The sequence below is a fragment of the Syngnathus acus genome, chromosome 10, assembly GCF_901709675.1.
Source record: "Syngnathus acus chromosome 10, fSynAcu1.2, whole genome shotgun sequence".
Classification (NCBI taxonomy): Eukaryota; Metazoa; Chordata; class Actinopteri; order Syngnathiformes; family Syngnathidae; genus Syngnathus; species Syngnathus acus.
In genome coordinates this window covers 24507278-24579366 of record NC_051095.1, presented here as the reverse complement: position 1 = coordinate 24579366, position 72089 = coordinate 24507278, and the positions used below count along the sequence as shown (strand labels likewise).

General features: G+C 42.9%; 1 long non-coding RNA gene across 1 annotated transcript; it reads left to right on the top strand.

Moving 5' to 3' along the window:
• Positions 1-38901: 38901 nt before the first annotated feature.
• On the top strand, positions 38902-59418 carry LOC119128526. Its single transcript, XR_005099037.1, has 3 exons — positions 38902-39015; positions 42085-42087; positions 59406-59418. It is a non-coding gene; the product is annotated as an uncharacterized LOC119128526 (long non-coding RNA).
• The last annotated feature ends 12671 nt before the right edge of the window (positions 59419-72089 follow it).

Sequence of the window (72089 nt, the reverse complement as noted above, 5' to 3'; positions counted from 1 at the left end):
TTCTTTCTTTCTTTCTTTCTTTCTTTCTTTGAGAAGGTGTCCTCTTTTTCAGCAACCCAAATCTGGTCACACTATATATTACCAAATAATTGTCTTGACAATATGAGCTTTATATACCCTCCTGGTCAATGGTGATGTCATCTAAGTTCTTTCCTTTGAATTGTGTCAGACATACTTTTTCTAGAGTCATCAGAACTTTGCTTATTTTAGCAAGCTGGAGGGTACCCTCAGGAAATCTGTAAAACTGCCAATAAACTGGCCCATAAAATCAGCTAACTGGTTTAATGCCGTGATGCTGAGGTTTAGAATTTGTGAAAGACTTCCTGTTTGTTTACGAAGCTTTGTAGATGTTAGACTTTCGGGACTCTTTGCGCCACAGATCAGGGCAATATATCCAAGGACGAACCTTGGAAGCATGTCAGAATGGTCTTGCAAACAGGCTCCCATTCTTCTGAGGAAGCCCACATTCCTGCCGTTTGCTGGTAAGTAAATCCAATGCATCCTGCATTGGAGGGGCGGGTCAGAAGCACAGGAACCTTTCTTCCTCTTTTTCCCCTGGCCTCAATCCATCTGAAATGTTGAGATTCTTTTCAACAGATGACAAGGCTTCAAAGACATCAACCTGAGGGTCTGCTCTACTGTTGTACAAATATGCTGTCATGGGCTTCTTCGACACCTCCCCTTATCCTTGACTCTTTGCCGGTTAAAAAGATTGACTTGAGTCAACGTAACCATGGCCATGACTGAGGGGATGTCTCGGTGAGTCTGAGCTGAAATGCTGCTGTTTCTCATCCAAATAGGAATGTGGACACACGCATTACATGCAACCAGAAGAAACAACAATACTAGTAAAAATGCAGTGGCAAATAAACAATGTCAAACATGACACTTTTTGCAGCTAAATCTAAATGCAATTTACAGCAGTTGCTGAACTGCTATACTCTCAAAAACACACGCACTCACACACGCACACACACTACATGCACACACACGCGCACGCACGCACACACACACACATGCACGCACTAGTTTCCATAATTCATGGGACCATCTTTATCACCACTCGTGGGAACCACCCTTTCTAGATGTTCAGAGTGTGAAAAAAAAACGGGCCAAGTAGCCATTGGAGCCTAAACACACCTTTGAACCTTTTAAAAGTCAATGTGTTGCTTTACGAGGACTTACGGAAAAACGAGTTTTTCTATTTAGTGAGGATATCTTTTGCAGTACATTTGCATGAATTAGAATACTTTACACTAATTTATATTTTACTAGTGGAGACATTTAAATTTTAAGAACTATATTTTAATGCAATTCTATATTTAAATGTGAAAACCAATTAGTAAAATAATTAATTATCGTTACAGTTAAACCACAAGACATAATGCCAAGTTTCACAATCATTATAACAAAGCCTGGAATTAATTAATTTATACCATTAACTGTGGTTTAATAGATATGCAAATTAAGAACAATGGGCTCTCCACAAGGTGGAAAGGAAAGACAGCTGGGAATATTTGGACACAACTCCCAGAAATTTCCATCAATTTCATAAACAGAATTGACCAGGGATTCCACGCACAGTTTTTTTGAACTAGTTCTGCAAACATCCCCTGATGCACTGACTTGGACACATCAGTGTTGTTTCCTGTAGTCACTGGGTGCACGCCAACGCTAAGAAGTGGGCGCTCGCCACACCAGATTGATAAAACCTCCATAGCATCTCATCACAGACGTTGAAGGATGCCAACCGCCTGTGGAAGTATAGCTGGCATTGTCCTTTTTAGCACAAAACCTTCATGTATGCCTGAACTTTTAGTTAGAAATGATTCAGGTAGCCCTCAACCTTTTTGGTTTGTCCTTGGTGTCTCTCACAGATGTTTCCACAGATCTCTCAAGAGCTATTACCGTCTTGAGCCTGCATCACCTCACCACCATCAGCTGTTAAATCAGGTAGCACTTCCTTCTCAACTCATGAAACAGTGACAGTCTGCTTGTCGGTACTTCCATGAAGCTGCTCTACTTGCTTTTTCTGCCCCCCGAAGGACTGCATGTATTCCATATTCTCTAAGCCTTATAGTCTAAGGTCTCCCACATATGAAATTGATTCTTGCAAGGAAAATAAAAATGTAATTTATACTGCAATGCAATACTTTTTCATCATTGCAATTCAATTCATTCCATTACTAGCAGTAAAAGATGGTAGAAGTAATTTTTCATGTGTCTGCTGTCTCCAAATCAATTGCTATTACTGCAATACAAATAAGGGAGTGGGGGGATTATAGCATTTTACAAAACTGAGATTTTGTTAAAACTCGCTTCATCGTAAAGTGTAAGACATTTAGAATAAGACTATGAGGATGTTCTTGAATCTTAATAAATCCAACAACCTGGCTGCTTCGCAACTGCTTAAATGTTGCATATACTGGTAGCTAGGGGCGTAACAAAAAAAACTGTTTGAATTGAAAAATCAGTTCTGATTAAGGTACGAGTTCATCGGATCGCGGCGAATCGTTCCAATTTAAAATATGAGCTATGTGTCACATATTTGAATCAAGCGATCTTGTGCCATGTTTACATTATCAAGTTCCCTCATTTGTATGTAAAACGACAAGAATCCATTGTATCATACTATCTCGAACTGAGCCGTACCATATCAAACCGAACCATTCCACTTTAAAATCTAACCGTCCTTGAATCGTAAAGCATCCTGTTTATTGTGTAGGAATTAACATTTAAAGAGTTGCTTGACATTTGGAAGACACAAGTTAACGTAGTACTGCTTGCAATAATTGCCTTTCATTTCTCATTTACTGAGAAGGTCTGGAGAGGCAAGCGTGACCTCAGGTGGAGCTGTAGTGAGAAACCCCCACGGCAGAGGAGGAGTCAATCTCACGGGCAAGACAAGACAACTTTGTTGGCAGTCGAGCTAAAAGACATCAAACTATGCACCAATTAAGACAACTGTTTCTTGGCAGTTCAGCTGAAGGACATCAAACCCTAGCCCTAAACCATGCAGTTATCCTCATCTGTGAAACTTCAGCCTCAGGAAGGGAGGACACAACTAGTCCTGAATTATTGCAGCAGCAGGATCGGGCTGACCAACCTCAAACACAATTGTCAACGTGGCGGCCAAACACAAAGAACACACATACACACTGCAAAGCCCACCCTGTTGCTGAAATTTCTGGTATAATGTCTGGGTCAGGGAAATGCGTTCTTCTCTCTGCATTGCTACTGTCGCGGTTAGGGACGGATGTGACCCGGAGCTCCGCTTAGACAATTGGCTTGCTTGCTGCTATTAGACAAATACTTTCTGTAGACGAGTGCGTGTGTTGATTCCTGCATCCACCCAACGAGCACCTTGGAACTCCACAAAGGGATAAGACATTAATAGTCAATTGGTCATTTAAAAAAAGTGGATTCTTCCGCCTTCAATCGCAATACGTAACATTTCGTCTTTATTGGAGAGATGCACACTCATTCTACTCTTGAAATTACACTTAAACATCAAAACATACCATCAGCAGCAAATGATTGATCTCTGGCCTTTCTGCATTTATCTTTATCATCTCAACCAATAAGTTTTTTTGCAGGAGACATGATAAACTCATACGTACAGTCAGACAAAATAAGAGGGCACCAAATTAAATAACATTAAAATCAAATACAGTGGAAACCATTTGAATCTATTGCAATTTCATCAAGTTCTTTCCACGGAACTCAAAGCGGTTCTTCTTTGGACAAGCCTTTTACGCGCCCCTGGCTGTATTCTCCGGAGCCTAAGTTCCACTAAGTGGAGGCTGCCTCCTCCCACTGGCTGTCCGGAGATGCTGCCTCATTCTTGGACAAGCCTTTTACGCGCAGCCAATCTTCTACTCTCAAGAGCCAGCAGGACTTAACTGAACTTTCAGCTGTAGTTTTCTTGTCTGGTAGTCTATAGAACTCATGGTGGATCCTGATGTCATGACCAAGAGGTGATCCATGTCTGTGCCAGTCATGTTGGGTACTGCTGACAGAGTTGCTGCATGTTTTTGCACCTTGGTTGATGACAATGCTTTTTGACATTGCACTACATGCCTTGGCATAGCCATCGATGCAGTCTGAGCCATGGAGATGAGACATAGCTGCAGGTCTTGCAACCATATAAAAATCATCTTCAAGAACCCCACAGACCTCTCTTTGCTGAACGAAGGGTTCCAAAGCATGGAGCATTTTGGGGTTGGTCAGAGAATTGTAACAGGTCTGCCGTGCATTCCTCTGGTGACAATTCTGGAGAAATGTCAGCAGAACCTTTTCTCTACTTCTGTCAGTTGCTCAGTCCAAATCCTCGTGAAGATCTGATGTGCAGGCAAGCCACCTAGCATCAGCACCCAGAGCACTATTCTTAAAGTCTTCCGACGTGTGAAGCAGCTTCACCTGACTTTGCCAGTGTGAGACAAAAAGAATCGGTAAAAGTTATTTCTCCGCCAACTGCCTCATTTAGTAAGTACACATAAATATCACCGGCGTGCAGAGATGCATTCTGGCCATTGTAGTGTGTTAGACATTTCGCCATCTGCGTGTGCTTTATGAATTAAATAGTATCTGTTTGCTCCATTTTGACAGGTTACCGCCACACAAACGTGACTGTACCTTAATTGGTGAAACAAGATAATAAGTTGCTCTTGCTTACTTGTAAAGGCCACATCCGTTTTCTGCTTATCTGTGGTAGCATTATAGCTAGATGCAGTTTGGTAAAAGAACTACATTACATTGGTTTGACTTACTTTAAGTGGATTCATGTGAACCTGGATTTTTCACGATTTTACTGTCTTGATAGATAACTTTATGAAGACAAATAAAATCACTAATTAATTTCAGTTCATCACTTAAACGGTGCAATAATCTCTGGTGTGCCGCTCCTTCATTCCTCCCATCTCAATTGTCAGCTCAACTGTAGCAAATTCCATCAAGGTGAAGCTTTTTTATTGTCAATTATTCGCAAGGACTTGGTTGGGTCCCATTCTATAATGTCCTAGACCTTTTTAGCATAAAAATGAATTCGAGATAACTGCTATGAAATGATGTGACATGAGGAAAAGCCAATGTAATTTTGCAGGCTTCATTCTCTGTGGTATCTTGAGGTAGATGTTCCCGCAGCCATGCCTTAGGCTGCATATGTCTTTTTAAATAATGCCACAATATATGGTCTCCTAACCTTAAAATTGGAAATTAACAGTGGTGAATTATTCGTTATATTTTGATAGTTTGCTGCGTAGGGAAATACAAAGAGGGAACCTATTTGCCACCAAAGTGAAATATTAAACTTGAAGTTGTTGAAGTTTATTTTTGAACATGAGATCGACCAAACACAAAATCATTTTTTTCACATTTTCACATAATTTCATGTTATGCCAATAAGACAAATAAATCAGCATGTTCAAAAAAGGAGAAGGAAGAAGCTATTGCTTGTTTTTTCCTACCCCTTTTATACATCATACTTCTTAACATGGTTGCTGATTAGTTTTTTCGAGGTACAGAAACTTGATTTATCGAGGAAGATAATTTTGGAAATGAAAAACAGTTTACACAATAATATTCTGGAAAGAAAAATAAATAAATAAGGTATGGACTATATACAGCTGAAAACAGACACGCAAAATATTTCAATTACTATAATTTTCTAGTGTAAAATGTTTAAAGTGTTTTTGAATTGGGCAATGTGTTTACTTTCTTTGATCGTTACAGGTAAATTATTCCATAGCTTTACCCCATTGACAGATATGCACATGCTTTTGAGGGTGGTGCGGTTGTGAAAGATTCCCTCTCCTTCTTAGATTGTAATCACTTTCTCTTTCTATGAACCATTTTTGTATATTATTAGGGAGTCATTTTTTTAGCTTTATAAATAATTTGTGCGGTCTTGAAATCTACCAAATCCATAAATTTTAATGTTTGTAATTTAATAAATAAAGTATTTGTGTGTTCACAATAGCCAACATTGTTGATAATTCTAATTGCCTTTTTCTGCATTGTGCATACCGTCTTTAGGGTGGTTTTGTAGGTATTACCCCATACCTCAACACCGTAGGACATGTAAGGAAGAAACAGCGAGCAGTATAAAGTGTACATTGTTTTCTGGTTCAGTAAGCGTCTGACTAGACCCACGGTCTTTGCCAATTTTGAACAGATGCGTTTGACTTGCGGTTTCCAGCTGAGACTGTGGTCAATTATTACTCCCAGAAAGGAGTTTTCATAAACTCTATCTAATCTGGTGTTATCACACAATACTTCAATAGTTATGTCTTCTGGGATTTTTCGTTTCTCAAAAATCATAAAATTGGTTTCTTTATGTTAAGAGATAATTTATTTGAGTCAAACCTCAGTTTTAGCTTGGCAAGCTCATCAGAGACAGTACAGTCTTCATTAGTTGTTGTAGGTTCTCTCCTTCACAAAAGATATTTAACTTAAAATGTTAAAGGCAATGACGATCTGCATATTTTCTGTGGAATTTAATCCAATTGATTTAACTACTGCATGTTCATATTTGGACATCGACAGAGTTCTGAACACACAGAACCACAATAGTGACTGATTCATTTAAATGTTGAGGCTTAATTTCAAGGACTTTAAAGCAATTTTTAAAATGCATGGCATGTAGGGTTATTTCATAAATGTTATATATTTCTTGACTATTATTTTTTTAGTGAAGAGCCCTTTAAAGCGTTATTTCACCTTGTAATTGCTTGTTTTTGAACCCTCAGAGGTTTATTTGATTTTTATTCATTTCATAAATGTGTAATTTTATTTCAGAAATTGTGTAATGGTGTGATCTAGACAGTTAACATGAAATTGTGACTCATTTCATCTTAAGGGGGAAAAAAAGCTCATTTTCTATGACTGACTTTGTATTGACGTGACTTGCCAGGTAAAGACAGCGTACACGAGGTCCTGATGGGCCCTCATTGGTATTTTGCCATCCGTACCTTTTGCGTGTGTGTGTGTGTGTGTGTGTGTGCGCGTGTGCGTGTGTGAGATTGTAGATACTAGATTGTACTCCGAGAATTTATGTGGCGAATATCATCATTCTTCATTCATAAATAACGATAACAGCATGCATCTGAATCAGTAATTATAATGCATCTTATCTCTATTATATATTTTTTAAATCATCCCAGACTCCGGTTTCCTCCCACATGCCAATAACATGCATGGTAGGCCGATTGAGTACTCCAAATCGCCTGTAGGTCTAAAGTGTGAGTGTGGATGGTTGTTGTCTCTGTGTGCCCTGCGATTGGCTGGCAACCAGTTCAGGGTGTCCCCCAACTTCTGCCCTAAGTCAGCTTGGACAGGGTTCTGCACGCTTGTGACCGTCGTGAGGATAAGCGGTTCAGAAAGTGGATGTATGCTTGGTCCAGCTTGCCTCCATACAGAGTTAGACCACACCAGGCGTGCACTGGGCACAAAAATACTGCCCACAGTCTTTGTCAGCTGTGAAAGTAGCTAAGCTTGTAATTATAATGCAGGGAGCAGACAGAGCTGCAGACGCTATCTGGAAGATTTGAACGGGCAACAAATGAAGTCTATCTGTATGACCGGGAGAGGGCAAAGTAAATCTTGAATAAATTGGTATGTGTTAGCATCTCTCCATTTCCCAGTGTCTCATCATGAGGACATGCTGAAAATAAGACACAGGCTCCTTCCCTCCCCTCGATTATAATGGTAATTAACAGCAGATAAGTAGGCTGATGGAACCCACTCAGTCTGATTACAAGTGGTATTGGCCTCCCATGTCGCTGAACCTCTTTTTATCAATGTCCTCTAAAAACGTTTTCATAAGTATATGTTTGTACAGTGGTTCAAATACAAGGTTTTTTTCTCACCTGTATAACATTCTCTTCTGTTATGCTGACTGATTTTCACCACATCGAAATTTTCAATCATTTTTTAACCTACGTATATTTCTCTAACTCAAACACTAAGCATGCAGTTAAATGTTTTGTGTTTTGACCTACAACCTCAGAATATGAGAAAAATATCAGTTTTTTTTTTTTGTTGATTTAAAATTTTGGATTGACTAAGTTAATCTTCTCCTGGACTGCATACCTTGTCGTGATGGAGAGGCTTGAGTACTCCGATGACCCTGAGAGCTATGCCGGAGGGGGTCTATACCCCTGGCAGGTTCAACCAAACCGGACAGGTCAAGGGGTAGGAGGCAGACGAAGTGCAGTCCCTGGTCCTCCAGGTTGGGGGTTGGGCATGGGGCTAACATCCCCATCCCGTAAAAAAAAAAAAGGTTTGTTACGGAAACACCGACGACAAAAACTCGAGAACAACACGGCCTGGGAGAGGAAGGGCCTCCACATAGGGAGCTAATGACGCGTGGCAGTGAAAGCCGTAAGGAAGCTGCCAGGCCGACTCCCCTTCTAACCCCCAGGTTAACCATCAAAATCGCCACCTGGAACATTAGGACAATGTTCGATCTGGGGAAGACAGTCCAGGTAGCACAAGAGATGAGAAACTACAACATCTCTCTCTTGGGGCTGTGTGAGTCGAGGTGGCTAATGACAGGGCAGCTGAGGCTAACATCTGGAGAGAGAGTGCTGTACTCTGGTCACACAGAAGAGGGCACCCCACACACAGAAGGCGTGGCTCTGATGCTGGCCCCGGTAGCACAACGCACTCTCATTGGCTGGGAACCGGTCAACTCACGGATCATCACCGCCAAATTCGCCACGAAGATGGAAAACTTCAAATTGAACATCATCCAATGCTACGCTTCAACAAATGATGCAGAAGAGGACAAGAAGGACGATTTCTACCACCAACTGCACAGGCTGTACTGGACAGACAGAAAAAGAAAGACATCACCATTCTCTTGGGTGATTTCAATGCCAAGATTGGAGCCGACAACACGGGATACGAAGAGATCATGGGTGGCCATGGGCTGGGGCAAATGAATGAAAATGGAGAGATGTTTGCAGACCTGTGCTCCTTCAACCAGTTGGTCATGGGAGGCATCATCTTTCCCCACAAACGAATCCACAAGGCAACGTGGAGATCCCCAGACCACATCACGGAGAACCAAATAGACCACATATGCATCAGCCGAAAGTTCTCCTCCGTTCTTCACCTGAGCCTGGCTCACCTGGAGGAGAGGAACACCCACGTGCGGTTGCTGTTCCTGGACTTCAGCTCAGCGTTTAACACCATCATTCCACAACATCTGGTGGAAAAACTGGAACACCTGGGCTTCAGCACCCCCCTTCGGAACTGGCTGCTAGACTTCCTCACCAACAGACCTCAGTCAGTCCGGGTCGGACAGAACACCTCAGATGTCATCACCCTCAGCACAGGCTCCCCTCAGGGCTGCGTCCTGAGCCCCCTGCTGTTCACCCTGATGACACACGACTGCGCCCCCAGGTTCACCACCAATCACATCGTGAAGTTTGCAGACGACACAACGGTGGTGGGCCTCATCAGGGACAACAACGACCTGGACTACAGAGAGGAGGTGGAGCAGTTGGTGGGCTGGTGCAGAGAAAATAGCCTGATCCTGAATGTGGAGAAGACGAAGGAGATCATCGTCGACTTCAGGAAGAACCAGCCTCACCACGCTCCACTGATCATCAACAGCTCAGCTGTGGAAGTGGTCAGCAGCACTAAATTCCTGGGAGTCCACATCACAGACGACCTCACCTGGACTGTGAACACCACAACACTGGTCAAGAGGGCACAGAAGCGCTTGTACTTCCTGCGGAGGATGAGGAGAGCCCACCTGCCCCCACCCATCATGAGGACGTTCTACCGAAGCACCATAGAGAGCATTCTGACAAGCTGTCTCTCGGTGTGGTGTGGAGGTTGCAGCGCCTCCGATTGGAAGAACCTGAGGAGAGTGGTGAGGACAGCAGAGAGGATCATCGGGGCTCCTCTTCCCTCCATTCAGGACTTGTCATCCCAGCGCTGCGTGTCCCGAGCCCGTAATATTATCAGTGACCCATCACACCCCCACCATGGACTGTTCTCCCTGCTGCCCTCTGGGAAGAGGTTTCGCAGCATCCGCTGCAGGTCCACCAGGTTCTGCAATAGTTTTTTCCCTGCTGTCGTCAGACTGTTGAACATTCAAACGTAGCATTCCTCTGCACACTTGTAAATACTGTTTTTGTCTCCTGCACTGTTTACATACTTTATCACTGCTGCACTTTGTACTTTATAATTATCTTATTTCATATTTTTATATAGAATGTCACTTTTTAACCAGCCGAAATACCACTACATTGTTGAAAGCCGTATGCAACGAAATTTCGTTTTGTACACACCTAGTGTTGACAAAATGACAATAAAGTTCTGTCTAAAGTCTAATAATAATGTACATGGTTCATTGAATAAATTCCAATAGAGTGGAAGGAAGGCCTAGCTTGGACAGCAAACAAAGAAGGGTGACTTCAGTAAATACGGGAATCACAGGGGCATCACACTGCTCTCCGTGCCGAGTTGAATTTTTAATTGCATCTTCCTCACTGAAAGAAAAGCATCTTTTCGTCATTATTACGTGATGAGCAGGCTGGATTTAGGATGCAAAGTACTGACCAGATAACCTGACGCAACGTTATGTCAAGAACAAAGCAGGCCGACCAACTGCAGCACGGATCTTTATTGAAAAACAGGGGAAAGGGGAAGTGGATCGCTGGACTGTCGACTTGGCTGATGTAACTGGGCAGCGGAACAGGAACCGGTGGATGACCGGGACAGAGTCGTATTGGAGTGCTGGCCTCGGAGCAACAAGCTGGCTGATGGCAGGAAGGAACCAACCTGGCGGAGAGAGCAACAGAGCAAGCACGCCGGGCGGAAGAATGCAGCACGTAGTCATGGTCAGAGCGTAGTCAAAGACGGGCAAGTGGCCAGGACGGGCAGCAAACAACGCGAGTCGGGTCGATACACGGGCAACGTCAGGAACGGGAATCGTTCGGGCAGAGCACAGTGGTGGCGTCACGGGCAGGGTAAGATGACGAACCGACAGTGACTGGCCGGATTCACGGGGGTTAAGTAGGGCTGACCTAACGAGTAGTGGCAGGTGCCGGTGATTGGCTTGATTGGATTCTGCCATCTTGTGATGAAGACTGTTATTACAACTGAAAACTACAGTAAATTTTTATTTTCATTTTATTATTTTATTATTGTATTATCCACATTCATGCCTAATTTCTGTACTGTTTGTACATTTTTTTGTCCACACACTAAACATGCTGGTGGGATATAGTAATTCATATGTAGGCTATTATATATCACTGTCCATATCATACCATTTATTTTACACAAGTGTTAAATCCTGATGTAGCAATTGGACTATATTTATTAATTACTATAAGTCCGTGGGTAGGCAAGTCTGGTGCTAGAGAGTCGCTGTTCTGCCTGTTTTAGAAGTTTCCCTCCGTCACACGCATGATTCAAATGATCAGGCTTGATATCAAGCTATTTCAATAAGATTCATCATGTCTCCATAAATTATATAAGGCAGTTCAGAATCAGAATCAAACAAACTAAAGTGATGGTTTAAAGAGGCCAGAAAGATCAGGAAGCGAGCAAGTGGGACCATCAACCGGGATGAGGGGGCGTACACCCTATCGCACACCTGGGATTCCTTTCTCCGAGGACCACCAGAGGCGGGAGGGGGGGGTGTAGGGGCTCGGTGGACTTTGATAGGTCTGCCAAGCTGGCCAGCTGATAAATGACACATCAGCAGCACATCGGATGACGCATCTGAGGAAGATTGGAGACACAGTCGAAACTGTCAGCGAGGAAACATCTAAAATATTTTCACTTGTCTGAACAAAAATACTACCTTATATTGTTATCAAGCTTCTACAAACCCTGGTGTTGAGCTGATTATTTGAATCAGGTGCGGTGTGCGAGGGAGAACTGGACAACAGGCAGGTCAGTGGCACCCTAGGACTTACGTATCTTGCCTACCCCAATGTGCAATGGCATCATGTTCTGTAACCGTTTCCGTTAAATTGCCTTTCAAGATAACATGTCTGTTCTTGGTGTTGAATGTTACCAAATACATTTCCCCCAAAGATGCAAATTGTACTCCAGTGCGACTTATAAATGTCTTTTCCTCCTTTATTATGCATTTTATGGCTGGTGCGATTTGTACTCTGGAGCGACTTGTAGTCCGGAAAATACGGTAGTATGTGACCCTTTTGATTTGCTGGCTGTGCTATTCATCAAAATTGATGAAAGGTATAAATATTTATAATGATCTGTTTGTCAATGTTGAAAAATGAGTTGAGCATCTCAGTTTGGATTAGGGAAAGAGGGCCTGTATTTGGTAGGTAAAGGCGGTCCTGTATATCTAGGCTATGGACTTCTTGTGTGGACTTTACATGCATTAGGCTCACTGAGGACTCTAAAACATCCTTGAGCATAAAGAATTGTAGAGGTACCCTGCAATTGACTAGTTACCTGTCCAGAGTCTCCCTTGCTTCTTGCCCAACAGTCTGGGAGAGGCTTCAGCACACAAGCGACACTGTTGAGGATCATCAGTATTGAATATTGATCAAAATTGCACCTGACAGCTGGTTGGATTAAACTGCTCTGTATGACAGATTTGAAAAAAGTCATGAAGTGAATTTGACATAATTATGATTGCATGTTGGTAGTCATGCATCTTTGAATTTAATGTATGCACAGTGCAGTATTGAGGCATTTGGGAATTTAATATCTATTTTTGGCTCCGCTCGTAGATTCCTATCTGCAAGGGAACTAATTGGCTCTTGGCCATGTCCATGTGTAAACACATCTATGAGACGTTCTTTCAACTATCTAACAGATGGGTCCAACAACATGATCTCCCAACAAGACCTAAAAATATACTTCATCAGGGATGGTGTTTTGTTACAAGCTCAGCAGGCTACTGTCCAACATACAATTTAACAAGGGCTCCATGACCCGGAAAAAGTTTCAAAAATCAAAACTAGCTTTCTTATCTTGAGCTCTCACCGCAGAATATGTCTGCCCAGAAAATTTAACATCCACTGTCGACATTCCACCACGCACTTGTCATAACTGCAAACTGATCCTGCAGAAAAAGTACTATTTATTAGCAAAAGTTGCTGGTTGCTCTGCACAGGTTGACATTGGGTTTGTGTGTGTGCGCGTGTGTGTGTGTGTGTGCGCGTGTGTGTGTGTGTGTGTGTGCGTGCGTGTGTGTGCGTGCATGTGTGTGTGTGCGTGTGTGTGTGTGTGAAATAGAGCGTGCTCGTTAGTATGAATGCATGAATAAAATTTCTTGCAAATTAAAATTGACCCAACAGGAGACTGAAGGCAGGAAGAAAATGGACTTCTGCTGCAAAGTGCAAACTCTAGACTAAATATTGCAGCATCCAGAACACAGCAACAGGACAAGCATTTTTATTTACTTTTGTCGTGTGTACCCTTCAAGGGACACAAAAGCGAAGATGGTTCATTTTTTCCGATTTATGTATTTTTTTTATCAGGAAAATGAAAATTAGTTAGCATTTTCTCTTTTATCCATTCATTTGGAAGAAACAATGAAACAACGAATGCCTTTAAAAACGCCCACTTTTAATGAGGAATAGGGCCATGCACCCCTCCCCTCCATATCTTGGGTGATGACGTCATGGAAGCAAGGGATAACAATTTTCCCATTGGAAATCATTGTACAGACTATCGCTTGAAATGTCCAAAAGAAGTTATCAATTGGCACCAAATTTTATATGGACGTCTCTATTTGTGACTACTTCAACATATCACAAACATTAGCCTCTCCGTGGCTGATTTAAGAGGAACAAATGAGCAGCATCTCTGCAGCTAAAGTGCCCTATCACGGCTGTGTGTTCCGAGAGGTTTTATGTAAGCTGAATTGTTCATATGCCATTATATATTCAATTGAAATTGGTAAAGGTTCATTTGACTTACATTCAAAAGGAGGTTGTTTAAACAGCCACACTCAGCGGAAGGGTTGCTCTCCTTGCTGGAAGTCTGGTGCTGCCAATCTTTCCAGCAATCGATCTCCGGGGATTGTCTTGCATTTATTTATCCGAAACTGAATTGGAACGCGGACGATGCAGTCCACAGCAACCCCACCTTGCTGAGCTGCGGGTTTCCAATGCTGTCTGCAGCAAGGCTCTGCGCTGAGCCGCGGGCTTCCAGCACTGTTCGCGGCAAGCATCCTCACTGAGTGGCGGCAGTCCAAGGCCTTCCAAGTCTTCGCTGAACCACGAGACGGTTGATGGAGTCCAGAGAGGCTCGCTCCGAACCTGATCACAATCCCCGGGCTGGGCGTCAGTAAGTCCACCGCCACTCTGTTCCTGTTAAATCACTTCTGAGTTTGTTTTTTTAATGGGGAATTTTAGTCCTGACATAATTTTTCAGTACAGTCAAATGCTACTAGTGCTAATGTTGGCCTTACTTTACTGTCCCTTTAAGTGTTACAATGATGACTAATAAATTAGTATAATAACAAGTGACCAGAACTGGTTTACTATGTCACACAGAGTAACAGATGGGCAAATTTGGAAACTTGGACGAGCAGGTAATAGCACCTGGTATATGGGAGAGGAACAGTAAGTCAGACTGCGGCAAGCAGAGCAGTAACATGACTGAAGAGGAGGAAGGAGAATATTCTAAATTTAAGATTTCATCATCTTTGTAGATATTAGAAAGCATGTTTTCTGCATTTATGTTAAAGCCCGTTTTTCATTTCAAATGTCTATTCATAATATACTTAAGTAATTGTGTTGTAAACTCTAATCATATATTGCTCACAGTCCGTGACAAGTGGCGTTGTCAATCAACTGTATACAGTATGTATATATGACTTATTTGTCCTAACTTGCCATCACATTTATTTGAATTAGAATTAGTTTCTTAAAATAACAGCAGGCATTAATTCTACCCTGAAGCTAGGCCTGGAGACGAAATGAAAAGAGGTCAAAAAATGATTTGAAAAAGACAGTAAGGCTACAGTGAATGGGATGATGAAAAAGTGCTGGACAGATGCGGAGTAGTGATGATGAAGATGAAGAGGAATCTAACTAATGAGAGAATTGGAAAATAAGAAAGGAGGTAAAGAAGTAAGATTGATAGGAAATCTTGAGACTCACATTGATGTTGCCCCTATGTGACACAAATATAGCTAATTTTCTGAAACCAAATTTTCTACCTTGGGTTTTCACAAACACGACGCATACAAATAAAAGGAATTGAAAATTGCCAAATCATAAAGTAAAGTTATAGTTATTTTTTGCTCACTACAATACATAACTCTCTCTAAATCGCGAGTCCCTCTTCAGAGGTAATTTTCACTTTTGGTTAGCCCCACACACCTGCGTGAAGCTGGCCCCCCACCCCACGCAAAATTTAAGCAAAATAGTCTGTTTCGTTTGTGCTTCGTTTGTGCTGGTTTGTGCAGCAAAAATTTTCGTTTGTGCTGCTATGGTTTTTTAGTTATGAACGATTCTTTTATAGGTCATCCAGAGTTCACCCAGCCCCCCATCTGCTCAAAATGGACCCAAAACGGTACCGTTCGTTTGTGCTTCGTTAGTGCTGGTTTGTGCAGCAAAAATTTTCGTTTGTGCTGCTTCCGTTTCGGAGATATTACACATTTATTTTATAGCGATGACGTCACCTAGCCCCCCACTTCCCTCCAAATGGACCCAAAATGGTACCGTTCGTTTGTGCTTCGTTTGTGCAGGTTTGTGCAGCAAAAATTTTCGTTTGTGCTGCTTCCGTTTCGGAGATATTACACATTTATTTTATAGCGATGACGTCACCCAGCCCCCCACCTCGCTCCAAATGGACCCAAAATGGTACCGTTCGTTTGTGCTTCGTTTGTGCAGGTTTGTGCAGCAAAAATTTTCGTTTGTGCTGCTATGGTTTTTTAGTTATGAACGATTCTTTTATAGGTCATCCAGAGTTCACCCAGCCCCCCATCTGCTCAAAATGGACCCAAAACGGTACCGTTCGTTTGTGCTTCGTTAGTGCTGGTTTGTGCAGCAAAAATTTTCGTTTGTGCTGCTTCCGTTTCGGAGATATTACACATTTATTTTATAGCGATGACGTCACCTAGCCCCCCACTTCGCTCCAAATGGACCCAAAATGGTACCGTTCGTTTGTGCTTCGTTTGTGCAGGTTTGTGCAGCAAAAATTTTCGTTTGTGCTGCTTCCGTTTCGGAGATATTACACATTTATTTTATAGCGATGACGTCAGGTAGCCCCGCCCCCCTGTTTACTTCCAAATTGACCCAAAATAGTGCCGTTCGTTTGTGTTTCGTTTGTGCTGGTTTGTGCTGCAAAAATGGTACCGATTGTGCCACAAAAAAATTTGTTGACGTTCAGTGAATCATTCAATTTGTCATTTATTTAATACTAATTTATTTTCTAGAGATGTCAAATCCTTGCTCCATGGATCGTTAATTAACCATTTGTTTGTGCCATTGCAATTTTTCATTATTAAAATCATGCATCTTCATTAACCCCCTGTCATGTATTTTATTCTTTTTCACTTGACATCATGATAACTCCTTAATTCTTACACATGTATTATCCAACTAATTACCATGCCAAGTGACCTCTGCAGGCCGGTAAGACATATCGCAACAGGGTGGCGAAAAACAAAGACGTGCAACTTTTTCAAGCGACAAATACACAACTATCTCCGAAGATTTAATAACAGTGAGTGACAGAAAGTGTCTTTTTCTGGGAAGTGACCATCGACCAATGTAAGTAAAAACTTTGTGAGGGCAGGATGGAACCACATGTATGGCGAGCATCACAGGCAAATAAATCGATGGACTTCGGAGACCCTGAGCCACGCCACCTGCCAAATTTGGCCACCCTGCACAAGGCAAAGCAAGAGAAAAATGATTTGGCATTAGGTGACAAAAATCCAATTTTATCATTGCAGATGTTGAAATACAGTGCACCTCACAGTGACAGCATCAAAGACATTGGACTTGACAAGTTTTTCTGTCACTATTGGAGTCAAACACAAATGCATGTGTACAAGAGCTTAAAGAAATCCCACCCAATATTATGTGTTGATGCAACTGGCTCAATAGTTAAAAAACTGATGAGGCCGAATGGCATGTCTGGCCATATCTTCCTGTATCAGGGTGTTATGACAGGGCATACCAGCTCCAGTGTCCCAGTCGTGCAGATGCTGTCAGAGAAGCATGATGTTAATGCTATCACACAGTGGCTGAAGGAATGGATCCATGCAGGTGCATCTGTTCCTAAAGAAGCAGTGAGTGACTTTTCTCTGGCGATTCTTGGAGCTCTAGTCAAAGCTTTTACCCCTCATCCTGATCTGAAGAGCTACATCAATGAGTGCTTTAACATTTCACGTGGGAATCAACCTGGACATCTACCCCCATGTTTTGTCAGGGTAGATGTAGCACACTGCATTAAGATGATCTGCCGATGGGACTGCCTGAAAAACAAAAGACCTCGTGTTAAGGATTTCTTTGTTAGGTCAATAGCACAGCTTCTTAAGTCACAATGTTTGCAACATGCAAAAGAACTTCTTCGTGCTATCACCATTGTGGCACTGAGTGAGACAGAGGGTAATGACAATTCTGGAGCCCCTATCCCATCAGAAAAGTGCAAGAAATACTTGAGAGCGCAAATCGCAGAGGAATTTGTCCCCATTTCAGATGAGGAAGTTGAGGGACAAGAACCAGGTGATTCATTAAATCAGCACATCCAGACTAATGTCCGAGAGTGGGTGACAGAAATATGTGAGGAGAGCAGGTCACTTGCCATGGCTGATGGGGATAGAGACAACATCCACTTCCTCCCTGAGATTATTCCCCAAATAACAAGACTTGGAAGTTACTTGCCACTCTGGACAGCAATAATGGTCCCTCTCTTCAAAAGCGCCAGCATCACTGCAAGTTCCGCAGCTGTTGAAGCAGAGTTCAAAAACATAAAAAAAGGCCTTTTCAAGCATGAAAGCCTACCCATTCGTGTGGACCGGTTTGTTGCTCGTCATCTTTCCTTCATTGAGGGAAACATGCGGATTTGCTCTGCAAAACAAAAAAGTGATGTGTGTGATGCCACGACCGTCAGAGAGCCTGACAATGTCTGCAGTACTTCTCAAACTGAAGTAGTAAACAAAAGGGGAGAAAAATCTCATCCTGGAGTGGAGCCAGATGCATCTACTGACAGTGCAGTTGAAAACTGGAGAGGTTTAGCGGTCCCACCGAAAAAAAGAAAGATAACTTCATATCTCTCTCCTTGTCCTGAATGGCTGCATATTGACACACAAGTGGGCTGGAAAAAAGTCAAGGTACCATTGTTGAAAAATGGGAACCATCAACAGCCTGTTAAACTTCGCACATCAAAAGTGTTTGTGCTCAATACTTGTGCATTTGATTCTGTCTTGCAATGCTTATGCTGTTCTTTCTGTGAAAGTTTTTCATTTGAAAAGACTGTTCTGAACTATGAACGTGGGAACCAATTCCTCCACCTGGTGAAAACCATCACAACACAGAGTGTGAACCCACAGGTATACTCACAGAGGGCAGAACTGCTGGGGGAAATATTCAAACCTGTCCTCCTGACCTCTGGTGCTCTCCAAATTGATGCACAATGCCACATCTCCACTGTAATTGAGAGCGCAATGAGGAATATCCCAAGTGTTTATTTGATAAAACAATGCTCCTCACAGTACTGCAGTTTAAGCCAACAAGTAACAAGGCAAGTTTCACTTGTTTGTCCAAACGTTGCTGTCCTGCAGACCTGTGGCATGGCTTCTCTTCAGACTGCTGCTGAAGAGGGACTCAGCCTTCCTGACTCTCTCTGCCTCAGGCCAATTGAAAATCCTTCCCATTGTCCGTCTTCATTCAAAACACAGGACAACAATACAGGCAAGGCTCTGTGTTCAGGTAATGTTACTCACAGCTACAATCTGGGAGAGTTTGTGTGGATTGACACTGACCTTGGTAGCAGTTGCAAGGAAGTTGCCTTGCTTGAATTTCCCTCCAGTCTGGAGCTAAAAGAGAAGACCTTTACTTTGAGAGCAGTCATTGGCTTTGAACCAGGACTGACCCAGGATTCTCTCGGGCATTATGTGGCATACTGCAGGAGGACTGCATATGCCTGGGAGATCTATAATGACCTGGGAAGTGGAGTGAAAGCAGCATCAGTAAATACTAAGATCTTCCCACATGCTGTTCTACACAGTGCAGTGATGCATTGTTTGAATTGTTGGAAAAAAATGTTGATAATGTTCCCTTTGACAAAGAAAGTTTTTTTTTCACGTTTTCAAGTTTCTTTTTCTGGCTGTCATCAACTTCACATACATGTATTAATTGTTGCATTAATTAATGTTTTGGAGCAGACATAGACTCATCAGGTATTTAGATTGCGGTGAACCTTTTGCATGTCAGATGTAATTGAAAAAAATGATCACATAGGCTTATTGAAAACAAGGAAATTAATCAATGAGCACGATACAAACATAATTACAGAAATATCCTCGTACTAAAAGCCATTCCCCGCAGTGAAAGTTTTCTGTAAGATAAAAAGAAAAGAAAAAAAAGGCTAAGAACATGTTTACCTTGTATTCGTCCTGCATCAGGAGCATTCCAGTCCAGGAGCTTGAAATTCGCGACAAAATACAGTGACGTGGGCTGGGTGACGTCTTTGCTATGAATTAAATGTGTAATATCTGCAAAACCGTAGCATCACAAACGAAACTTTTTGCAGCACAAACCAGCACAAACGAAACACAAACGACCGGCACTATTTTGGGTCAATTTGGAAGTAAACAGGGGGGCGGGGCTACCTGACGTCATCGCTATAAAATAAATGTGTAATATCTACGAAACGGAAGCAGCACAAACGAAATTTTTTGCTGCACAAACCTGCACAAACGAAGCACAAACGAACGGTACCATTTTGGGTCCATTTGGAGCGAAGTGGGGGGCTAGGTGACGTCATCGCTATAAAATAAATGTGTAATATCTCCGAAACGGAAGCAGCACAAACGAAAATTTTTGCTGCACAAACCAGCACTAACGAAGCACAAACGAACGGTACCGTTTTGGGTCCATTTCGAGCAGATGGGGGGCTGGGTGAACTCTGGATGACCTATAAAAGAATCGTTCATAACTAAAAAACCATAGCAGCACAAACGAAAATTTTTGCTGCACAAACCTGCACAAACGAAGCACAAACGAACGGTACCATTTTGGGTCCATTTGGAGCGAGGTGGGGGGCTGGGTGACGTCATCGCTATAAAATAAATGTGTAATATCTCCGAAACGGAAGCAGCACAAACGAAATTTTTTGCTGCACAAACCTGCACTAACGAAGCACAAACGAACGGTACCATTTTGGGTCCATTTGGAGCGAAGTGGGGGGCTAGGTGACGTCATCGCTATAAAATAAATGTGTAATATCTCCGAAACGGAAGCAGCACAAACGAAAATTTTTGCTGCACAAACCAGCACTAACGAAGCACAAACGAACGGTACCATTTTGGGTTCATTTTGAGCAGATGGGGGGCTGGGTGAACTCTGGATGACCTATAAAAGAATCGTTCATAACTAAAAAACCATAGCAGCACAAACGAAAATTTTTGCTGCACAAACCAGCACAAACGAAGCACAAACGAAACAGACTATTTTACTTAAATTTTGCGTGGGGTGGGGGGCCAGCTTCACGCAGGTGCCCCACACTACCTTGAAAGCCTCGAGACCTACACTGAATCGTTCTAGCATATAATGTAGGTGATCTCACGATGCGCACTTCCACCTTGCGGACTTTCTTTTCGCTATTGGGTACGATCTTCACTACCAGTTCCAGGGGCCATTCATTCCTATAGGCTTGAGCGTCCTTCAGGAAAACATCTCCTTCCTTGATGTTTGGCTGTGTTTCCATCCATTTTGTACGCTTCTGCAGGGTAGACAGATATTCTCCTTTCCGCCTCTTCCAAAATGTGTCTGCTAGTTGTACCTGTTTCCATTGTTTCCCATACAACTGTCCCGAGGAAAGGTTACCAGATGGAGCTGAAAAGGTGCTTGATTTCTATGTTTGCAAAATTGCTGGACTGAGTATCGTCGTGGAATCCGGGTCTGTGGATATCGGGATGAGAGGTCTGGCGTTCATAATAGCCATCACTTTGGGCATGAACGTGCTCAATACCTCATAGTTGAGACGAATTTGAGCATTCTTCAACAATATAGCATTTAGGATACCTGCCTGGCCACCCCTATGAGACATTCCCATAACCCTGCCATATGGGATCCAGGCGGGGATTAAATGCTCATACATACCTTTCTTTTTGAAGGTCTTTTCCTGCCGGTGAGTTGTCTGAGTCCAAACCCAATCGCCACCTCTTGTTGGGCGTTTAACTATAGTCCAGGGCCCAAAAACATCCACACCTACTGTGTTGAACGGAGGCTCAGGTGTTACACGATCTGCAGGCAAGTCTGCCATCTTCTGACACTGCATCTTGCCTCGCAATTTGTGGCAGGTGACACAGTTGTGTATCACCGAGGACACGAGCCGTTTACCTCCAACTATCCAGAAATTTGCACCACGGATAGCTCACCCCTTGAGGTGTCGTCCCTGATGAGCTGACTGTTTGTGGAAATGTCTCACCAGGTGTGTGGCAACATGGCAGTTGGACGGGATAATCAGCGCGTGTTTTTCTTGGTCTGTGAGATCGGGAAAGGAGAGACATCCACCGACACGCAAAAGTCTATCCTTGTCCACGAATGGATCGAGCCCTTTGAGAGTGTTCATTTTTTGTGATGAATTTGTTTCCTTCCTACAGTACAAATCCAAGTACTATTACTTAGTAAGTATTACAACTACTAGTATTACTATTACTGCTAGTACTCCAAGTACTAAAACTACTGGTTCTATTACTACTACTACTACTACTACATTACTCCTACTACTAGGAGTTTTCCAAGTACTACTACAACTACTATTACAAGCACTACAAGTAGTACCCATACGACTACAACAAGTACTACTACTACCTATACTACAACACTCAGTGTTAGATTTCTTTGTGTGTCTTGGCATGTGAAGGAATTGACAATAAAGCAGACTTTGACTTACTACTACAGTACTCCAAGTACTACTACAAGCTACTACTACTACAAGTACAACAACTACTGGTTCTATTACTACCACTACACTACTACTAGTACTAGTAGTTTTCCAAGTTCTACAACTACTCCTATTACAAGTACTACTACAAGTACTACTACTACAAGTACCCATATGACTACAAGTACTACTAATATTACAAGTAACCATACGACTACAAGTACTACTACTACCTATACTACAACACTTAGTGTTACTACTACAGTACTCCAAGCTGCACCCACTTCGCTCACCGGCGATAGGTGTCCTCAGCCTGAGGATTTCCTTTATGTTCTTGGTTTGTTTGCAAATCAACTAAACGCCAGTGTGCAGGCGCATGGCAGCGTGAAGGTGGGTGGCAACGTGAAGGCGCGTGACAATATGTTGTGAAACCGTATACTCAGTTTCCTGTCTCAGAATAGATCAACTAAGAGTTCAGGATTAGACTCAAAAGTTAGTTGAACCTGCTTTGTGAAACAAACCCCAAGTCTAATGTTTAGTCACACACAAACACACACTTGGGGATGGATTGCGGTCTTCAAGTGCCAACTTTATAGCAGTCTACTAAACCTTATTGCAAGTAGAGCTTGGCTTGCCTTGCAGCTCCTTAGTTAAATATACTTTTGTGCATAGACTCCAGTGAGTCAGCTTCCGCCTTATAGACCGTGTGCTTCACCTACAGTGAATTTGAAGGAAATGAGAGGAGTCGATTCCATTGGCTGGAAAGCAAGTCGGCGGTGTTCACTCCCACAGTGCAAACACTCTTTTCAATTTCTGCTCATCTACAAAAATACCAAGAGAAATTCACCTTCAAAATGAATATTTTCAGCCACAGCTTTATTAATACCGATATTTCTTGGAATTGTTTCAATAGGTTAAGATTTTTTATTCACAGTGTGCCACATCATACATCAAAGAGATGGATATGTGTGTGGTAATTTAAATCCAGAGTATCCGTCATAGATCAATAATACTGCTTCACATGGCCACACGGATTGAATGCATGATTATGCATGGTTGCCCACTTTCTCGCTTGCGTTTGTTTCGTCTCGAACACATATGCAAACACGGGAGCTCAGGCCATCACTCTACACAAATGCTTTCGCCTGGGTTAATGCAGATGAATGGAGCAGAATTGTTTGTCTGAAAACAAATGACTCATGGCAATATATGAATATATTGCCCGCATGATACAAATGGAGGCATTATTAAAAGGTTATCCGAATAGACAGTTATCCTAACAGGCAATTAAATGGTCTGGATGAATTTTAGAAGAATGCACATGACTAATAGAGTGACCAAAATTATCACTGTTATTTGGATACAGTTATCCATGAGGTAGTGTTCTGCAGGTGTTCATTCCAAAAAGTACAGCAAAAAGTGAAAATCTTATGCAAAATGTGTTTCCTCTATACTTTTAGGCTGAAACACCCCCCCACACACACCTTTTAAACGCATTCCAGACACAAACACACATAAATAACACATAAGCCATTTTGAATTTAGCGAATTTACCTGTTATGACAAATATTGACGTTAAATCAAGTGTGGGGTACTATAAGAAAAACTCTAGCAGGATTGGTCAAAGTCTGCTTTATTGTCAATTTCTTCACGTCAAGACACACGAAGAGATCGAAATTGCGTTTCCTACTATCCCACGGTGACAAGACATATTACATATTATATATATATATACGTATATATATATACATATTATATTATATAGGTCCACGGACAACAAGACATGCACCAATAATCCGGTAATGCGCATTGAAGATGGTGCCACCTCACCGTAAAACAAAACGAAGAAGAAAAATGACGTAACGTCCCGTTCACAAACGAGTCAGTGAATTGCATTTCCTGTTCATCCACTGAACGGATCTGTGAGTGAACGAGTCAGTGAGTGAGCGATTTGCATTTCCCGTACATCGCAAGAACGGATCAGTGAGGGAACGAGTGCTGACTTTCCCGTTCGCGAACGAGTCAGTGAGTGAACTGTCTTCCCTCGTGCATCAACGGATCACTCAGTGAACGTGTTGCGTCTCCTGGCGCGAACAATGGAGGATATGCGCTGACGTCACAGATCGGGGCGGCCATTATTGTTTGGGTGGCAAAAAGCCTCGTCCGCTGCCACAAGACTCATGAGGATGGCGGCCTGGGTGGGTGATTTTTTCGTCCAGTTGGACCAAGAAGAGATACATTGAAAAGTTGAAAAAATATAACATTCGTGTTGATCCGCTGTGGAAACCAAGAACGCCACCAGCTCAAGCGTAGCAGGAGCTGGGACAGCAAGCGTTTGGTCCTCTGATAAGGTGACTCTTCCGCCAGTAACATATCCAGACATTTACAACTATTTGATAGATTGTTCAAGTCCATATTCCAAGGAAGACCTCAGAGCCTACAAGAGTTTGCAACAATATCGCTACCTGACTGCTGGTTATGTCCATTCCGTTGAGTCACAGCCAGTGGAGCAAAACGGAGAAGATGCCAGCCATGGCAGCACATAATATAATAATAATAATATAATTGTAGATATGTGAACAATCTAATTATTAGAAACTAGCAATTGGACAAACATACTGTAATGAAGATGTGTAATTATGCATTCCTTAGGTCATGGCCGAGTAGCAGCAAGAAAAAGGTAATATCCGAGCAATAATAATAAACTTTATTAAAGGCTCTTGGCCCACAGGATAAAAAACAAACATCACATACATTAAAATAAATAAAAAGGGTACATTTCAAATGTTATGAGAAGCACTCATGCCAGCGTCCTCTGATGGTGGATGTGTACCTTATAGCACTACATCCAGTATACGTACCTCACACATGAATGTTGACGTCAATAAAACAAAATTACGTACTTCCCAAGAAGTGATCTGAGCAGATGTTACATTATATGTTATATGTGTTGGTGTTCCCAAAATAACAAATGCGATCATGCATTTACACACAAATATCGGTCAATAACGATCGGCCACTGATTGATCAGAGCTCCCCTAATTAATCCATCCATCTTCTTCCGCTTATCCGGGGTCGGGTCGCGGGGGCAGCAGCTTCAGGAGGGACTCCCAGACTTCCCTCTCCCCAGCCACTTCATCCAGCTCATCCCGGGGGATCCCAAGGCATTCCCAGGCCAGCTGAGAGACATCGTTTCTCCAGCGCGTCCTGGGTCGTCCCCGGGGTCTCCTACCGGTGGGACATGCCCGGAACACCTCCCCAGGGAGGCGTCCAGGAGGCATCCTGATGAGATGCCCGAGCCACCTCATCTGGCTCCTCTCAACGTGGAGGAGTAGCGACTCTACTCCGAGTCTCTCCCGGATGACCGAACTTCTCACCCTATCTCTAAGGGAGAGCCCGGACATCCTGCGGAGAAAACTCATTTCGGCCGCTTGTATCCGGGATCTCGTTCTTTCGGTCACGACCCATAGCTCGTGACCATAGGTGAGGGTAGGAGCGTAAATCGACCGGTAAATTGAGAGCTTTGCCTTTTGGCTCAGCTCTCTCTTTACCACGACAGACCGGTACAGAGTCCGCATTACTGCCGACGCTGCACCGATCCACCTGTCGATCTCGCGCTCCACCCTCCCCTCACTCGTGAACAAGACCCCAAGATACTTAAACTCCTCCACTTGGGGCAGGATCTCATCCCCGATCCGGAGAGGGCATTCCACCCTTTTCCGATCGAGGACCATGGACTCGGATTTGGAGGTGCTGACCCTCATCCCGACCGCTTCACACTCGGCTGCGAACCGCTCCAGTGAGAGCTGGAGATCACGGCCTGAAGAAGCCAACAGCACCACGTCGTCTGCAAAAAGCAGAGACGCGATGCTGAGGTCCCCAAACCGGACCCCCTCAACGCCTCGGCTGCGCCTAGAAATTCTGTCCATATAAATTATGAACAGAATCGGTGACAAAGGGCAGCCTTGGCGGAGTCCAACCCTCACTGGGAACAAATCCGACTTACTGCCGGAAATGCGGACCAAACTCTGGCATCGGTGATACAGGGACCGAACCGCCCTTATCAGTTGGCTCGGTACCCCGTACTCCCGAAGCACCCCCCACAGAACCCCCCGAGGGACACGGTCGAACGCTTTTTCCAAGTCCACAAAACACGTGGACTGGTTCGGCGAACTCCCATGCACCCTCGAGGATCCTGCTGAGGGTGAAGAGCTGGTCCACTGTTCCACGGCCAGGACGGAAGCCACACTGTTCCTCCTGGATCCGAGGTTCGACCTCCCGGCGGACCCTCCTCTCCAGCACCCCTGAATAGACCTTACCAGGGAGGCTGAGGAGTGTGATTCCCCTGTAATTGGAACACACCCTCCGGTCCCCCTTCTTAAAGAGGGGAACCACCACCCCAGCCTGCCAATCCAGAGGCACTGTCCCCGATGTCCACGCAATGTTGTAGAGACGTGTCAGCCATGACAGACCCACAACATCCAGAGCCCTTAAGAAATCCGGGCGGATCTCATCCACCCCCGGGGCCCTGCCACCGAGGAGTTTTTTAACTACCTCAGTGACTTCGACCCCAGAGATTGAAGAGTCCGCCTCAGAGTCCCCAGGCCCTGCTTCCACAATGGAAGTTGTGTAGGTGGAATTGAGGAGGTCTTCGAAGTATTCTCCCCACCGACACACGACGTCCCGAGTCGAGGTCAGCAGCACGCCATCTCCACTGTAAACAGTGTTGACGTTGCACTGCTTCCCCCTCCTGAGACGCCGGATGGTGGACCAGAATTTCCTCGAAGCCGTCCGGAAGTCATTCTCCATGGCCTCGCCAAACTCCTCCAACGCCCGGGTTTTTGCCTCAGCAACCGCCGAAGCCGCGTTCCGCTTGGCCATCCGGTACCTGTCAGCTGCCTCCGGAGTCCCGCAGGCCAAAACGGCCCGATAGGACTCCTTCTTCAGCTTGACGGCATCCCTTACCGCCGGTGTCCACCTCAACAATGGAGGCGCGGAACAAGGTCCACTCGGACTCAATGTCCCCCGCCTCCCCCGGGACGTGGGAAAAGCTCTCCCGGAGGTGGGAGTTGAAGCTCTTCCTGACAGGGGATTCTGCCAGACGTTCCCAGCAGACCCTCACAGAGCGTTTGGGTCTGCCAGGTCGGACCGGCATCTTCCCCCACCATCGGAGCCAACCCACCACCAGGTGGTGATCAGTTGACAGCTCCGCCCCTCTCTTCGCCCGAGTGTCCAAAACATGCGGCCGCAAATCCGATGACACGACTACAAAGTCGATCATCAAACTGCGGCCTAGGGTGTCCTGGTGCCAAGTGCACACATGGACACCCTTATGTTTGAACATGGTGTTCATTATTGAAAATCCGTGTCGAGCACAGAAGTCCAATAATAGAACACCGCTCGGGTTCAGATCGGGGGGGCCGTTCCTCCCAATCACGCCCTTCCAGGTCTCACTGTCATTGCCCACGTGAGCATTGAAGTCACCCAGTAGAACGATGGAGTCCCCAGAAGGAGCGCTCTCCAGCACTTCCTCCAGGGACTCCAAGAAGGGTGGGTACTCTGAGCTGCCGTTTGGTGCATAGACACAAACAACAGTCAGGACCCGTCCCCCCACCCGAAGGCGGAGGGAGGCTACCCTCTCGTTCACCGGGGTGAACCCCAATGTGCAGGCGCCCAGCCGGGGGGCAATAAGTATACCCACACCTGCTTGACGCCTCTCACCGTGGGCAACTCCAGAGTGGAAGAGAGTCCAGCCCCTCTCGAGAGGGCTTGTACCGGAACCCAAACTGTGCGTGGAGGCAAGTCCGACTATATCTAGTCGGAACTTTTCTGCCTCGCACACCAGCTCGGGCTCCTTTCCAGCCAGAGAGGTGACATTCCATGTCCCAAGAGCCAGCTTCTGCAGCCGGGGATCAGACCGCCAAGGTCCCTGCCTTTGGCCGCCGCCCAGCTTACACTGCACCCGACCCCTTTGGCCCCTCCCACAGGTGGTGAGCCCATGGGAAGGGGGACCCACGTTTCCTTTTCGGGCTGTGCCCGGCCGGGCCCCATGGGCGAAGGCCACCAGACGCTCACCTTCAAGCCCCGCCTCCAGGCCTGGCTCCAGAGGGGGGCCCCGGTGACCCGCGTCCGGGCGAGGGAAAACGAGATCCATTTAGTTTTTTCATCATAAGGGGCTAATGTGAGCCGTGCTTTGTCTGGCCCCTCACCTAGGACCCGTTTGCCATGGGTGACCCTACCAGGGGCATGAAGCCCCAGACAACATGGCTCCTAGGATCATAGGGGCACGCAAACCCCTCCACCACGATAAGGTGACGACTCACGGAGGGGTCCTAATTAAATAAAATTAAATTATTTAAAATTAATTAAATACAGCAAGAGGTGGAGCACACCCTGAATCATGGTACAGAGCAAGATTGACCATTTTTATCCCATAAATCCATCCATGCGTTTTCTGTACCGCTTGTCCCCACGGGGGTCGCGGTCATGCTGGAGCTTATCCCAGCAGTCATCGAGTAGTAAGCGGGGAAACCCCGAACCGGTTGCCAGCCAATCGCAGGGCACACAGACATGAACAACCATCCGCACTCACACCTACGGGCAATTTGGAGTGCTCAATCAGCCTACCATGCATGTTTTTGGGAAGTGAGAGGAAACCGGAGTGCCCAGAGAAGACCCACGCAGGCACGAGGAGAACATGCAAACTCCACAAAGGGAGGTGAAATCGAACCAGCACCCTCTGAACTGTAAGGCGGACGTGGTAATCAGTGCCACCTTTATCCCATTCAAATGTGTGATTTTGTCTTTCTGCAGACTGTGCCTTGAATACATGAATTAAAATGTTTCAAAAGCAGTGCATCCCTGCACTGCTGTATTGCCTCCATCAACGGTGATAAAAAGCAAGTATGTATGGATTGTAATTATTTACAATACAAACAAAACAAAACAATGATTCATACATTTTCTTTTAAACAATTCTCATGCACAAATCAGAAAGGCAATCACTTATATTGTAAAGCAATTCCTCTTCAAATACTCAATTACAATAAATTTGTTTTCCAGCACCCAGTGAAGGGGTCAGGTCTTCTCTCAGATTATCTTGAGTTGTAGAATAATAATTAAACCAATGGGACGCTATCATTCTAATACAGTCATATCACTACATGTAAAATTAATTATTTCCGCAACCTTGCCCGAATGTTAAATTGCTCGTATGTTGTGACACTTCTTCCCAGAAGAATACTTTTACAACAAATTAATTCACTCCAGCATCAAAGGTTTTACTTCATGAATGTCTATTTTTCTTGAAGAAAAATGAAAAAAAAACCTTTGGGATTTTTTAAATCACTTTTTGCTTCCTTGGCTCCACTTTCATTGCTACTTTCACTCGCTGGAGGCTTACTGAAATATTTATCCAAAGAAATTTTCCTTTGCCTTTTTTTATGTTTCTGAAATGAATATGATAGCAGAAATACTGCCGGTGTGAATATTTTCAAAATCAGACAGTTTCTGGAGATAGATAGATAGATAGATAGATAGATAGATAGATAGATAGATAGATAGATAGATAGATAGATAGATAGATAGATAGATCGATCGATCGATCGATCGATCGATCGATCGATAGATACTTTATTATTCAGGTGCCAGTAGTTAAATACAAAATACACAGACAAATAAACAGATAGACAGTACTAACATCAATAACAGAAGATAGCTTAGTATTAATAAATAAGTAAATAGATCAAATAAATAAATTCATAATTAATAGATCAAATAAATAAACAATGCACAGTGTCACAACCGTGAGGGCGCCCCAAACCCCCGCGACGAGTTAAAAAGTCTCACAGCATGAGGAAGGAAAGAAAGCCTCAGCCTTTCCATGGAGCAAGACGGTGTCAACAGCCTGTCACAGAGTCTGCTCATCCGCCCAGCGGCGGTGATGTACAATGGGTGTTCAGGGTGGTCTTTGATGGACAGCTGCCTGGCCAACACCCGCTGTTCTGCCACAGGTGCCAGATCAGGCAGCTCCGTGCCCACAATATTTATTTAATTGTTCTCTAACTGATGGGCACCTCCTCCTCGACGTCATCCTTGCTGCTTTACTGATGATAAACCTCTGTGCATAGCATTTTGTGTAGCTCAGTGATGTCCTCTTCACTAACCTCAAGGCCCATGGACTTCCCAAGTGACACAATCTCCTCCAATTCATTCTTTAGCAGGCTGAGGTCCAACGACACCAGACATCATTACAAACCAAAACAAATAAGTTGTACAGTACTGAAGTCTAAGTACTGAAGTCTAGTGAGCGCGTAATCATTGGGAATTTTCTTTTGCACTATGTACATCATTGTGTATGTGTGGACAGAAATCTTTGACTTCCTGGAAGTGGTAGCTTCCACACATGCAAATGAGAGATCTGCATCCAGAGTGTGAACAGATGTGCTCCTTGAGAGATGCTGTCTTTACATGTGTGTTCAAGTGTGCGTGCAGATGTCTTCGCATTCCTCTGCTAATGAGATTTTGAAGGCGAAGGAAACATCTTAGATCCTTCTGCAAGCTGCCAAAGGAATCATAGAGAGGAGAGATGTAAAACTGTCTGACAACCTAATACAAAGTGTTGAGTGTACACATACAAGAAGCAGACGCAGAAGATGACATGAGTTAAGTGACGTAGGCAGCGTGAAAACACAAACAGTGGTTAAGAAACTTTTATGCAACAAGAATCATGTCGAATGTCTTACCTTGCCACTTCCTTCTTCTCTACATTGAAAACCTACTTATGAGGACGGGGAACCAGGAACCTAGTGGAGCTCTTTGATTCTCCCAGAATTGTTGATTTTACAATGGTGCATAATTTTGAATCCTAGTCCGCCGCCCAAAACAAATGAAGGATCAATAGCGTGCGCGCGGCGCAGAGTCATTGACAGACACAAGCAAAGTACAACCAATAGGAAATGTGTGTGCGCTGCGCCGGCACACAAGTGCCAACAATACAGAAACAGCAACAAAAAAACAGGGTAATGCTTGCAGGGAGTGATTATGGATTTTTGATGCAGAATAAACATGTGGCTGCACTGCATAAAAAAAAGACCAAGCTGCTCAGTACGACAGATTATTCTCATGCAAAAGTGTTTGATTGTCTGATACGATTACAGTAATCCCTCGCCACTTCGCGCTTCACCTATTGCGGCTTCACTACTTCGCCGGTTTATAAGTGACGGGTGAACAGCATTTAAATACATGGTGTAAATAAATGTCTGTGAGCAATGTGCTAACTGAGGACGAGCGCGGGAGGCACGGCGGCCGGCTGCGCGTGAGGGGAAGCCACCAACAGGTGGCATTAAAAGGAGTTGGGACACATGACAATATTATTTATTTGTACTTTTATTTACTGTAAAGGTACAATACATGCACAGAACATTTTGGGAATGGTTATTAAGAGAATGTGAAATATTTATGTAGCATAGAAGTATGGAGGGGGGTTTATAAATCCTTATTATTGTGTATAGGACCACAAAAAAACAGGAGATTCATGCGCAACCGTGACTCACATTGGTTTTGCTCGGCGTGATCTCCACCGGTTAAGTGTAGTGTGTTTAACCTGAATGTGGACACTTTGCATTGCTTGACAAAATAAACCACATTTCAAATCAACCTGTAATACACCCATGTCCTCTAGCGGCCAATGTTATAAGTTTCCATCCATCCATCCATCCATTATCTGTACTGCTTGTCCCCACTGGGGTCGCGGGTGTCCTATCCCAGCAGTCATCGAGCAGTAGGATGATCAGTAGCAGCACATTAAGATGATTTGACACCCTGAACCGGTTTCCAGACGTTCACAGGGCACACAGAGACGAACAACCATCCACACTCGCACTCACACCTATGGGCAATTTGGAGTGCTGAATCGGCCTACCATGCATGTTTTTTGCGATGTGGGAGGCAACTGGAGTGCCCGGAGAAAACCCACGCAGGCACGGGGAGAAGATGCAAACTCCACACAGGAAGGGCCGGGGGTGGAATCGAACCTACACCCTTTGAACTGTGAGACGAACGTGCTAACCAGTCACCACTTTGTGACCGGCAATTGAAAAGAGAACTGGTTGGGAACTTTCTTTTTTTTTTAAGCATTAAAAGCAGTTTCGGGGTGGTGAGGAAGCACTAATGGAAAGAAAGGGATAAGAGGTCTTTCATAGGTGTGTGGCATGGGGCTTGTCGGTCCGAGAGCAAGAGCAAATACACAGACTACTGGTATTTATGCAATCGGGGATGCTAACTAGAAGAGAAAAGGGGAGACGAAGGCATTGAAATGCAATGTGAGGACTAGCAAAAGTGGTTAGCTGTTAATCATTCACCTCACAGTGCTCTCTACTACCTGTACACCAATGGACTGGACTGTAATAGACTGCAGTTCTATATATTTAAAAAAAAAATATATATATTATATACTAATGGTTACCTTGTGAAATTAATCATTGGTTGGCAAACAAGAAAACGAGTCATGCATTATGGATGAAATCCTTTTGGCAGCTTGTAATACCAAAGACCTTTGTACACTTTATTTATAGTCGTACCCAATCAAAATGTGAGGCTAAATAAAGCTGTTCCTTGCTTCTTTTGCTCACCTCACTGGCTTTTGACGATCGTGGTGAGAGGAATGTATTTCATGCTAGGGTGGAAAGAGATGAATTATCGTACGCAGCGTCCCACCGTCTGTAATTTTTAGAAAATATATTAGTGCACACAGTGCACAGGCACAGATTACGTGGGTGCAAAGCAGCTCAAGTGCCCACAGGCAATTGTAAGCACACAGTGGAATCACATTGTTGTTGTACGTGCGTAGTAAAAATGTTGTCTTTTATCAAGTGGTGTCTCGTTTTCTTTTCAAAGTAGCCCCATCAATAAAGAAACACCTCAAAATAAAAACCAAACATCAAGTACAATCGTTTATTTTGCTCATTAAGTTTTGTACTCATGCCCAGACAACCATAATATATCTTACCAGGAGTCCTCTGATTGTTTATGATACAATATCTGCGTTTGAAGAATAAGGGGATTGATTTTGTCCTTGTAAGTCCATACTTTAATGTATTTATTATTTTTGTTTTTATAATTTTAATGGCCTATACTATTGTCCATTTTGTTGACATTACCCCTTTAAGACACCAATCCCACTCAGATTTAAAGTCAGAATCCCATTCCTTCCACTTAACCCTAAATCTCTGTCTCACCCCTTCTGCTAAGTCTTCTTTGGAGAGATGAAGACAAGAGGTTGAGAATTGGGAACGTACTACGCTTATAACGCCATCACTTTGAGCCTGTGGTTGTTTCGTAAGCAGACTATTTTGCAACAACTCCACACATGTAATTGAGTCTTTCGCAATATATTTTGAACCGGTCCTAAAACAATCCATAGGTCATAAATCTGTATAAATTTGTCTGTTGTTGCTGTTGATTTGATGTTATTGTGAATTATAATTAACTGGAATAGTTTAGAGCAGGGGTGGGCAAACCTTTTGACTTGCGGGCCGAATTGGGTTCTAAATTTTGACCGGGGGGCCGAACCAGGAGCAGATGGATGTAGTGTTTGTGTGAAGTAATATAAATGACATGTAAAGGTCATTGCATAAAAGGTTTTTACTTTTAGGAGATACTAAAGCATGGATATTAAAAAAAGCTTTTTGAAAACAAATGCATTTATTAACGGCATTAAAAAAATATTTCACCAAAAAACTACTATCAGTGATTCTTATTAAATACAACACTGTTATGATGAATAACATTTTCCATCACTTCAGCGCCTGCAGGTCAGATTTATGAAATATGTTTATCTAATGAGGCGAAATCACATCCAACGGCAAACAATCTGACCAAATACAGTACATCATCTTGAAGAATCAGTGAAAGAATACATCAAAATAAAGTAATAAAGAAATCAATAGTATTGTTGGTTTCCCTTTTTTGCTAGTGCATCATAGTCTGGAGTAAAATTTGTTGTGGTAATTCTTAGGATAGAGCCGAGGTGTCGGTCCGTTAACCTAGATCTGTGATGGGCTTTGTTGACGTTCATGTGGCTGAACGTCTTCTCACACACGTAGGTCGAGCCAAATTGTCCACTCTTTTTTAACATTCGGCACTCAGTGTCCACCTTTCTTTTCTTCGGGCCACTCATTTTAATGGAAGGATTCCAGGGGAAGGTTTGTGGGTGGCATTAGCGTAAAACTGTATCTGAAAACTCAGCGCGCGAATTACGAGAATATTGACGTCACAGCCTACACTCGAAATTCGGCACTGATAGATGAAATTACTACGTACTACTGAGTACGCACACGCACTTGTGAGTGTGCACCGAGCTTTCTGACACAGCTCCCGGGAGTAAATGCGTGGGCGGGCGCTTCCCCATCTACTGGTGAAACATAGTAATTGCAGGGAAAATGACCCCAAAAAGAATTAATACAATTTATGCAGGTTTGGCGGGCCGGATTAAACGGCCCCGTGGGCCGGATGTGGCCCGCCGGCCGTAGTTTGCCCATGTCTGGTTTAGACTGTTGAGAGCTTTTTTTATGTTGCTACCTATGCATAAACATGACAAAAGTTACACATAACCTTTTTCCTTTGATAAATGTCTTTGAAGGAAATGCCACGTTTACAGTATTGACGAGGTAATTCATATTAAAAAATGATACCATGTCTACTTTATGACTCATACCATCTGAACCCAGCCGAACTGAAACAAAATACCACTGAATCAAATCAAAAACCTCCATGAGTTAATATGCTGTTATTGAATCGCATCATACCTCGAGAGATAACTATCAAATACTTTTTTGGGGGGAAAGATGCAAACCACTTGCAGGGCTGTGGACTCGGTCGGATTTTTGCACCGAGTCCGGCCTCTTGACCACGAGTCCGAGTCCGGCTGTCCATTTTTTCTGTTAATTCATGTGACTGCTTAGTCTTCATTCAAGGCTAATTTAGATCAAAATCTAAATGATTACAACAGTTTTGTGATGGCTTTGTCTTTATTAAACATATAAACGAATACAATAAACAGATACTTTCAAGTTTTAATCATTAATTACACCATTATAGCTCAGACATTTATCTAAACACAAATAATTAGTGACGACCCCACAACTATCGAAACACATCAATGATATAAGCTGGGTGACATAATCGTCCTTGACATTGGTACATAATGTAAACATTAGCCGAAGTGCAACTCAACGTGGCCGCATTGATCGTAACTTACGCTCCGTTTCCCCCCCAAATCTAGAGGCAAAACATTGTTCTCTCGCTGCTCCCGGGTTCTTCCATCTTGGCTGCGCGCGGAGCATTGTGGGTCTTGTACGTGCACGCACGCAGGCAGGCAGGCGCGGGCGCGCACGCAACAACTAAATTTGTCTTCATAACAAGCAAGCAGGGCTGTGGACAGTATTCCTACGCGCATTCTCAGCAGCATGATGAAAATAAAATTGAACGTATTTTTTTTATTGTCGGACTCGGTGGACTCGGTCAAAATCAGCACCGAGTCCGAGTCCGGCAAAAAATGACCGAGTCCGACGAGTCCGAGTCCCCGAGTCCGAGTCCACAGCCCTGCTTAGCAGGACTGATTTTTTTTTAATACAGTCATTAGGTGGATATTGCTGTAACAAAGTGACTTCTGACTGCAACATGACACCCTACAGCCTCATATATGACGACATAGGGGTCGAGAGTAATGTATACAATCCATAGAATACTTGTTAGACAGCGATGCTTTCAACACAGCAGGGAGGGGAAAGTGGGTGTTAAACTTCCTGCAAACATTGAACACAGACAGCGTCTCACCTCTACTGTTACCTCCAAATGTAGAAGAATCCTATCTTAAGCTTTTATGGAAGCTTGCAGTGTGGAACCTTATAATGATTCATCATTAAAAGGATATATAAATAAACAACTGCTTTTGAAAAAATTGCCCAGAATAATATACTATGTGCATTCCGCCCCCTCACTGAGTGTCTATGTGCATGTGTTCATTGTGTTTTATACTATGTCTATGTGGCGGTTGGTGATTTGTCACTGAAGTAAATATGTACAACCCTATTTGCATATTAAGTGTGTTAGAGTGTTGCTTGCTCTAACTTCTTTGCAAGAACCACACGTGAGACAGTTTGGCCATTTTACGCTTGCAAGCGGAGAGGCCATCAGCACTCTGTGTGGTAGGTGCAGAGGTTGAAGAGCAGTCTGACTTAGACCTCTTGCAAGGCCATATTTATTGAGAGAAACAGGGTGGGGGTGAGAGTGGACAAGTTTGGTGGTCACCTCAGCAACTGGTTAATCAGTGCAGAGGGTCTTAGCTCTTTAATTTACAAGGTTGTGGAAACAGAAACTACTGGAGCATTTTAGATAACTAACTAAGCAAGAATGTTTCCACATCATTTGGAAAGTTTCAACAACTGAATGTGGAAACATTCCAGAGTCAAGGAAAGGTGAAAGGTTTTAACAAAGTTAATAATTCTAGTCTACATTCCAACATAATCATACGATCAAGATAATTTGTCAACCCTAACAAAGTGATTTTTCAAAGCTGTCTCGTTGTGAGGTGAAAAATTGCAAGAATTGCAAAGTGACATTACATTCATATTATTTATTGCTCTTGTTGGATTTGGTCCACAATTTGGGAAGCGCGCTGTCCGCGCCTCACGGCAAAAGCCAGAGCCAATCACCTGTTATCCAATTTACTCCCTGCGTGTTCGTTTTCATTTGCAATGTAAGGAAAAGACAGAATTTAGACTTACACAGGTTGGTTGAGTTCAATCACAATTCTTGTTAAGAAAGCTCTGTTTTCAGGAAAGTACAATACAGCGCTGGGCCTTTCGTGCGACCATGCTCAAGAGCAGAAAGTCTCCATTCAGAAAAGGCAACGTTCAAGGTTCTTTGGTCAGCTTATATTCAGTTGCACATGCCAGTGTGGGCCCAGTTTGATGGGTGATGAGTCAGGGGGTGTGGCAAATTCACAGGAGAGTTTGATGCCATGGGAGTGGGTGCTGGTTCAGTGAGAGCTGGTTCCGTGGGGTTGGGTGCTGATTATGGGCGATTCGATGTGTGTGGGGGCTGTTGTTTTCCTTTCCGTCTTTCAGCCTTGACGATCATTCTTGGCTGTCTCCCTCAGGCACCTGCTGGTTTTATCTCCAAGTGACCTTCCTGTAAACATTCTCCTCCATTCTTGCACATACTCTGTCGCACCTCGTCCATTCATCGTCCTTCCACTTTTGTCATTTTGTACGGACTTATGTGAAGTTTTGTGTGTGACATCATCAATTCGTTAATGTTCCCTGACTATGCAAAGTTCTTACTCACCACTTACCATGCATTTGTTTGTTTGTCACATTCTGAGTTTAATTATGCTTCCGACCGTAGTTTTCATTATTAGTCAAAACATTTTCTTTCTGTCCAGAACATTCAATAGTAATCCAAGGCTGGCGTCTAGCATTAGGCAAAATACGACATCACATCAAGCATTAATCAAAACATAAGATATAATCAAGTACAAAACATTCTTAGACACATTGGGCCGTGTCCGTGAATTAGAATAACATCAGGCATGCATTAAACAGTTCCTTAAGGGTCGTTATGCTATTCAGGCAATATATCAACAAACATTTGTTATTTCAAAGTGCACAGAAATACATATCAGATCATGAAGTTATAAAAACCTATGTCATCACCATATATAAAAATGTCTAGTTATGTCTTCTTTATTGGTTTGGTGTGCAGGTATAATTATATGCTTAAAATGTTTATTTTATTGATTTAATATGTGAATATACTTGTCTGCTTATGTACTTTATTCAATGAGGTTTGAGCATATCTGTTTTTGTAGCTAGGCAGGACTTTTTGTATTTCGACCCCATTCCTTCACTCTTTCTTAGTCCATTTATACAAAGTTTCCACTGCATTACCTGACTTTAGTCATACTTTCTCTTAATTTCCTCATGCTGTTTTAAATAAAATCCCTCAGCACAAAAATACATGACTGTACTTAATACAGTACATTACCACTTTGCGTTTATTGCAGGCCCCTCAGCAGAAATGCTCGAGCAGTAGGGGTAGGTCAATTATTCGCCAAAGCGTTGTGTTCAAATTATACTTTACTTTGCAGACAAAAACATCACAATAAACATTACCAACAGAAAATTTGACTAGCTGTTGCTACAGCAGTCAAATTAGTTGGACATACTACGTATATACTGGTATTCATGTGTTCAACCTTTTGCAGGGACGTGCGGTCAGGGGCCACGCCTCCCCTGCCATCATGAAAAGGGGTAAAAACAATTCAATTGTTTTTATTATAAAGTCATTTTCCTTTTAATTTGAGTAGTTTTGTATCATTTTGAACCAAAATCACTGATTATTTATAGTTATTTTAAAACCCAAGACGATTCGCTCGAAGGAGCCAACTTCCTGCCTTGCCTCCTCTGAGGATTGCGTAATCGCACGGCTGCCTATCCTGACAGGCTATGCAGTTAGACTGAACTGCTGTCTGTCTCTATGTCGCTGTTTAAGTGTTCAAACACTGCGGCTAAATTGACCAATTTCAGTAGTTAAGCCGATGTATATAATATGTAGTGTTTTTTCGTCATCTGTCTGTAACGTCGTTTTTCTTTAGATGAACAAAACGGCTTTGAAAAGAGACTTTGCGGAGGCAACGAAAAAAAGTATAATAAGTGATCTCCAGTTCAAATTTACAGTGAACAACTGAGGAGCAGTCGTCAATTTATTTCGTTTTACATTGAGTTTTTTTTTTTTTACAATGGACGATTACATATCCAAACGATTTTCAACTATGGATTTTCGGTCGAAGCAGGTCACCAGTAAAGGAAGAGCAACTCCGGAGTTAAAAGGTTTGATTCGGACAACGGGACTTCGGAGCATGTCTTTTCAAACAGAGTGGTACACACGATCGAAAACAAGTTTTTGATTCCATGAGCTTTATTGAGTGTTTTTATGCGTGAAGACTTTTGATATGGGATTTTAATTAAAATATTTCAAATTTAATAATGAATGAGCTACTCTAGAGCAGCGTTCCCCAACCTTTTTTGTGACACGCTTAGGTGTCGGGCCAATTTTACTGGGGGGGGAGGGACACGTCAGTGCCTCCCCAGTCATGAACCTCACCGCACGTCACTCACCTTTTGATATAAAAAAAAGTCTACATTCTATGCTTGCTTAAAATTTGTTTTTGAAATGTCATTTGCATATATTATATATACTGAAGAGTGACACATTCCAACCCTAAGGCTCTTATTCTCCCTCCACACAACCAGGTCAACCATTTATGAAAGGGAATCCAAGCTGAAACCTTGTGCCATTCTTGGATTATCCTTGACATTTGATGGCATTTATTTCTCATTACAGAGTCAAGTCACTAAAACATGTGTGCTGCATGCTTTAATGAACTGAAAATGTACAATAACTGTGCGTTGGGTCTCCCAAAATTAGCGGTTAGACATGTCAGCAGTCAGCTGTTTATACTGTATATGCTGTAAATAAGATGAGCTGTTCAGAAAATTATAAGGCAAGACTATCTCTTTTTCCCCAGAAGATTTTTTTTCATAGCTGTTAGTATTCAGAAAGATCATGATTGTTTTTTAACAAAAAAAATGCTAATAAGGATGTAATATGATTTTTAGGAAATGACACAGATACCTTTAATAAATGTAAAATAAGAGAGCAACAACAACAATAACCTTCAAGAGTACAAAACAAACAAAGGAAGTGCAATGTTTTATTCAATTATTTTTCGTCAGAAGGCTTGTTGGAATGAACAACAGTATTGATTTGATTGGCTGGATTGGAGCGGCATTTTTATGCAACAACGATGGTTGTTGTGTAGTCATAATTGATGATGATGTCATTGATCAGATATGCAAAATAAGACATTACAGCAATAATAGTGGAAGAACCATGGTTGCTGATGAATTATGACATTGGTTGTTGGCTGCTACACTAAATAGAAATTTACAAAGCAATTCGTCTCTTCATTCTCATTCCAGAATGAGAAACGGCTTCATCTTTTCACATACACCAATCCACTGTACAGTTTGTACCAGATACTGTATAAATAATTTATAACCACAGTGAAACATGCAAATTTCCAGCTTGCAGAGTGATGAGAATGTGCACACACTGTTGAGTACAGTGCTTCCAGTTATGTGCTAGGCCCTAGCAGCTAGGGAGATACAATAGAGGTGAACCAATTAGTATCAGAGCAAAGTGTATGGCAAATGATTGTGTACAATGAATATGTACGATTTAAAGTTGTGCCTGGGTAAAGCAAGTGGTACAAATACCTTTACAGCAAGTCAATATTTTAAAGCAATTCAAAAAACTGAAAACCCTGAGGGTAATACTTGGAAGTTGACAAAACATTTCAGGAAATATATGCCGTAAACTGATCTAATTGTTGCTAGCGAGCCAAGATCGATACCAAAGTTTCAGTTTCACTCCTGTATTAACTCCTTTTTTGACAACAACCTTGGGGATAGTTTAATTGTGTACACTTTTCCCCCCCAAAAGAGAATAATAGGCAGAAGTGTTTTTTTTTTTTGTACTGGATTTCTTTAACACATAGCATAGGGGGAGAAAAATGGTTTTCTATCCAAAAAGTTTTATATTTGTTGTGAACAGATCACTTTGAACAACTTGATCTTTTTAAGCAAAAATAAAATTAACAAAAGTCAAAGGGCTAAGTTTTACAAATGTTTTTTCTAGTACCGTATTTTCCGTACCATAAGGCACACATAAAAGCCTTTTTCTCAAAAACCGTAGGTGTGTGTGCCTTTTAAGAAATTGCGCCTTTTGTGTGGACCGAATTCCAAAATCTGTAAATGTTGTGTGGCTACCTCCACAGGGACGTAACAATATACGTAATATGTACTATACATAATAATACATGTACATAATATGTAGACCCGATAAACCAATCATTACGTTTTGCGTAAAATATGTACGCCGGTAAACCAATCGGAAAACTGTACGTAATATGTAGCGTACGAACCTCCGCCGCGATTGATGAATAAATAATATTGGTTTGTGCAAAGCAAACAGCTATAAGGCCTTCTAAAATGACATAGACAAAGAGACATGCGTACGAGGCACACTTCAACTGCAACGTGACGAGTCCGACTACGACAATGACAAGAGGTAACTTGGCATGTTTAACTTTCCCAACTGTTTAATTCGCAGACAGAAGATGAGGACTTTGATGGATATGCTCATGAATTTCAGTTAACAGTATTGTGTGTACAGTACAGTACAGTCCATGGTTAAGTATAAATGGTTGAGAATAAAGTACAACCAAACTCACTGTTTAGTTTTTTGTTTTTACTGTAAGTTAAGGTATGCATGCGCCCTATAATCCGGTGCACCCTTGTCACGTGCCTGCGTCACCTGCCACCTAGCCGTCCGCTTTCATTGACGTCGTGTTCACAGCCACGCCCACGCAATCAAGTACCGTAATTTTCGGACTATAAGTCGTGTTTTTTTTCATAGTTTGGGTGGGGGGGCGACTTATACTCAGGAGCGACTTATAAATGTTTTTTTTCACACATTTTTACTTGATCATTAACACATCATTTACAAGTATAGTTGACCACTTCACATGTTATTTTTAGTATAGTTGATCACTTCACATGCTTTGATATCTTTATCTTGAACATATTCAAAACATGAAAAATAGAGAGAAAAAATCAAATAAAGTAATTAACACTTTAAAGCCCCATATCCTCTGGACATGTCCTCTGTCACCAGGATGACATAAAGGACGAGAAATTTGATGGATGGATTTAATGATTTGGAGTGACACAAATGGTTTGATAATATTGTTGTTTATATGATAGTTATTTAAAATATAGTTTATATATCGTTGTATGGGCCTGTGGAATAATTTGAACTGCGGCGCGGCACACGGCATTGTTGACAAAGGACGATCGATGGATTTAATGAATTGGAGTGACACAGATGGTTTTATAAACGTGTTATTTATGTAATAGTTTTTTTTAAATAACTGAATGTTACGTCAGGCCCGTTCTCAGCTCCTCGTTTGTGTTTGTCACGTTAGCATACCGTATCGTTTAGCCTGTTGTTGCGCGTTCATGTCTGTTCTTGGTGTTGGATTTTGTCGAATAAATTGCCCCCCAAAATGCGACTTATACTCCGGAGCGACTTATATATGTTTTTTTTCACATTTTTGGGCATTTTATGGCTGGTGCGACTTATACTCCGGAGCGACTTATAGTCCGAAAATTACGGTAATCACCTGCACCTGTCTCTACTCATTAGTAGATGCTATTTAAACCCTGAGGACTCAGTAATCATTGTCAGTCTGTCTGTGATGCCTGTCATTAGGTCACTGCGTTTTTCCCGTCTAGCTCCCATTGCCAACTCTGTCCGCGTACTGACCCGTCTAGCCCTGTTCGCCACCTGCCCTGACCATTCGCCCGTTCTTGACCACGCTCTATTTGCCGCCTGCCCTGACCATCTGCCTGCCCCAGACCACGATTATGCGCTACTCCCTGCTGTGCTGCGCACTCGCTCTGTTGCTTGTCTCATCAGGTTGGTTCCTGCCATCCGCCCGTCAGTCACTTGGCAGACGTTGACCAGTTGCTGTGCTGCCGCTTCCGCCCATCAGCCACGAGCCAGGCACTCCACCACCCCAGTCAAGCCAGAACCCTGGCTCTCCATTTCACCTTTCTCTTAATTCAATAAAGTCTGCCTCGTGCCGCATTTGGTTATCCTGTGTGCCCTTAGGACAGAATAGGCCCGGCAATTGAGTCTGCGTCTATTAACTCAAAACGCCTTAAGGTGCGGAAAATACAATAATCTCTGAACAACACCTGAAAAAAAATATTTTCCATTCATGACTTTGGAAAAAAATGCAGACATTAATAAACTGGGGAGAACGTAGGATTTTACACTAGCCAACAATCATTGTTCGAATTATGCCCTAGCTTTTACCAGTTTAATAATAAAAAGGCGAACGTCACAAAAATGCTAATTGGCGATTCGATGCATGTATCTTTATTATTGTAAAGTACCGGTATCAGTGATACTGGCCCTATATTCACTTGGTGTCGGATGAATACCAAAAACAGTATTGCATACCAATGGGATTTCACTTGAATAGCACTTTTTCACCTGTTAAGGCCCTCAAACGCTTCAGACTGACTTCACATTCACTGATGAGCATCAGGAGCAACTGGGTGTAATATCTTGCTCAAGGTTACTTCGACATGGTTACAATGGTCAGGAATTGAGCCTATAATCTCTAGGTTGGGAGGTAACCACTCTACACTGAGACTTGCTGCCTCTACTCCACTACTCTGAGAAATTACTAGACAGTGGCTGGTGAACAAAAAAAGTTAATGTCAAGCCATAAACAAAAATGAATACAGCTGCAAACTGAATTACATTCCCATGTGTCAGTGTCATACAAGACCTACAACAAGGTAAATCTTTCCATGATGCTGTGCCATCAAATCTTTAATACAACACTGCATTTGTGAAACATTCCTGACAATTGCATGCCTGTGCAGGTGCTTGCACATGAGCAACCTCATGATTGGCGTGACATTAAGGCTATTTTTTTAGTTGTTATGATATTATTCCGGAAAGCCCATTGCGTGAATAATCACATTGAAAATATGCCCATGAGTTTATGCATCCTGTGCTATGGCCAGCACAGTGTGATTGGTCTCATGAATGCAACTACACTCGCAATCATGTTTGGACTTATGATTGTAACTTGTCTTAAATAGGGAAAGACATAAGAGTTTAGATTGAGGAGTAAAATGATTTTAAACTGAAAAAAAAAATCTATGTGTATTACAAGGTGATGAAGGCACCCTCATTTACAATATGAAGCAATGATACTTTAGTAAGTCAAACCATGGTGATCCAGAAAATTGTAATTTGGACTGTGATTCTTTGTTGTTTGTTGAATTAGTGAGTATTTGTTTTTCAGAAGTTGTTAGAAACTGTGATATACAGTCGAACCTCGGTTTTCGACCACAATCCGTTCCAGAAGGCGGTTCGAGGAGTGAATCATTCGAATTCCGAATCTTTTTTTCCCATTACAAATAATGGGAAAAAAAATGAATCCGTTCCAAGACAAAAAAAAAACAACGCTTTTTTTAAGCATGTTTTCATTTGCGCATTTTTGTCCGATCGCGCAACTGCAGCGCACCGCCGACCGCGCAACCGTAGCGCGCGGCCGACCGCACAAATGCACTGCGCTGGTCGCATTATTGTGACAGAGCTGTCGCTGAAATTTAGAAAATATTTTTAAAGTCCTGATGTACTTTCCAAAATTTAAGTGGACCTCAGTGCGCAGGGAGCTTAATTTGATCCGATCCCGCAACCGCAGCACACCGGGCGCTCACTGTCGCATTGCTTTAAGAGCGTCTTTGTGTTTTAGGATGCACTGCTCCCACTTGCTTTCATTGGAGGCATGATTGGGGGTCAATACAATTGTTAGGGTTTGCAGAATATCTTCATCGTATGATTATGTTGGAATGTAACCTGTAATAATTTACCTAGCTTGTCCTGTCTTACCAAAAGTAGTAGACCAAAGTGCTAAGATATTTTCACCTGATTGACTAGCTGCAGAGGAAGCAATCAAAGTTGCTTTGTTTCCACAAAGTCGTAAAAGGCCCCCTGCTATGCTTTGATCAGCAGGGGAGCGTCTTCACCCCTTCCTGGGTTCTCACACCCCCACTTTCAACCCCACTGTGTTTCTTCTCAATAAATATGCACCTGATGAGGCCTGACTTCAGACTTCATTCGACCATCGCTGTAAGCACAGCGACGAGTGAACTCTCCGCCTGCAGGTGTCTGAAACGACTAACTTGTCTCCAGTGTGGTTCTTGCAAAATAAGTTAGAGTGAACACTACCCTAACATTTTGGTGCCGAAACCCGGGACCCTCATACCCGCCATCTGGCTGACGGAGGACGACGCGCTGTACACCGTCGACGGGCCAGCGTCCATTAGGAGGACCTGGTAAAGAAAGACCTGGGAAGGAAATTCTTCGCTGGGCCAGCGTCTTAGGTCTGCCTTCGTCTGACAGAGGTGGATTGACGGGACCCGGCAGTGCAACGAACCAGGGGACAAGTAAGTTAACGCCCTAAAGTTGTGTGATTGTGTTGTTGTGAAACGCGTAAAAGGTAGAGGTGCACGGAATATAGCTTGGGTTCGAGTCCCAGGGGAAGTAACAGACTAAGAAAAGCAGAGCTTCTTTTTCGTTCATCGAAGAAGTGCGTAGATTCTTCTTTGTCTGTTCTTCCAAGCTGAGGGATCTGGCTTGGGTTAGAGTCCCAGTGGAAGGAACGTGCTAAGAAACACGGAGCTTCTTTTTTGTTAATCAAAGAAGGGTGTAGATATTTCTTTGTACGTTTCTCCGGCCAAAGAACAGCTTGGGTTCAAGTCCCAGTGGAAGGAACGGGCTAAGAAAGAACAGAGTTTCTTATTCCTAATTGAAGAAGGGCGTAGATTCTTTTTTCTGTCCGTTCCTCCAAGCTGTGTTGGAGGGTTTTACACCCATCCTGGATAGGCCTAAAAATAAAAAGCGCTGGTGTTTGTGTGGTTGAGAGTGCGACTGGTAGGATAAATTGACCGCAAAGAGAATTTGGTGGAAGGTCAATTTAAACCTGCATTGAGGATCCTCAAAGAAAATAAAAATAAAAAAAATTGTATAAACCTAAAATACCTAATTAAGATGGGAAACAAAACCGGTAAATCCCTAGCTCTTGAAGGAGATGAGAAGTACATGGCATGTAAATTTCTTAATTGTATGCAATACATGCCAAAGTGGAAGAAAAAGTATGGAGTAGAAGGGACGTTGAAAGTTGAAGTGTGGAAGATGGTGGTTGATGTTTTGGAGGAGAGTGTAGATAGAACGACAAAGGGACTGAAAAAGAAAAGAAAAGAGAGAGAGTTGAATTGTGCTAGAATGTGGTTGAAAGCTTCACAAGAGAAAAGAGAACAAATTCAGGAGACAAAACCTGGAAAGATAAAAAGTGATGAGACCGCCATTCAATTAAGATTTGAAAAAGAATTCTGGGTGCACAGTGGCACCCCATTCGATGATGCGGCTGAGAGTGCTTATCAGCAACGTCTTAAAAACGCGCTCATCACTGTTTCCCCCCCCGACTTCGGCAACTGGGTGAGGAAACATTTGGTGGAAGTAGATATTGCAAGTGTGACAACAACTACGCAATGGGCCAAAAGTTCTGATGTATTTCATCTAGGCGATGATGATGATGATGTTGACCTAGATGAAGATACAACAGTCTTCTTTCATGGGTCCCAGCAGGCCAGAGGAAGAGGTAGAGGCCAACAAGGTCGCAGGCCGCAATATAATTCAAAACCCCCATCAGATTCTGACAACTGTTGGAACTGTGGGAGACGAGGACACTTGGCAAGAGCGTGTCGTTTTGCAAAACAATACCAATCAAAGGGTGGAGGAAGGGGCAGAGGAAAAGCCAAATTGTCAGCGTGACTAGATTCCTCCCCTGTGATCTCTTTTCTCATACAGAGGAAGAAATAACAGATGTCCATATGAAAGCAAGACATGTCATTGTCAGATTATTAGAACGTTTTTTAGATTGTTAGAGCTCCTGTCCATGCAAGGAGTATGACAACGCTGTTGTATGACAAATGACCAGAGATCAAATTGTGTATGTACACTAAAGTTAAAATTTGCAAATCAAGTGGTAAATGAATGCAACTGGCTTCTAGAAGATAAATAAAACTTAGAATGTGCTGTCCTCGTGTGCGTGGGAGGGACCAGCTCATGATCGACCGCAGGAAATGGCCAGCCTGTGACGAATCATTGGTGCTGGGATCTACCTTACGCGCGCGAGAGCTGTGCATGCGTGTTAAAATTATGAAAATTGGCTAAACTTTTAGTGTACAGAAATTTGCTAGACTGTGGTCTATCCAATTTGCACCGCAGAACAGAAACGCTTTTGAAAGATAAAAATGAGAGGAAAAGAGAGAAATCTGTTTGCGAGCAGAAACTGATCCACACTAGTGCATGTTAAGTAAGAACCGACAGAACATGCTTTCAGGAATTGGAAGAATCAAAATTGTGAATTTAAGACATTCACATTTAATAGAAATAATTGACTGGTTGTGTTATAAGATTATACAAACTTCTATATGCGAGCTGATTCTGAGAGATTGGGTTCTTCAAATTTAAAAACAAAGAAAGACTTCTGATTGATTTGCCAGCAGTTTTTTTTGCGTGTTGAGTTTTTTTTGGATTGGTGGATTGTTCTATCAAGAACCTTGAGATGGAAACGGTATGTGAATGTTGTGTGGTGAGCTTGGATGTATTGGGACCGATGTGATAGAAAGTCTCCTTCTTGGAGACTGCGTGTGAGATGCAAATGAGCATTGATGACTGATTGCCTGAATGAAGGGAAAATACAGGTTGAATGGTTGGCGTTGTTGGACACTTCTATCCAAAATTAGTAGAGCGACTTTGAAGAAAGAGTGATTTTGAGTACGTTAAATGCTAAGGAAGAAATAAATATATAAAGGGAACAATCAAAGTGGGTATGCAATTGTGAAATTGCCATACCAGATCGCTGAAGCAGAGGAGCTTCCATACAGCAGGTCGGCGCAGGCTGCTGAGCTAATTGCACTAACAAGAGCTTGTGAATTGGCGGAAGATAAGGAAGTCACTGTATACACAGACAGTCAGTATGCGTTTTCTACTCTGTTCTATTTTGCAAAACAATGGGAGCGCAGGGGGTTGACGACATCAACTGGTAAGCCAGTTACCCATGCCTCCTTGTTGAAGGACTTGTTGCAGGCCATTCATTTACCTGCTAAACTGGCTGTGTGTAAATGTGCTGCTCACACCACAGGCACAGACGAAGCCTCGAATGGACACAGGTTAGCGGACAGAATTGCTAAAGAAGCGGCAGCAGGGAAACATGGCCATGAATTTTTTTTAATAGATTCAGAGGACACGCATCTCATAGATAAGACTATACTGACAGATATGCAGGGCAATGCTCCAATGGTGGAAAGACGAATGTGGACGACAAAAGGAGCAATAGCGGACACAGATAATATCCTCCGCGTCGATGACAAACCTGTTTTGCCTAAGTCACTTTTTAAAGCAGCGGCAATTGCGACGCATGGGCCTTGCCATGTGTCGACAGGGGGGATGAGGTCCATCATACATCAACAATTCACTACCTTTGGTTTGGATGTTTACTTAAAAAACTTTTGTAAAGCATGTCCCGTTTGTGTGAAACATAATCCACAAGGAAACATGAGACCTAAGAGAGGCTCATTTCCAAAACCGTCTTACCCATTTCAAATCATGCACATGGATTTTATTGAGCTCACACAAAGTGGACCTCACAAATACTGCCTAGTGATGATTGATGCATTTTCCAAATGGGTGGAAATAGTTCCGTCTAAACGTGCGGATGCCTTAACAGTGGCAAAAGCCATTTGCAAAGCCATCATACCGACTCATGGCATCCCCCAAACCATTTACAGTGACAATGGTCCACAGATGAAGAACAGTCTTTGGCAGACTGCATGATTAGAACGCTCAGACTGACAGAGGTGTCAAATGCAAATTTACTGCCGCCTGATCTTTCATCCTCACAGGTCGACAACAGCGTCAAGCCAGGAGACTGGGTCTACATCAAAGTCATCAAAAGAAAGAGCTGGGCCAGCCCACGGTGGGAGGGACCATTCCAAGTCCTGCTGACTACCCCCACCGCAGTAAAGATAGCTGAACGGCCCAGCTGGATTCACCTCAGCCACTGCAAGTTGCAGAGAGTGCTGGACCCCTAATTCGGAGTGGTGGGGAAGGCTAACTTCAAAGGAGTCCTATCGTTTAGGGTGGGACGTCTCAATGTTGGTGAAGAAAACAACGATCCCCACTCCGCTAGGCGAGGGGATGTCCCGGTGTCTCTGCCATCCTAGTAGCAACGGGGCTCCATATGCCAGATGGATCCTCTGCTGCGTTGTGGTTGGAGCGTGCTATGGTCTATGGACTCAACTGAACAGACCAAGTGACAATGTTGACCGTGGAAAACGATGGTCACACAATGAGAACTTTGAGGACTGGTCATGGGACCCCAGAAACCCATACGAAACCAACACTTGGTACCGCTACGTCAAATTCACTGTGAGATCGCACACACAGGAGGGCTGCTATGTGTGTTCCAAACTCCCGCCGTCCTCCACACAAGTTCACTTGGAGGCCAGAGCAATGAATGTCACTGAAGCGAAATGCATGGCATCCATGGGAGGAGTTGGATATCAACACCGTGCTGTCACAGTCAGTGATGCCGACCCGTCCCGCCCTGGACTTGCGGAAGGTACCTGTGATCAGCTTTTCTGGACAAATCTCAATGTGACTGTTAATGGACGAACACTGCCGCAGGTGGCCTTCACAGACCGGCCACCTGGAGTGAACTATACGTGTTACGTCCAAGGAAGTGAGACCCACAAATGCATTGACAGAGACTGCTCTCCAGGAGGGAACTGGATGGGAGCTTTGGACATCGCCACTGAGTGTCAGGATAAGAGAGCCATTTCAGGTGGTGAGGGCTCTCCGACCAACATGGCTGCACCATCAAACGGAACATACTTCATACAGAATGGCTGGTGGCTTTGTGGTCACAAGGTTTATCCGATGCTGCCCGCCAACTGGACAGGAGTGTGTGCACCAGTGTGGGTGACAGACCACACCTACAGGATACAACATCGTCAGCTGACGACAGCACACAACTCTTCTGGCCGTCGCCGCAGGGCGATTACAACCTTTGATCCCCATGACCCTGTCTGGGGTGCGAATGTTCCGGACGACTGCTGTTTAGCTCAGCATTATTTTACAGAAACTTGATGATTTGACCATCGAAAATGCCTTGCAAGTGATGGGTACAATGATGTACTGTTTCTGTGTTTTTCTTTTTCTTTTTTTTATTGATAACATTCTGGTCGCCTAAGGCAGAGGGGCCGTGTAACTCTTTTCCTGCATTTAATCTGGCCGCAGGTTTTTCAGTTGCACACAAAATTTGGACTGGAGCATTGAGGGAAATACCTCGTCTTCACTGGAAATTATTGCTGTCATTGTATTTTCTTTCTTATGTTTGATTGATCGGGTTTGACATACTCATATGATAAAACAGGGGGGATATGTTAGGGTTTGCAGAATATCTTCATCGTATGATTATGTTGGAATGTAACCTGTAATAATTTACCTAGCTTGTCCTGTCTTACCAAAAGTAGTAGACCAAAGTGCTAAGATATTTTCACCTGATTGACTAGCTGCAGAGGAAGCAATCAAAGTTGCTTTGTTTCCACAAAGTCGTAAAAGGCCCCCTGCTATGCTTTGATCAGCAGGGGAGCGTCTTCACCCCTTCCTGGGTTCTCACACCCCCACTTTCAACCCCACTGTGTTTCTTCTCAATAAATATGCACCTGATGAGGCCTGACTTCAGACTTCATTCGACCATCGCTGTAAGCACAGCGACGAGTGAACTCTCCGCCTGCAGGTGTCTGAAACGACTAACTTGTCTCCAGTGTGGTTCTTGCAAAATAAGTTAGAGTGAACACTACCCTAACAACAATCCTCAAAGTAACGAAAATACAATAACAACGGAGTCAGTCGGCATCCGGGCCGCGCGGTCGGGTTTTCTCGGGTCCTCTCGGCTCATCTCGCGAGGTTCGACCTCCGAATTTTTGTTTAACAACCGAAGCAAAAAAATCTCGAATTTTTCGTTTGAATTCCGATTTGTTCGAGAACCGAGACGTTCGAAAACCGAGGTTTGACTGTACTATAAATTTACAAAGAATAAACTAGGCATAAACCATTTTTCACTGACACCTGACATCATATGCAATTGGAAGACATAGCAATGAATAAATCCATTACAGAACACTTTACACAATGACGTGCACTGCAGTAATCACTGCTGTAAAATTAATTAGCAGGGAGCCCCTTTTCAATTCAGTGCAAGCACTCGCATAGGATTTACTACACTAATAAATGGAGAGAGAAAAACTCCCATGGCATGTTCTTCAGTTAAACTGGTGAACGTTGTGATTAATATTGTCTCTCTATTGTAAGACACCTCCTGGACTGCTATTAGAGTTTTTAACTATAAAAGTTTTTTCTTTGGGACAACCAAGACCATCTGGGTAAAACGTAAATGATGATGAAAAGGAATATATTTACCGTAATTTTCGGACTATAAGTCACGGTTTTATTCATAGTTTGGGTGGGGGGGCGACTCATACTCAGGAGCGACTTATATATGTTTTTTTTCACATATTTTTACTTGATCATTAACACATCACTTACTTACAAGTATAGTTGACCACTTCACATGTTATTTTTAGTATAGTTGATCACTTCACATGCTTTGATATCTTTATCTTGAATATATTCAAAACATGAAAAATAGAGAGAAAAAATCAAATAAAGTAATTAACACTTTAAAGCGCCATATCCTCTGGACATGTCCTCTGTCACCAGGATGACATGAAGGACGAGAAATTTGATAGATGGATTTAATGATTTGGAGTGACACAAATGGTTTGATAATATTGTTGTTTATGTGATAGTTATTTAAAATATAGTTTATATATCGTTGTATGGGCCTGTGGAATAATTTGAACTGCGGCGCGGCACACGGCATTGTTGACAAAGGACGATCGATGGATTTAATGAATTGGAGTGACACAGATGGTTTTATAAACGTGTTATTATGTAATAGTTTTTTTAAATAACTGAATGTTACGTCAGGCCCGTTCTCAGCTCCTCGTTTGTGTTTGTCACGTTAGCATACCGTATCGTTTAGCCTGTTGTTGCTCGTTCATGTCTGTTCTTGGTGTTGGATTTTGTCGAATAAATTGCCCCCCAAAATGCGACTTATACTCCGGAGCGACTTATATATGTTTTTTTTTCACATTTTTGGGCATTTTATGGCTGGTGCGACTTATACTCCGGAGCGACTTATAGTCCGAAAATGACGGTACTTGCTTTTGTGAGCACAGATTTTCCATCCATTTTTGTTTGTGCTTATCTGCCACACAATTACCTGCTCTTCTCACCCTCACTGGTACAACTACACAAATCTAAATCTATTTGTAGTCAGTTAATGGTGAATGAAAATTTAAATTTAGGTATGTGACAGCAGTCAATACATTGTGAAGCTTCCGGAAGATTTGTCTAAAGAGAATTATATAGTCCTCTGAGACATCAGCAAATGTGTGGACGTTTTTCTGGTGGGCAATGAAAACACACAATCAGAGATGGGAGGTAACTAAGTACATATATAAAAATATACATATTCTTTTGATTATTGATATTTATCTTCCCTAAGTTTTCTGATCATTGTGAGAAGTCATTACCATGAGAGAAATGAATATCGTGAATTTTTAAAAGTAATGTAACAGAGATTTGAAAATATTCGTTGCTACCGCCTGCAACAGCATTTTTCAAGTTTTATCTTGCCAAGTGCGTCTCTTTGGCACATACTGCACAACAGCTGGTGAATTTGATCCACAATTATTATTACATTTAAAACAGGAGTTATAAGTAATGCAAATGTCTGTTATTATTAAAACTTAAAACAAGTGAATTTTGCTCTTGTCATTTACAATATCTCTCAGAAAGTAATAGTTTGTGTCACGTCTACAGGTTCATATCATCAACAGTATTAACATGGCCACTTTGTAATATTTAATATTAAGTAATATTTACTTTTGATTTAATTTTGACTCACAGCCCCGCGTGAAGAATCGCTGTTGTGATGCCAGTTCAGCTTGGAGCTGCTTCACTTTATCAGTTAAAGTTAAAGTTAAAGTCCCAATGATCGTCACACACACACCTGGGTGTGGTGAAATTTGTCCTCTGCATTTAACCCATCCCCATGTGATTTTAATCCATCCCCTGGGGGAGAGGGGAGCAGTGAGCAGCAGCGGTGCCGCGCTCGGGAATCAGTTGGTGATCTAACCCCCCAATTCCAACCCTTAATGCTGAGTGCCAAGCAGGGAGGCAATGGGTCCTATTTTTATAGTCTTTGGTATGACCCGGCCGGGGTTTGAACCCACAGCCTTCCAGTCTCAGGGCGGACACTCTACCACTAGGCCACTGAGCTGTCACTCCCTGTTAGCTTGTTGTATGTGTTTGCATGTTTAGTCTGATAGTGTGTCTTTAGGTTGAAATCCTTAAACAAGGCAACCGTCTCTTTACATATTAGACAAACACAATTGCCTTGATTTTCATTGAAGAAGTATTGTAATTCCCATTTCTCTTGAAAGTGACGGCCATCAATGTCAACTTTCCTCGTTTTCTTTGCAGTCGCCATGGCAGAAATAAGCGGAGAAGGGTGGTGTTTCCACCTTTTGTTAATAGGAGGAATTACAGTTTCAAGTTTCATGATTTTTTTTATTCAGTTTGACAGTGCAGGCGGGCCATAAATAATACATTATAAGACCGAAGCTGCGGGCCGTATGAAATCTGACCGGGGGCGGGATTTGGCCCGCGGGCCGGACTTTGGAGTTAGTTTAGTACAACATAGGCTAACTATTGAGATAATCTATTGACTACCGTATTTTCCGCACTATTAGGCGCACTTGAAAACTTAAAATTTACTCAAAAAAACACAGAGCGCCTTATAATGCAGAGCGCCTTATATATGGACCAATTGATGAATTTGTTGATCCATAGTGGTTGTACACAGCGCTCTACCAAAATATTTCAGTACGTTTTAGTGTGACTAGTAAATTACAAGGTCGCATCGCTTTCCAGCATTACAGCAACCGTGGTCAAGGGCGTATTTTGAATAGCTGTTGTACTCATTTCAAAATAGGCTGTTCTGTTAATGTTTTCGAGTACGTTTATAGATCAATATCCAACGGAATCATGAATAAGCAGCACCAATGTGTTAAATCAGTCTTTAGTCGGTTCAGATCACTTTTATGGGAGAGAGTGTGAGAAACGTGATTGTTTACAGGGGGCCGCCATGGCACTTTGCTGAGGCTCAAGGAAGTCTGCGAGCTGAGGCTCATGGGAGTTTGCGGGTGGCTAATGCTAAATGAGAGCTGCTCATTTCAAAATAGGCTGCTCCGTTAATGTTTTCGTGTAAATGGATACGGAAGGGAAACATAAGTAATAAGTACCAATGTGTTAGATCGAACTTTAGTCGGTTCTGATCACTTTTATTGGAGATAGTTTGAGAAACGCGATTGTTTACTGAGGGCTCATTGGTTATTGGCTAGTGGATGTATACCAAAACCCTAGTCAACCTCAGTTTGTTGCAGTATAGCTTCTATTTTATGTCTTTTAATCCGGTGCGCCCTATAGTATATGAAATAATTTCTAAAATAAAAAATTCAATGAGGGTGTGCCTTATAATCCAGTGCGTTTTATGGTGCGAAAAATACTCATTCATTCATTCGTTCATTCATTCATTCACCAGTTCGTTCATTCATTCATTCACCCATTCATTCATTCATTTTGTGTACAGCAACTATGCCAGTTTGGTCTCACGTCACAAAAGTAGAGTCCACAGCTCAACCAAATTCAATGTTGACCACACCTCAGAATTTGATATCGTCATTAGGTTTAACATTTTTAATTGTGGCACCACGGTGAACCACTGGTTAGCACGTCGCATCACAGTTCAGAGGTGCAGGGTTTGATTCCAGCTCTGGCCTCCCTGCATGGAGTTTGCCTGTTCTCCCTGTGCTTGTGAGGGTTTCCTCCCACTCTGGTTTCCTCCCATCCGTCCATCCATCCATCCATCCATCCATCCATCCATCCATCCATCCATCCATCCATCCATCCAGCTTCTGTACCACTTGTCCTCACGTGGGTCCCTGGCGTGCTGGAGCCTATCCCAGTAGTCATCTGGCAGTAGGCGGGGGACACCCTGAACTGTTTGCCAGCCAATCGCAGGGCACACAGAGACGAACAACCATCCGCACTCACACCTACAGGCAATTTTATGTGCTCAATCAGCCTACCATGCATGTTTTTGGGATCTGGGAGGAAACCGGAGTGCTTGGAGAAAACCTACACAGGCACGGGGAGAACATGCAAACTCAACACAGGGAGGGTCGGAGGTGGAAACGAACCCACACCCTCCAAACTGCGAGGCGGATGTGCCAGTATTACACCGAGCCGCCCGGTTTCCTCCTATATTCCAAAAAACATACATGGTAGGTCGATTGACAACTCCTAATTGCCCATAGGTGTGAGTGCGAAAGGTTGTTTGTGGTTGGCTACCAGTTCAGGGTGTTCCCCGCCTACTGCCTGAAATCAGCTGGGATATGCTCCAGCACGCCTGCAATCCTTGTGAGGATAAGTGGTTTAGATCAGTGTTTCCCAACCACTGTGCCGCGGCACACTGGTGTGCCCGTGAGAGATGTTCAGCTGTGCCGTGGGAAATTCTCCAAAATTAATTGCGGTGCGCATTGTAAAGAGGATCGCTAAACCACTGGTTAGTTAGCGCAAGGCCTGGTCAGCTACTTCTTAATCGCATGTGCGTGGCGACTCGGAGAATCTTGAGATTTCATGTTGTGTCGGTCTGATTGTGCTGCATCAGCACACTGGTTAGTTAGCGCAAGGCCTGGTCAGCTACTTCCTAATCGCATGTGCGTGGCGACTCGGAGAATCTTGAGATTTCATGTTGTGTCGGTCTGATTGTGCTGCATCGGCACATATTCAGTTTATGTGTGTGCTGCTGTGTGCGTTTGCGAAATGACGGAAATCCCTGCATGCAGTTCAACTGGAGAACTTTAATTGTGCATTTTTCACCAACATAAAGTACAGTCAAGTCGTGACACCTTCACTGTGATAACCACTCAGCTGATGCCAGAATAGCAGGGCGTCTTTAAACATGACTTTGTTCTTATTGTCGCAATATTTATAGAGCTAGTGTAAAACAGTAAACACAGTCCTATTAATTTTTCGAGGGATTTTAATCACAATAGTTTATTCCTTACACTGTCTAAAACTTTTACTTTTGTTAGAAAAAAAGAAATACAATTAAAAAATATATTTGTTTTTTATTCAATTATCCGTCCGTCCGGCCCCCCCTCCTGTATAGGAAATGACTAATTGTATAGCAATGTCACGACGTCTTTCGTCGTAAGATAACTAATTTTAAGATGTGCATAACACTTTTGTAACACAGATTTTTGCTGGTGGTGCGCCTTGAGATTTTTTCCAATGAAAAGTTGTGCCGTGAATGACAAATGGTTGGGAAACACTGGTTTAGATAATGGATATTATTTTGTTATTGTTCTCTCGCAATGGCTGAAACTGAATGGTCATTGGATAAATGCTGAGCCTCGTCCCGCCCACTGGACGCTCTGCTGGGGGTCTAAGGGGCAGTGGGCTAGCCTGGACGCTCAACTTCACCATGATGATAGGATGATCTGTCAGAGCAAAATTCCTCTTTGATTAACAGTGAAATAATTGAATTATCGATCTCTTGCATAAACTCCATTCATTGCAGCATTTTCAAGTTTTTTATTTCATTGTTCTAAACTTTACCGATCTGGAGCGACTTTCTTAAAAACGGCAAGTTATGTGTTTGCCGACTATTTTTTTGTCACTTTGCAGTTTCTTTCCTCAAGAAGCAGCAGCACGTGAAACCCCGCCGTCACGACCACTCACACTCAGCCAGTCACACAGTAACTGTATCTCCACTTGATAGCAAGCTGGATAATGACTTTAAAAAGTGCTGCCCATATACACCACTTTTAAAAACTTGCTGGAGAGGTCTTAGTAATTTGTTATGCTTGTAAGATTGAGATGAAAAACAAAAATATTACGTTTACGATTTCAAGTTAAATTGAAGCGCTTGATGGAAAATATTTGAATACCCCTGCTGTAATGCAGGAGTAGGATTCAAAGTCAAAGTCAACTTTATTGTCAATTTGATAAGCTTCTGCGTGACCCAATGCATTTTGTGGTCTTTTTACTATGTAATAAATTAAATATTGTATGTAAATGTATTGTCTGGAATATAGCATGCCCAAATAAACTATACCAAAACCAACTGAACTAAGATGCACATGGCTGATAAACTTGATCATTTCTTGACAGAAATGGAGGAGGATATAATTTACATACAACAAATAAACACATTCGTGATGTCGGCTAGAAAAATGATAGCTTCCCCTCCTTGAATGACCTACCTATCTATTTTTGGCTGTTCGTTTGTCCATCAGCTATCCATCCAATTTGACTGTGACCAACAGAGTCACAAAAACAAGTAATACTTCTCAGTGATAATTCAAGCCACGAATCTTTAGAAAACGGCAACTTTGTAAAGAAAAAAAAAGGAAAGTAAGACCATTGTAGCTTTATTTAAGACATATGGTTATGAGGCATCTTACTTGAGCAGCAATATTGTACAAGGCACTTATTGTACTTCAAAGTGTTTGATTTGTGGGTGGTTGTTTTTAAAATGTAATTTTTGTTGTTCAAATATACAGACTGATGGCTTTTTAGAAAAAAAAAAAAACTTCACACATGCAAAAGAATGAATAAAATTTTAATAAAAATACTAAAATTAATACAGTAATTCCTCGATACTTTGCGGCTCATCTATCTAATTTTTTTTATGAAAACAAATAGTGAGGATATATTTGATGCATCGCGGCTTTTTGCAGCGTCACTTGGAGCGCGGGGCTTTGTCTGCCCATATGACTTTACAGCACACGATTTCACCTGGTAGAGGAGACAATGGGAACATGTTGATGGCTATCCTTGACGCTGATTCGGTTAAAACTACTCAGTTCTATCCACGCTTTATCTCAGCCTCCCGCAGTAGCGATACGTATCCAATCTTCCACTTCGTTCGCGTCAGCAGAATCGGCAGCATCTCTGACTTGCACTTATTTTGTCACGAACGAGGCAGGACAACCAAATGCAACACGGGCTAACACACAGTTTAAAGTAGACAAGGAGGGCTGGAATGTCTGCGGAGCAGGAGAGCAGAGCTCGCATCGTGCGTCATCGAAGCAGAAGGGCATAGCAAGCTTTTTAAAGCTATTAAAAAAGCATTTAAAGATACAAGAAAGTGTTTAAAAGTTCAATAAAGTGTTTAAAAATAAATGATAAAAGTCTTGTGCGGATGCCCTCGCGCTGTGCCGCGGGGCGCATCAGCCGGCCAGCACAGAGCGAAGCCGTGACACGTTTACACTTTCAAATGTTTAAAACAAGTGTTTAAAATACAATAACATATTTAAAAGTACAATAGAGTGTATAAAATACAATTATAAAAGTCTTATGAAGATGCCCTCGCACTGGGCCGCGGGGGCACGTCAGCCGGCCAGCACGCAAAAGCAGAGAGGAGTCAGACACGTTCACATTTTATAAATGGTTCATAAAAGTCCCGTATTGTAACTCTTATTTATTTTATTATTTAAATAAATAATGTTTCTGAAAGTCAGTTAAACTAACAATTTTACAAAAGGGTTTAAAAATTCAATAATGTTTAAAAAAAACAATGAAGTATATAAAACTACAATAAAGGTTGATAAAAGTCTCGTGCGGATATTGTAACAATATATGAATTTACTCTTAATTATTTTCTTTATTTTCTTATTAAATAAAAGAATGTGTATGAAAATCAGTTTGACTTTAAAATGTTTATAAAAGTGTTTAAAATTCAAAAAAAACATTTAAAAGTGCAATACAGTGTTTAAAATTACAATTAAGGTTCATAAAAGTCTTATGGATATTGTAACAATATATTTTCTCTACTTTGCGGATTTCGCCTATCACGGGTTCTTTTTGGAACGTAAACCCCTCGAAAAACGAGGGTTCACTGTAAACACCAAACAACACAAACACAAAGCATTTTGGGAAAAAAACTAAAACTAATGAAAACTGACAAAATATCATTTAAAAACAAAAGGAAAGAAAAATCATCTATCATGAAAAATCCAGTATTGTAGCCCTGCTCTGAACACAGAACACATCTTTATTCCATGACAACAAGTGAGACAAGATACAAGTCATCAAAGCAATAAAGACCACATGATGTCACAGAGGAAAACATATACACCCCACCCCAAATTGCATGCCTGCAGGGTGAGAGGCCTGGTCCAGAGGTCCACCACCCTATTACCATAAACTGTACATTGAGTAAAAAACAGATAACAAAAACCAAAGAGTTCAAACATTAAATTTATAACATACAACCTGTAAACACCGTAAAACACAAACAATGCTGAGTCTAACGCTATCTCAAATGCAATTGAATCAAAATGTGTTTTGAGATGAGTTTTAAAAATGGACATTGGGCAGCTTGTCTAACGTTTAACAAGAGGTCTTTCCAAAGGCAAGGACAGGTAACTGAAAAAGCTTAATCCCTTCCTGAACTTCCATTTTGTCCTCAGTCCTACCAGTACCATGTGGTCCACTTACCTGAGGCAACAGGCAGGTACATAATGGTGAGGGACCTCAGAGTGGGAAAGTGGGTCGAGACCATTTGAGTATTTAAAACAATTACTGGTGAAAATCTTAAAATTAACTCTAAAATGTTCAATGTGCCAGTGAAGAGATGCCTGAGTTTTATGCTCCCACCTGCAAGCTCCAGTTAATAGGCGAGCAGCATGAACCAACTTGAGATGCTTGATAAAGTTCATTTCAGTAGGATCTTTGCTGTATAAGAGAGGCGTAAATGGGGCTCAAAAAGGCCCGATTAGCAGTATGTGTGTCCCCAGTTTTAGGAGACAGGTTTATATCCAAGAAGGTCGACTGACTTGGAGTTACACTGTCATAATTATGTGTGACTGTTTTTTTTTTCATTACCAATTTAAGTTTGTTTCACCTTGGATCCAGTTCACTGAAAACATCCAACCATCCATCCATTTGATGATCATGCCCTATTTCGACAATTTTTACATAGACACAGACAGATGAAAATTACAATGAGAAATGATGGACTAAAATTTTCTATGTGACTAATACATTTGTCACAATAAAATGTATATTCCTGGGTAAATGTTAGACTTCTTCACTGTGAAGTTTGCTTTGCATTGGGGTGGCAATGTACAAAGCAGAATCATGACAAGCGGGCTGCCCTTACTGAAGATCAGCATCATCCAAGCAATGAGGCTCATTATGTCAGGCACAGCCGCAAAACATTAACCTTGTTTTGCGAGCGTGCACTTAGTAAATGGATGAAGCCGTGGATTTATAGTCAAATGACTTTGTCCCCATTTAGCTGCACACAAATAGACTGACACAGCACAGGTGACCATTTTTTTTGTTCACTAATATTATTTAACCCTTGTTCTGTTAAGGATAAGTGTTTTCTCTCTTTATATAAATATTTCCTTCATCGTTTTCACCATGATTACCACTTGACATTTGACTTACATTTGACACTTGACATCAATTACTATATAAGATCAGGTCACACATTTTCAACATGTGGTTCCATCAACTGATGGTATACTGGAACATCATCACCAGTAAACTCTTCACCGAGTAAAGAGAAGCCTGCCGACCAACGTTCGCTCCCAGCGTACATTCCCAGCGTGAACGTAACATTCACCCGGAGTTCGTCATCCACCAGGGCCCAACAACATCTAGATGGCTTAAAGCTTTCTTCACGTCATGCTACCGGAGATTAAAGCTCCCGAAGATCTGGCGTAGGGCCTCCGTGATAGCTCTGCTGAAGCCAAACAAAGATGCGGAGGACCCCAAGTCATACAGGCCCATCTCACTGCTGAGTGTCCCATTTAAGATCTTGGAAAGAATGATACACAGCCGCATAGAGCCAGTGGTGGACTCACAACTCCCACGGGAACAAGCTGGTTTCCGTCGCGGAAGGTCAACAGCAGACCAGATTACCCTACTCTCCCAAGACATCGAGAACAGCTTCCAGGATAAGGAGAAAGCTGGAGTGGTATACGTACCTGGACTTAACTGCCGCATATGACACCGTGTGGCACCGGGGACTCCACCTGAAGCTGCTGAGGACCATACCGGACCGGCACATGGTGCACTTCATTATGGAGACACTTTCCAACCGCAGCTTTACTCTCCAAACCAGCAGTGGGCAGCGCAGTAGGCTCCGTAGACTGAGGAGCGGGGTACCGCAAGGGTCAGTTCTCTCACCAACACTATTTAACATCTATATATACGACCTACCGGACACAGCATCCAGAAAGTATGGCTATGCAGACGACCTTGCCATCATGCTGAGTCGACCAACGTGGAAGGCGACGGAAGACGGCCTGAATGAAGACATGCGCACCATGGCAGCATACCTTCAAAAGTGGCGTCTCCAGCTCAGCGTTGGAAAGACTGTTGGTGCATCATACTATCTCAGCACCAGGGAAGCAAGGAGAGAACTGGCAGTGAGCATTGAGGGCAAACGCCTGGAGGTTCAACAAGCCCCGAAGTACCTCGGCGTGCGTCTGGATCGGACCCTATCCTTCAAACAACACCTCGAAGATCTGAAGGCAAAGGTGACATCCAGGGTTGCACTGATCCGCCGCCTTGCTGGAACAACGCCTCTGCTAAGATCTTGCGGATATCAACCCAAGCGCTGGTCTTCTCTGCAGCAGAGTACTGTGCTCCAGTTTGGAACAGAAGCCCCCATGCCAAAAAGGTGGATGTGGCAATTAACAACGCCCTCCGAACTATAACAGGATGCCTGAAACCCACCCGTGTCCCTCCTGCCTGTCCTTGCGGGAATAGCGCCGGCCAACCTTCGGCGAGAGGCTGCCACCCTCGTTCTCGCCAGGAAGGCAAAAAATAAAAACTGGCACATCCTGCACAACACTACAACAACTCCAGCTCCACCAAGCAGACTCAAGGCACGCCACCCCTACAACATGGCAGCACAAGAGATGCTCAATTCCATCCCTGAAGACATCTCCAGAGATGCCTGGCTGGCAGCAGCTTGGAAGCAGGAGTGGGAGGCAGCTGGCCCCTCCCTCATGCACCGTTATGTCTGGGAACCAGGAGACGGCGCCATAGGAGGAGACGAACTACCTCGCCAGCAGTGGACCACACTGAACCGCTTAAGAACTGGTGTTGGGCGCTTCAACACGTCTATGCGGCAGTGGGGACTGGCGGACAGTGCGGCATGCGAGTGCGGAGACCCCGAGCAGACAGCCGACCACATCATCAACACCTGCCCCCTATATAGACCACCCTCGGAGGCCGGCCTCTTCGACCTGGGACCAGAGATGCTGGCGTGGCTCCACGACACCAAGTTGGAGCTCTGACGTTACACGAGAGAGAGAGAGCTCCCAGCCAGCAAGCAAAGATGAGATTTTCCTGTAACTTTGGATGGAATGGATGACTTTGAACGTATATATTTAGACACTGTGCAGTATTCATATGCACCAATTACCAGAGATGGGGACTCGAGTCACTGTGACTTGGACTCGAGTCGACTCGAGTCGCTGTTTTGATGACTTGTGACTTGACTTGACAAAAATAAAAACATTTGAGACTCGACTTGGACGTTAAAGACTCAGGACTTGACTTGACTTGGGACACAATGACTTGAATGACTTCAGTGTTATTTAGTTTATGTTTTCAGTTTGAATATAAAATTAATAATACATTTAAAATAGTAATATCGATAACACGGTAGGAGCGCAGGCTGAGAATGGCGTTGTCATTATTGGATCGCTACCCGGTCAATCAATCAGTCGTGCCCTCTCTACCTACCTAACGTGTTTATTGGAGAATCACGGCCCTTTATATCAGACATGCACAAACATGTCAGCGGGACGGGACCGCGAGTCATCACCTTCGGCTATCGTAATTACCTTTATGACGGCAAAAGACGGACAGCACAGTGTAAGATATGCAACAGAAACATTTCAGCCAGCCAGACGACAACTTCAAACTTTGTCCGTTTGAAGTTTATAGAGCTCTGGTGTCTCCAGATGTTACAGATGAAACATAAAATGTTTCTAATGCTCTTTAATGTGTTTCTTCTTTCAGATTTTTTTCAGATTATTTTTTCACATTTGCAACTCAAATGTGTCAGACACTGTCGGGAGACGTTCATTTGTTTAGATTGAGCTGTCAATCATTGTATGAGGTAATTTCTTTTTTGTTTGATTCCATGGTGTATTTTACTGAATATCAGTAATTACAGTGCAAATCCAAATTATTGTCATATTTCTTAAACAGGTTAGACACATTGGACAATGATGGTTACTTAAAGTTACTTATATCTTGTCTTTTCACGCTACTAAGATCAGATTCTGCGGGTAAAATTGCAATAATAAGGTGACTTGACTTGGACTTGACTTGACCTATTTAAGGACTTGACTTGGACTTGACTTGACCCATTTAAGGACTTGACTTGACTTGACCAAGAAAAAAATGACTTGGGACTTACTTGAGACTTGAAGGTTAAGACTTGAGACTCACTTGAGACTTGCACATGTGTGACTTGGTCCCATCTCTGCCAATTACTACACCAAATTGCAGTTTTTTTTGTCTTGCACTTAACATGCAGTCAAGTAGGTACCTTCTTCACCTGCTCTTCCTTTTCTACCCTTTCCATCTACATTAGGTCCATGGCTGTCTTTTCCTTCCTCACCTCCTGTCCCTCGATAGCAGTGTAACATTTTACCCCGGCCATGAATTTTACATGATCGTTCATCTCTGCAGCAAGAAATCTCACTCTACACCACTCTCACACAATCCTAGTGTGTGCACTGTGGCCACTCTCTCCTATCCCGCCTCATTAAAGTTCCATGTTAAATAAATGTTTCAGAGAGGTATTTTTTTGTACCAGGGACATACCATAACTTGCAGGCATACAAATCCAGAGACCGCTCTAATAAATATGGCTTGAGCATGACCCGCCGCTAGTTATGAATAAGTAAGAGGACAAAGGCAGGGAAATCAGCATTCAAGGGGAATTGGGTTGTGGAGGAAGACAAGACTGAGATCAGCTGTAGGAAAGAGAAAGTTGTATAAAACACAAGCTTGTCATCTTAGCTAGTTATTTACTCCTACAATTTCTTGCTTAATATATAAAGACGAGTATATGTGTGACAGAGTGTCCATAGCATTGTATATTGTAATAATATTGTCTGTTGCTGTATGTTAGTATTTGCAAATTTTAAAAAATATTCTCTTAGATACAAGGTATAATGTCTGCTCAACGCAGCACCCCTAGGGAACAGCATAGGTGCCAGAAATTCCAATGAGGACAGGTCCCATACGCACACCAACGCAAAGCTATTGAGGAAAACCACCATCTGAGCAATTAATGCACTTTCTATCCCATCATCCTTACCTATCAGGAATAACAGACGAGCGGGGCGACCAAGTGCGACACACAGTTGTATTGAATGGAGGGGATTTGGATTGCGCTTGGGAAGCTCCGGGTTGAGTCTGTATCGTGGTCGTTAATCGGGCGTGGATCAGGGCAGGCGGCGTGCGGGCTTGGTCGTTGGATGAACAAATGGTCAAGATGGGCGGCAATCGGGCTTAGTCGGTCAGAACACGGAACTGGGTCGGCAACTGGCAATCAGACGGACAACAGAGAGCACAAGGCACAAGAACGGACGGGTAACTCATGAGGTTTTTGTGCATGATGAATGAATAAATTACTATTGAAGGAGTAGGCTCTGAGGGGTGGAACCTGTAGCCTACCCCTCAACAACCAACATTAACCCAACCTCCAAACCTTAAGTGGAACCTAAAAATGTGTGTGCTGACTTGCACTTTGTGTTTGCATGTTCTCCTCGAGCCCGCGTGGGTTTGCTCCGGGCACTCCGGTTTCCTCCCACATCCCAAAAACATGCTTAGTAAGCCGATTAGTACTTAAAACTTAGTAAGGCGGTTTTCAGGGTTAGTCCAGGCAGTGCATGGAGAAGGTCGACAACGGGAGTCAGTCTGACAGAGCACACTGAGCATACGAATAGCATCATAGACAAACTGACAGAGATCGCTGGGAGCTCGGGGTTAAAGTAGCGTCGTCAACAAGCAGGAACAGGTGCCGGTGATTATGTTGATTACGTGGGCGTGGCTGAGAACGATAGACGTTGAAGAAAGTTTCCGGCTGGGTGGCAGGTGGCGCAGGCACTTGGCATCCACTGGAAATGACATTTGCTGGCAGCCAAGCAGTATTTTAGAAGTGCTAGAAAATAATGTATACATTCTTAATGGTCTTGTTCCTCAACATAACTGCACTAGTTTGGCTATAACTACACAATATGTAATTGAATTAAATATGTGGTTAAATAAGGATATTACAGCACCTAATAAAGGGAAGTAGAAATGCTTTTTCCAGTCAGAAAATGTGGAGGACAAAGATTAGGGGGCCTTGGGAGAGTTTAATTCACAAATATAAAAAGTAACAATTTTACACCAATGCACCAATCAACGTTCTATATGCTTTGATCTCATTAGAAAATCCCACTTTGGCCTTTCACAGCCGATTTAGGCGAAATGCTACATACACCCTGGACGGGTAGCTAGGCTGTCGCAGAGCACACATTCACTCCAAAGGACTATTTAGATCAGGGGTGTCCAATCTTTTTGTAAAAGAAGGCCAGGTTTGGTTAGGTGAAAATGTGTAGGCGCCAAGTGCTAGGTTCCAGTTGCTTTAATATACAAGTCCCTTTGTCGTAATTTGCATTTTTCGTCGAGTAGTACCTCTTGGTAATGAATTTCCACAAAACAGCCAGTCTCTTTTCAAGCTAGGCAGATGCAGGTGTTTTGTATTAAGGGCAAAGAAATTGACAATTTCCAAGCTACCTTCTCCGAACATACATGTTTTTGGCATGTGAGAGGAAAAGCCAGAGAAAACCCACGCAACAGGCAAACTGCCCAATGAAGCGTCTGAGATTTGAACCCACAACATTTTAAGGGTGACACAGACATGATAACCATGTCTTCACTGTGCTGCCCGAATAAAGAAACACTCTTCTTTAAGCTCCATTGTAAACATCAGCTTTACACAAAACCAGTCCACCCCCCACCGCACAGTTGCGCATTTTACTTTCATTGCATGTCTTAGTTCATAGGGTTGCAAGCATAACCAATTTCCATGAAGAGGAAAACAACTCAGCTTAGCCACGCTCAGCAAAAGCACTCCCCTCTCTCTGGGCTGTAGTGCGGCAAAACAATTAAAGTTTGATTATGTTAGCTCAAAGCTCAGTTGTCTGCAGTGAATCAAATGCGAGTGGTGAAGACAGACTGTCTTGTGACATAGGTTTACAGGAAGACAATGAAGATGTTATTAAGTGACATATAACCAAACAAAGTAATACAAATGCAGTGTTTGCTAAGGCACAAGAGTAGGCAAGGGGACGCATTGCGGCCGGAAATTGCTCCATTAAAGGGGAAGTCAACCCCAAAATGTTCTCGGTAATATGTTCTGTGCAGCTCAACTAGTCAAACCTTAGTGTTCTGATTTGTTTCATCACAACTCACCAGTTTTCTAAAGCCAAGCAGTGATTGGTTGCAGTGCCTACAATATCTCCTCACAAAGAGCCTAAACGGCCACCCTGATTATAAGATGCGAAGAGTGTTGGACATACTATACTGTACCTGGACCATGCTTCTTGAGTAGCTACAGCTCTGGTCGAACCCTGGACGAATGGACGAATTTGCAACCAACAATTCTAAATGTTAGTCAAGCAGCCTGACATCCATATTAGTGTTTTGTCTTCATTTTCATCAATGGGTTCTCCCGTGCTATCCTTATGTCTGACCACGCTTTGTTTTGAATTGAAAAGAATGAACAAAGGATCTTCGTAACTGCTAAAAACAACAGCGATAAACTATGCTACGTTGCTACCCAGAATGGATTGGTGATGTATGTATATGCAAATAAAGTTCCGACAAAATATATTTAAAACAATTCAAAAACATTACTATTATTTCATGTTACTAACAACTAAATAAATCATATCGATCAAACGTGTCATCACGGGGGGGGGGGGGGGTCCTTTTAAAGCAGGTGTGGTACTTCTGGCCTACATTTGTCGTTCTTTCACCAGACTGGACAAAAAATGTAAATAATAATGTGGAGCTGTTTTTAGCTGAAAAGAAAGATCATAAAGACAATTTGAGTCAACACTTCAATCTTCACTCCACAAAAATAACTGAGTGTATAGTGTATGTTCTTGAAACAGCCTTTTGGTGTATATTTGAAGGTCATCTCCACAGTTATGTAAACAAGCTGTTTTACATATTTATCACCTCTGAATCATAAAGTCGGTCTCAACAATGGATATGAGAGAGAGAGAGAGAGAGAGAGAGAGAGAGAGAGAGGGGAGAGAGAGAGAGAGAGAGAGAGAGACCCACCCCACCATTCCACATCAGCCTCTAACATCATCACAAAAGGGCAAGATACAATTACCGTAATTTTCGGACTACAAGCAGCGACTTTTTTCTCAAATTTTGAACCCTGTGGTTTATAGTCCGGTGCGGCTTATATAGGATTTTTTTCCGTGATTTTTGTGATAACTTGATCACTTTTATATACTCGTAAAAAGTCTGTGGACCGCTGCTGTGCACCGCTTTGCTGGGCGGAGGGATATGTGACACGGTCGCTGGGGAGAAAAGTGGTGCGTTGATCGCATGTCCATCTGCCAGGCAAATAGTGCCGTATAATTCACACAAAGAAGAGACAGAATGAGATCAAGACGGACATTACTGAAAGGAAGCTTTTATACACAAACCGTCATTATGGGGGGCTTATATAGGATTTTTCCCGTGATTTTTGTGATGACTTGATCACTTTTATACACTCGTAAAAAGGCTGTGGACCGCTGTTGTGCAGCACCGCTTTGCTGGGCGGAGGGATATATGACACGGTCACTGAGGAGAAAAGTGGTGTGTTGATCGCATTTCCATCCGCCAGGCAAATAGAGCCGTATAATTCACACAAAGAAGAGACAGAACGAGATCAAGACGGACATTACTGAAAAGAAGCTTTTATACACAAACCGTCATTATGGGGGACAAAATAAATGCATATGGTGCCCCTTTTAAGTTAAAGGCAGTCGATGTTGATGACATTGTGTTGCGTCACCCTTTTCTTTATTTCCCGGTCACGTCTACTCTGGAGCTATACGTGTCGCTCGCTAGTTTAATGTAATTTAGCACTTCGTGCATGAATAAAATTAGCATGAACAGACCCTCATCATGGAAAATGCTAGAAGAAATGCATGAAAGCAACGACGAAAAAGAGACTGAGAAAGTGTGTGGCGAAGGATATCTAACACTTCTTCCAATCGGACACTGAGCAGGAAGACTTCGATGGTTTCCGTGCACAGGAGCTCTTTTTTTTTTACAAACCGGATTCGGTAGAAGTTGGGAAATGGTGTAAAATGTAAATAAAAACAAAATACAACGATTTGAAAATCCTTCTCAACCCGTATTCAAAGACAACATATTTAATGTTCAAACTGATAAACGTAATTGTCTGAAGAGATGTGTTCAACGTGTTCAGGTGCGCTGTCATATCAACCATGAAGTGGAGTTTTTCCAGCCACTCTGGTTGTTCCAGCTCAGGGAAAGTGAGCCCTTTGTTGCTGAGGAAAACTTTCACCTCTTCCAGACACGCTGCAAAGCGTTTCAGCACTTCCCCTCTGGACAGCCACCGGACTTTGTTATGCAGCAAGAGATCAGAATACGCGCTGTCCAACTCATCCAGTAATGAGCGGAACTGACGGTGATTTAAACCTTTTGCCATTATTTTGTTAACAATCTGAATGACAACATCCATTACTTCTGTGCATTCTGGAGGAAATGTTTGCGCACACAATGCTTCTTGATGCAAGATGCAATGGAATGTCAGCAACTTTCTATCCAGTGACTTCTGCAGTAAAGCCACAAAGCCCTTCTGAGCTCCCGTCATAGATGGTGCCCCATCAGTAGCCACGGACACCAGGTGGGTGGTCTTTATTTCTTTGGTTCTTAAACAATCCAAGACAGCCTCGCAGATGTCCTCCCCCCGTGTTTGGCCTTTTAACGGTATCAATTCAATCATTTCTTCCTGTGGCCCGGCAGCGCTCACGTATCGGCAGAACATCGCTATTTGTTCGATGTCATTTTTGTCTTTGGACAAATCACAGGCGATTGCATGCGCCAAAGCTGAATTGATATCTTCAATCTGCTTTCTGGTGACGTTTTCTGCCATCTTCACAGTTCTGTCTTGGACAGTTTTTGCAGAGAGAGGCATGTCTTTTATTTTCTGCAAAATTTCATCTTTGTTTTTGAAGTCCGAGAACAGATGTTCTGAAATCTTAATGAATGTTTCTTTGAGGTATTCTCCATCTGTAAATGGCTTCCCATGCTTGACTATTTCCTGAGCAGCCACGAAACTTGCACATGTAGTTGAATTTCCAGTCTTAATCCACTTCTTGAAGTGACTTCTGCTCATATCAGCCTTCCGCATCAGCTCCGAAACGGCCTTTTTTCGCTCCTCTCCCTCAGGATATTTTTTAGCAAAGGCCGAGTGTTTGTTCTCAAAATGTCTGGCAACATTTGACTTTTTGTTGTTTGCCAATTTTTCACCACATATTAAGCAGGCTGGTAAACCAGTTTCATCAGCAGTGAAAGCAAAAGAATCTGCCCACGTAGCATTAAACATTCTGTTATCTTCAGATATTTTCCTTTTCTTGGATTTATCCATCATTTACCTTCCAGGCAGGGGTAAAAAAAATCACGCTGGTAGTGTGCTGGAAAAACGCCGGCTGCCAGACGTGAGGGACGCCAGGAATTCGAATGTCGCACATCGGCGGATGTGACGTATATTTTGGGCGGTAAAAATATTAAAAATGTTTAATTTTAATGTTACAAGTTTACCATAATCTTCAAATTCAGAATTATATTTTAAAATGAACAAACTAAAATAAAATTTAATTTTTATAAAATACTCATTATTTTCCAAAGTCACAGGGACCCACAACAGAAGGATGAAAGAGCCACATGTGGCTCCGGAGCCATGGGTTGCCGACCTATGATCTAAAGAATCACGACGTTACAGACAGATGACAAAAAACACTAGATATTATATACATCAGCTTAACTACGGAAATGGGGTCGTGAAAGGAGCGTCCACGTCGCGGCCCCGGGAGTATTGACGAGATCAACTAGATCGACTAGATATACTGCTAATCCTTTCACCACTACAAGCAAAAGTTACAAGCTACAAGCTACGCTACAAGCTACGCCGAAAGCTGCAAACTACAGGCCACAAAGCTACAGAACAGAAAACAACATCATGCCTGGAGATAGACACAAAGGTGATCTGTGAAGATCGAAGGGTTCTCCTCTGCAAAATGAACAATCTTAGCCGATCTATGCAGCAAACAACACTGTGACGTGCTCTGCTTGCATACCACCATACCAGGTATGGTCCTGGCCATTGAACGACCTCACAGGCAGGACGGCAGTGCCATATTTGTAAAAACAGGTTTAGCTATAGAAGACACAGACATGTCAGATGACCATGATATTGAAGTCCTATCTGTCGAGCTAAGCAGTACTGTAGTAACATCTATCTATAAACCACCACCTTTAGACTTCATATTTCCCCAGCCAATCCCCAAAGTACACAACAAACCACAGATTGACTTCAACAGCCACAGTATCCAGTGGGGCTACCCTGAAATGAACAAGGATGGAGAAGCAGTTGAGGACTGGATAGATGCCAACCAACTAAGTCTTATCCATGACCCCAAGCTACCACACTCGTTCTTTAGTGCTTGCTGGAAACGGGGCTATGATCCAGATATCACCATGGTCATAAATAACATCGCTGGACTGTGTAAAAAGACTGTGCTGCACCCGATTCCATCAAGCCAACACCGTCCCATCGGGATCCAAATCAATGCGGCTGTAGTCCCAACCATCGTGCCCTTCAAAAGGCGCTTCAACTACAAGAAAGCAGACTGGGAAGGATTCACCAACGAGCTGGAAGAGAAGATCAAGAATATAATACCAGTTAGCACAAACTATGACCATTTTGCTAACCTGGTGCTGAAAACTGCTCGGAAACATATCCCCCGTGGCTGTAGAGTTGAATATATACCTGGTCTCTCAAAGGACTGTGCATCACTCTTTGACAATTATATCAGAATGTTTGAATCAGATCCCCTCTCAGAGGAGACAGCTGCTCAAGGTGAGAAGGTGATGAAAAGCATTGCCCAAGAGCGAAGCAAGACCTGGAACGCTCTTATTGAGTCCACAGACATGTCAAAAAACAGCAAAAAAGCATGGACACTTATTCGGAAGCTACGGGGTGACCCTAAAGCAGCTCCTCAGCGCCCAAAGGTCACTGCCAACCAAGTTGCCAACCAATTGCTTGAAAATGGAAAGAGTGGTAAGAGCGCGAAAAAGATCAAGCTGAACAGCAGGAAATACATCGAGGACCCTGCATTTGCAAGACAGCTCACCATTGAAGAGCTGGAAGGGGGAATTGCCACCCTCAAACCAGGAAAAGCCATTGGACTGGATAAAATCGCAACCGAACAGATCAAGCATTTCGGTTACAAGGCCAAGACATGGCTCCTACAGTTCTACAATGAGTGCCTGACAACACACAAGTTTCCCAACATCTGGAAGAAGGCCCACATTATAGCACTGCTGAAACCTGGGAAAGACCCATCCGCTCCCAAGAACTTTAGACCAATCTCACTTCTGAGTCACACCTACAAGCTCTTCGAACGTCTAATCCTCAACAGAATCGGCTCCTTTGTTGACGAACACCTCATCCCTGAACAAGCAGGTTTCCGCCCTGGCAAGTCGACAACTAGCCAAGTACTCAACCTCACCCAGTACATCGAAGATGGTTATGAGGAAGGGATGGTAACTGGTGTGGTGTTTGTTGACCTCTCAGCTGCCTATGATACATTCAACCACAGACGTCTCCACAGCAAGATCCTGGAGACCACAAGAGACATCCGTCTGACAGAGCTGATTGAAAGCTTGCTTGAAAACAGGCACTTTTT